The 72,089-nt window shown below is 39.6% G+C and overlaps 1 protein-coding gene and 1 pseudogene across 2 annotated transcripts; both read right to left on the reverse strand.

Annotated features, from left to right (window-relative positions):
* Nucleotides 1–10,341: 10,341 nt before the first annotated feature.
* Nucleotides 10,342–19,953, reverse strand: LOC148108455 (serpin B7-like; annotated as a pseudogene).
* A 7,223-nt stretch (nucleotides 19,954–27,176) lies between these two features.
* SERPINB7 (serpin family B member 7) lies at nucleotides 27,177–54,898 on the reverse strand. Of its 2 annotated transcripts, XM_045790368.2 has the most exons (8): nucleotides 54,839–54,898; nucleotides 49,603–49,788; nucleotides 43,372–43,422; nucleotides 42,694–42,810; nucleotides 35,766–35,883; nucleotides 32,006–32,148; nucleotides 30,273–30,419; nucleotides 27,177–28,129 (listed from the first exon to the last, which is right to left on the reverse strand). In XM_045790368.2, the coding sequence occupies exons 1-8, from the start codon at nucleotides 54,896–54,898 to the stop codon at nucleotides 27,731–27,733; spliced, it is 1,221 nt and encodes a 406-aa protein (XP_045646324.2). In that variant the 3' UTR covers nucleotides 27,177–27,730. The 2 variants fall into 2 exon arrangements, with proteins under 2 accessions (XP_045646324.2, XP_045646325.1); XM_045790369.2 differs by lacking the exons at nucleotides 43,372–43,422; nucleotides 54,839–54,898 and having other exon boundaries at nucleotides 49,603–49,770.
* Nucleotides 54,899–72,089: the final 17,191 nt, after the last annotated feature.

Below are 72,089 nucleotides of genomic sequence, written 5' to 3' on the forward strand. Positions count from 1 at the left end.
AGGTATAGTTCATTAACATAAGCAATTTCAGGCCATGGCTGATGTTTCGGCATATCCCACTAAAGGGCAAACAAGGTCACTGGATATGTTATTGAATGACTTTATCAAAGGCAGCGATGACAAGTTGTTTGAATTTGTAGATGATAAGAATCTAAGAGGAAAAGTTTGGAAAATACATTCAATATATATAAAATCCACAAATATAAAATTTAATAGGCATAGCTTTTTTAAAACCTTGCAGAGATTTGCAAGAGTAATATAGAGGGAGGATGTAAGCATTTGAAAATGGGGCAAAATTTTTGAGGGTATGGGTCCATGATTCCCACATCCTATAGGAGATTGATGGCCCAGACTAGAAAGGGAGTTACTCATGACTCCCAATCTGGCTATTTGAAAGCATCAGGAAAAGGGATAATTCAAAGCAAAAATTCTCTGATTCCCATCCTATAGAGATTAGAACACCCAGGACAGGTGAGGGAATTTGGAACCAACTGAGACCCTAATCAACCAGTTGAGATCCATATCAACACAGAGGGTCTGTCTATCAAGAATGACATCCCAGGGCTTCAGACGGTTAAAGCGCCCAACTTTTGGTTTTCGGTTCAGGTCTGATCTCAGAGTCGTAAGATCAAGTCCTGCATCGGGTTCTGCTCTCAGCACAGGGTCTGCTTAAGTTTCTCTTTCCCTCCCCCCACTCCCCCCCCACTTGATCTCTTTCTTTCAAATAAATAAATCTTTAAAAAAAGAAGAAAGAAAGAAAGAAAGAAAGAAAGAAAGAAAGAAAGAAAGAAAGAAAGAAAAAAGAAAAGAGGAAAGCAGAACATCCCAGGACCTTGGAATGCTCATTTCTTAGCTCTTCATGGAGCCAAGATGATGCTAAATTGCTAGTTCATTTCAGAAATCTGCTAGGCCACAGGAATGTGAAAATGACACATGTATTCCATATAGCTTAGGATCATAATGCTGAGGGAATCTGGTCATATTGTCTAATTCTTCCCAGGTCAATCTGCAGGTGTATGTTCTAGTCAAGAAGGGCCCCTTCTTGGGTCAGCCAAGCTTCTAAAACCCCGATTCCTGAGTTGAGGGCTTTGCCATGAATGATCTTAATCTCTTTATTCCTTTAAAAAAAATCCTCAAATTTGGCAGTACTTCCATTCCTTCTCTGAGGCAAAGATGGTATTGTGGTTCACTAGAAATTTAGGAACAGTAGGGAGTGTTAGCAATGTCTGGAGACATTTGTGACATAAGTGACTGTCACAACTTGGGAGGAAGTGGTGCTGTTACTATCGAATTGTTAGAGACAATGGATGGTACTAAATCTATATATCTCTCAATGTGCAGGACAATCGACCACAGAAATCTGGCAGAAAATGCCATTAACATTGAGGGTGAGAAAACCTGAGGCAGAGCAGGTGACCCCCTCCATGGAGAACCATTTGAAAAACTACAGAAGCAGCAGAGAAAACACTAGGGGTCAGTAAGAACTCATGAAATGTCACTTCCTAGGTAAGCTTCGCCCTGTTAAAAAGAGTTCCAAATTGTTTCTGAAACAATTTTTGCATGTATTATAGGAAGTAAATATATTGATGTTTCTGAGAAGCAGGACTTTCACTGTGGGAGAATGATTCACAAATAGGAAATGGAGTAAGGTGAAGAGAAATCCTGCAGGGCTGGATTTGACGCATGGCTACCAGCATAAACACATGAACATATATTATATTATATTATATTATATTATATTATATTATATTATATTATATCATATATTATAGCATATATCTTGGCATATCATATATCATGTTAATTTTCTATCTCTGCCTACTGAAATGGCTTAGAAATGGAGCTACCCATAAAGCAAGGAGTACCCCAGCACCCAAATCTAGTTTTCTAAATGCCATTCTTTGCTAAAAGGAATTACAGCTTCTCAAAGAGCTGGCTGATTTCAGGAATGGGACAGGGAAAATACAGGATAATCCTGGGATATCTTGTTGGACCGAACAGTAAGAAGTGCTCAAAGCAGGATGAGGACATGTCAAAATAACCTGGTGTCTGCCTTGAGGGGGCTTCCAAAGGCCAGATTTACGGCAATTTGTGCACGATAAACAACAAGCTAATGGATATAATATCTTAAGCTAATTTAAACAACGTACAAATTAATGAGAGAGACGATATTATTTATGGAAGTAAGCTAGCTAAATTCCAGTGAGAATCATAAAGGTACATTGAAACCATGAGATGTCATGAAACATTGTGGATAAGAGATATTCACTATCTCAAAGATCACAGGATAACCCCATACACATATGTAATTTTTTCTAGATTGTATGGTGGATTAAAAACAGGTGATGTTTCACAAAGATGATCATAATGTTCAGTTGCCTTGCCACCTGGATGGGTTCAAGAAGCACTGATACAAAGATAGAGCTACGTACACCAGCACTTCCTAGCCTGGGATCCATGCACAACTTAAAGAGGTCTGGGAAATTGTGTGAAGTGTCTTCTGTGAATGTGCCCATGTCATTTTATGAGGAAAGATCAATAGCTTTTATCAAATTCTAAAAGGAGTCCGTGACTTTATTTTTTTTTTAAGATTTTATTTATTTATTTGACAGAGAGAAACAGCCAGAGAGAGAGGGAACACAAGCAGGGGGAGTGGGAGAGGAAGAAGCAGACAGCCAGACAGAGAGGGAACACAAGCAGGGGGAGTGGGAGAGGAAGAAGCAGACAGCCAGAGAGAGAGGGAACACAAGCAGGGGGAGTGGGAGAGGAAGAAGCAGGCTCCCAGCAGAGGAGCCTGATGTGGGACTCGATCCCAGAACGCTGGGATCACGCCCTGAGCCGAAGACAGACGCTTAACGACTGCACCACCCAGACACCCCAGGAGTCCGTGACTTTAAAAAGTCCAGTAAAACAGAGGGCATCCCACTCAGGTAGAGCTACATGTATTTATCACGTTTCTATGCTATGTGTGTGTTTGCCAGTTAAAGCACTTTGCTTCCTGAATGCGTGGCATGCAATATTTAAGTCATGGAAACTCGTAAAAGAAAACATCTTGCTTTCCATTAAAATTAAATCATTGTGTCTGTTGCCACCACTAGAAAAGAAAAATTTTGAATTTTATTCTGTATTCATATTTCCATCCATCACCTTACAGATGGGAGTTTTCTAATGATTTGGTCATTTTGAAGACTCCTCAGGTTAAAGTTCACTGAAGACTTCCCTCAGGGGGCAGTTTTGGAGTTCAAGAGCTCTGCCAGGTAATTCTTAGAGCCTAAGACCATCAAAAACAACAACGATAACAACTACATGTCTCAATCTAGACTTTTCCAGCTATGAAACGGAAAACTCAAAGTTTTTATTCAACAGAATTACTGTGATAAACAGAAGGAAAGTAATTCTACAGTATGAAAAAATTTTTTTGTTTCTACACATGAAAGTATGTGTACGTTCTGATTTAAATCAACAAGATTCTTTTCTCTACCCTTTCCTTCCTGCATGAGGGGGTGGGGGCAACAGTGGGAGGAGGCGAGTAGGTTCCTGACAAGATACTTTACACAGAAGCAGTTTTCTCTTATATTTACCTGGAGGTTACGATGATACGTGGGTAAAGTGAAAGCCAGTCTTTATTCAGTGTTCTCATTTTTCCTAATCCTCCCAAATCTTGTCTGATTCCAGATTGTGCTGATGGATGGCTGTACCGACTTCATACTACTGGATGATAGATATTTGATTATTACGTGATAGACATGATTAAAACAGGACATTTAGGGTCTGAATAAATTATATATGTGAAAATTCTTTTTTTTTAATTTAAATTCTCTTTCTCATACCAAGCCCCGTATTTTCTAAAAATAGCATATAATTGTAATGGAAATGAATTTTTAACCTGCAAAAGAACATGGCCTCAGCTCAAGTGAAAGGTGCTCATCAGTATTGCAAGGATATAAACAGCCTTACTATAGTCTGGATAAAAAATGCTTTGAGAAAAACATTTTTTACTGAGTTTCCCCCACTGCTTCTTCTTGTTTATACACCTAAGGAGTCCCACCCAATTCCCTAACTAGCTTGGCAAAATAGTTGACAATAAAAACATAATGTAATACACATATGTGTTAAATAAGTTTGTAATATATTATAACAATATATAATAATATAACAAGACTAAGTATATGGATACTTATCTACAGATTCTACTAGAGTCTCTTGCAAAAAAGAGCTATACACAAAATGAATTCTGAGTTATCTTTAAAATCTGTGTGCTAAGGAAGGTATTACTACACAGTAGTTTCAAACATCTTTCCTCACTTTATTAACTCCACTTTATTAAATTCAAGGCATTTGTCTCATGTCAACCTTATTTTTTGTCTTCTTTGTGTCTTCATAGGTCAAAAGCCCCACCCAAGTTTAGAAATACTACTGCCAGCCTCGGACCTAAGCAAATCATAACCCAGATAGAATTATTAATTAAAACTGGAAGCAAATAAATGTTTCTCTTCTCATTTTTGTTTAAATCATCTTCATCATCATCACCATCATTATTACTTACTCTTACAGTTTTGTTGCTTATTCTAAAATTGCTTGGGGGGTGCCTTGGTGGCTCAGTGGGTTACGTGTCTGCCTTCGGCTCAGGTCATGATCCCAGGGTCCTCAGATCGAGCCCCGTATGGGGCTCCCTGCTCAGCCAGGAGAGTCTGCTTCTCCCTCTCCCTCTCCCTCTCTCCTTCCTCCCTGGTCATGCTCTCTCTCTCTCTGTCAAAATATTGATAAAAGTCTTTTTTAAAATTTTTAAAAAATAAAATTGCTCATCAGTATTACGGTAGAGTATGTGGCATAGGCTGTTAAAATTTTGTAGAATAGCCACAGGGGTAGAGGGAGGGCTCTTTTCTAGAAAATGATCTGTTTCAATAGGGAAAAATAGATATTGTATAAGTTATAGTCCATAGCTTTTATGGTTTTCTGGTTTAGAAACAATTCCTAAATAGAATACTTGCTTCCAAACAGCAATTTAGAAAAACATCTAAACTTTATTTGTCAAACAATATTATTCTCCATATGGAAATATACGGTTTTCTGTTCTGAAATTTTAATTACTCCCATAAAATTATTTACCAGTGTTTATTCCTGATCCTTTGGCCTAGCTGTCTTGGTCTAAGATAGAGTCAGGTGAAGCTATTTTAAGTGTTCAACTTAATGATTTATTCATTATTTTGACAGATTTACTCCCTTCATTCCTTGTTCTCAATTTCTGAATGTCAAGATCAAAGAGATTAATTCATAAGATACTTCATTTCAAATTTTATCTTTAATCCTATGCCAAACTTTTTTTGAAACAGCAGCACATATCTGCTAGAACAGAGTTGCACAGAGAACAGCCCTCAGGCATTCCGCCCTGAAAGGACAGCTGTGCGAGGGAGCTGAGGTTTTTCTTGTGCGATGGAGTCTCCTTGTTGCTATGTTGAAGGAGGAGAGAGAAATCGTTGGGTGGCGCCGTGTTCTGCATGGATGTTCAAGCAATGGGTGGTGGCTGGCTTATTGACTAACTTCATTAATACTTTCAATTCATGTATACATCCAAGTATAGCTGTACATTGAGGGAGTAAGCTATATACAAGGTGAGGCATATAAAGATGTAAATTTCGATGAATAAAAATGAAATATTTGCATCAAGTATGAAGTAAGGAATTTCTTTGAACCTATGGTTTGTGCTATTATGCAACTCCATGGTCACTTTTGCCTGTGTATATTCCACACACATTCCAGACTCTTTTTTTTTTTTAAGATTTTATTTATTTATTTGACAGAGATAGAGACAGCCAGCGAGAGAGGGAACACAAGCAGGGGGAGTGGGAGAGGAAGAAGCAGGCTCATAGCGGAAGAGCCTGATGTGGGGCTCGATCCCAGAACACCGGGATCACGCCCTGAGCCGAAGGCAGACGCTTAACTGCTGTGCCACCCAGGCGCCCCCCAGACTCTTTTAAAACATATCTTCTTTATTTGAAGTAAAGGCATTTTTCTTTAATACATCTTATCTACTAGAAACCACTGTTAGCTTTTTTTAACATTTTATTTTCAAAAATAAATGTTAAGAGTAGTACTAAATAACAATTAGATTTCTAATTTTTTAAAAGACTTATTCATTTATCTTACAGAGAACACATGCGTGCATGTGTGCATGAGTGGGGGAAGGGGCTGAAGGAGAGGGAGAAAGATTCTCAAGCAGACTCCCTCCTGAGCATGGACCCTGATGCGGGGCTCGATCTCATAACCCTGAGATCATGACCTGAGCCGAAATCAAGAGTTGGATGCTTAACTGACTGAGCCACCCACGTGTCCCTTAGATTTCTAATTTTAAAAAAATTTTTAGTTATGAATTTTTGGATGTATTCTTTTTTATTTTACACAGGTATCTTCTTTCTCTCTCAATGGGTAGATATTTTTCTGTTTTATTTTGACTTGTCCTCATTAGGTAGGTGGAATTCACGTAATTCTATTTACAATTTCTGTCTTTGGATGTTAAGAAATTTAGTGTATTCATGGGTGGTAATTAATTTATGTGACTTTTGGTGTGTCTTGTATGCAACATGTTTATCTATCTATACCTGTTTTCAGGAAATAGAAATTGTGATGTAATTTTCATCGCATTGTGTTTCCTTCTACCAAATGGATTGTATGCTGTTTAAAACAAAATATATTAATCAAAGGTGTCAAACTACTTACATGTTCAGTAATGATTTTATGATTAATATTAAGCTCTCACACATTATAGTGAAAAGAAAAATGTCTTATTCTCGGGGTGCCTGGGTGGCACAGCGGTTGAGCGTCTGCCTTCGGCTCAGGGCGTGATCCCAGCGTTCTGGGATCGAGCCCCACATCAGGCTCCTCCGCTGTGGGCCTGCTTCTTCCTCTCCCACTCCCCCTGCTTGTGTTCCCTCTCTCGCTGGCTGTCTCTGTCTCTGTCGAATGAATAAATAAAATCTTAAAAAAAAAATAAAAATAAAAAGCTTAAAAAAAAAAAGAAAAATGTCTTATTCTCATGTCTTTGGCATCATTTCATATCATTTTGGGGAGGAAGTTAAGTCTATAAGGGAATTAGTAATATTCTAGTGGACCCAGCGAAATTTACATCCCCAAGGGAAAAGCAGAAAGAAACACGGCTAGCAGAATAAAAATGGAAGAGCACAAAATGGCAGAAGCTCTTGAGACAAAGAGTATAGAAATGTGTGTGTGAGAGGGGTGAAGTGATGCAGTTTGGAGGGAGAAGGCAGAGGATTTTGAGGAATAAAATAATGAATGGACAGTAATGACACAGCCACAGCCCCACACTATCCAACCAATACTGAAATCCAAGTCTAGGAAAAAAAGTCAAAATGGTTTGAATTTTTGAAGAAAAGAAAAACAAAACAAAACTAATGCAGCTGGGCACCTGCTCGAGGAAGTGATGATAGAAGCCAGTGTAGAACTCAGAAAGTACAATCGATGGAATAGTTGGTGGACAAATCCATGCATTTAACAAATTCATTTATGAAAAAAAATACTAAAATTATTTTAATATTTCTTCTTTTTACCAATAACACTTTTTTTTTTTTTTGGATGAGTGGAACCAAAGTCACCATATTAAAAAAAAAAAAAAAAGCATTCTTCTTGTTGGGAGAGCAAGGGTTGGCATTCCCATGACCAAAGGGCTCCCTTAGGCAGACCTGGCTGCCACACACCCTCCAGAAGCATGTCCCTGGCGAGAAAAGGCCATGGGGAGGGGACTTGTTTTGTTTACATTAGAGATGCAGTGGTTTAGTACTCAGCCATTATACATTCTGTTTGAACTAATGATTAGACTCTTGGGATGTCAACTGTTGTTTCTGTAGAAAATAGTTCACAAAACTGTGTGAGTCCCACTTTCCCCAACTACACCTTTTTTTTTTTCCTTTCCTTTCCTTTCCTTTTCTTTTTTTTTTTTCTTTTTTCTTGTTTTCCTGTATAACTGATTAGGGGCATAGACACACAACTTTAAGAAAGAAGAAAAATCCCCAGCATTACAATGAACCCCCATAGTTAAAATGTTTCTATATGTTACCGTATACTTTGTCCTTGTTCTCACCTTTAATTTTTTCCTTCCTTGATTTGTCCAGCATTAATTGTCTTCTCATACCTCTTTGGCTGCTTCTGACAGTACTTCATGTGGAAACTATGATGACTCAAACGTCAGCTTAGACAATGGAAGGTATTTACAATAAATTCTGGGAATGTGTAATTAGGGTGTACCAACCTACATAGGGTGTGCAAAGTGACTCGATGAAAAACACTCTAACCAACTAGTAAATTTTTAATAGTACAACATCACCAATATTTCCTCAGTGGTTATGCATTACAGAATTTTTATTCAGTCCCGTCAAAATATAATTGCCATATCCAACTTAAAGCAATTAAAATCTAAATTATGAGGTAGCAGAGATTGAGAAACAATCTCGTTACAATGCAACAACATCACTGGAATGACTCACCTGATACAAGTTACCAATCAAATGAGTTAAGGGAAGTCGTTAATATTAGATTTATTATATCAATAAATTTAAATTTAAATGGTAAAACTAAAAAGCAATGCTCTGACATGAGCGAAGGGATTGAACTAGTTATGAGTTAGAACACAACTCACTTAGAGATACAATTCAAATTCTACAAATCTGAGAAAAATGATCAAAACTTCATTTTTCTCCATCATTCCCACCAGATAAAACTAGAAATGCAGAATGACTGCAAAATAACAGCACCAGGGAAGTAAGGAATTGGCATTAGATAATCAAGCTTGTAGACATGAAGAAGGAGCAAAATTCTCCCATAAGAGGGAAAAGCAGAGAGGGAGAGACACATCAAAGGAAGGGATGGCTCAGAGTCCCTTGTGCAGAGCTCCAGACGGCAGTGCATTTTGGCAGCATGTAATTTTATTTTTTTTTTTAAGATTTATTTATTTATTTATTTATTTGAGAGAGAGAGAGAGAGCACGCGCGCACATGTGTAGGGAGGGGCAGAGAGAGAGAGAATCCTCAAGCAGATTCCTTGCTCAGCACAGAGCCCCAGGCAGGGCTCAATCCCAGGACCCTGAGATGATGATCTGAGCTGAAATCAAGAGTCAAACACTTAATCGGTTGAGCCACCCACGTGCTTCTGTAATTTTAAAGTTAACAACTTAGCAAGCCCTTCCTTGTGTATGAATTTTGAATCTGCCTGCAGCCTAGTGAAGGAGGCTGACTCAGAAAGTCCATCTGCACAGAAAGGAGACTGAGCTCTGACAGGGGGATGCCTCCCCAAGCCTGTCAGCTTCTCGGTGCCCAACTGAGATAGCCTGACACCAAATCCAGGGCTCTTTCCATTCCATTCTTAGGGTTCCCTGGAGAGGGACTTGAGACTGTGAGCATCTAAGGGCCAGAAGAACAAAGAGCGTGATGAGGAGGAAGTGGGAGCTAAGAAGTGGAGATAAACACAGAAAAGAGAATGAGCATGAAATCAAGTACACTTGCCTATGAAATGATTTCAAGGATGAAACTTCTTTGTCAACTTGAAAAATCTTCTATAAATTTTTATTCTAAACTGTGCCCATTCCCACATGAGAGAAAGGAGGGAAATGACTCCCTTCTGTTCCTGTCTGCTTCATTTTCTATCATCGAGGCCCTGGCTCTGAGTCTCACAACACAAACCAGTAAATAGGGCAGGGCCAATCATGGTCAAGGTCTGGGGTCTAGTATCAGACTTTCTGCATTTCAGAATCCAGTCTGTCACTTTTCATTTGTGTGTTGAATGACTAAGCCTAAGCCTCGGGTTCCCATCTTTAAAATGGAGGAAACTAATTCCTGCCACCGAGGGTTTTGCTGAGAATTACAGGAAGTCATGCATGTGAGTGCCAGGCACATGCCTCATGCCCAGCAAAGGTCAGCTCCTTTCACTGATACCATACGTCAGCTGCAGGTGAGGTAAACAAGTTTTGAAGAACTCACTTGGTGACCTAATCACACTAAATAACACTGTTTTTTTAGAAAAAGGCATTCTGAGTTTGAGCAACCAATGAATGAGGTTTCTGAGTAAGTTGAAGGCTACCAAAGAAAGAAGCAATATTGATCCTAATTTTTAATAAGTACAATTAATGGCACACTATAACTTCTTTAACCAATGTAAACCAACCCAAGGAAGAATGAATTGGATATTCTACGTGAGATAGTTGAAAGAAAAACATTGCTAGGAAGCATGGTTTATCTCTTTCATTTGCAACTCTATGGAAAGTTTTCTTCAAGCTCATAAAATACAGCTAAGTTGAAGAGTCAGCGTGGTTTGAGTATAAATTCATTCCCTTCCTTAAGGAGTGGAGATTCTGCCACAGAAGAGAACCGTCTTAGTTTCTTTGTGTAAGATAAAGAAGAGGAAAGGACCACCCACCTTGAAGATGTCAGGATTTTCCACTTTGCTCCTTTGGTTGGTTGTTAACTCTAAACCACCTTCAGAAACTTCTAGCTTGGCCTTACGGATTATCCTGGAGACCACAAAGCCTCCTCCTGCAGTTATGTAAGCCAGAAAACTTAGCCCTTGAGGGGTCAAAGACATCTGTCATTCCCAAAGCTGCCAGTCTGACAGTTACATCTTCATGACACCCGTCAAGTCGGAGCTGGGGCAGGTGCAGAGCCACAGCTGTGTCATTCGTGTCGGCCAAACCTATCCAGTTCTTCAGTTTCTCCTAAGTGATTTCCTTGCTAACCTATGGGAAAGAAAGCAGGAAGCAAAATGTGAAAATTTTTATTTAGAAAAAAATTATACGTAAGTGTGAAGCATTCTAAAGGCTAGATGTGAGGTTCTGAATAGGTCAGGCTACTTTCCCTTGTCACTTGGGAAAGCAGATTCTATAAGAATAAGTGGGGAAAAGGCAGTCATGTGCAGGAACTGCAACTGAAGTACGTGAGCCTTAGAATCCATGCCTTGATGCGCCATCCCAGAGTCACGTGGGAAAAAATAATCATCACCAGGAATTGCCACTTTCTTCCTTTTATGATCCTCTATAAGTAGCACAACACGTATTATAATTGCACACTTTACGTATATGCCTACACCTTTCTCTGGATCATTTAAAAGACACCTTTGAGGGACACCTGGGTGGCTCAGTCGGTTAAGCGTCTGCCTTCGGCTCAGGTCATGATCCCAGGATCCTGGGATCGAGCCCCACATTAGGCTCCCTGCTCAGCATGCCCCCCCCCCCCCGCTTGTGCTCTGTCTCTCTGTCACTCTCTCTCTCTCTGACAAATAAGTAAATGAAATCTTAAAAAAAAAAAAAAAAAGACACCTTGGGAAACTGAGATTCTGTGATTTTGATGACATAAATTATAATTCTAGACTGACCAATTTCTTTTTTTTAATAATAATTTTTTATTATATTATGTTAGTCACCATACAATACATCCCTAGTTTTTGATGTAAAGTTCCATGATTCATTACTCAACTCAAACCAACCTTCTCATTAGGCATCCGCAGAGACTGAATTTATATCAAAGCAATACTTGTAAATGATTAGAATGAAATAATCTTAAATTTGAAAGAGACCTTGAAGAAGCGTCTCTCACAGCATTGGCGCTACCAACCAGCACCCACCTGAGAAGCCCTTGTATCGATGGTTCAGCTCTTTATAAAAACAGGTGGGCTCCATAGTCAACAAGCTCAGCTTGCAAGAAAGGCCCTTCCCGTTTTGGCCATAAACCTCCTTCTCCATAATTCCCACCTATTAGTTTTCTCACTCAGGGAGCCACACATTACTCGTTCCTTCATCCCCAGGGCCACAAAATATTGTAAGACAACCAACATGCTCCCTAACACTGAGCCCCTTTCCTCATTCCCTCTTGGTAGCTCACCTTCTCTGGCTTCTCCTCATTTCGGCTGGCCTTCCTGGGAGGAGGTTTAAGTGTCCCATGGCTCATTTAGACTGCGTTGGGGATGGAACCTATCACGAGGTAGGCAGACCAGACACCAACCAATGCAATCTCAAGCAGAAAAAAAAATTTTGTTTGCGTGGAATTGACATCCGCCATATACTGCCTCTAACTCATACTCGTTTACGAAACCGGGGATGACTGTCCTCATGCACAGAGATGAATTAATGTGAGGTATCATAACAGGAGAAAACTGGTCGACTATAAAGACCTCCTAATTGCACCCCATTCCCTCTTTAAGATCATTTTATCCAACTGTGATTTACTTCAGAGTCTGCTTACTTCTCAGAGATCTTAACATTATTCTAAAAGGTTCCAATTTTATGACTCATGTGAAGGATATCAAAGTACACCACAAAGTACCGACAGTAATCATGTAGATTGTCTTAGATGGATGCCAACTCACTGAACTTCCATGAGATTATCAAATTTAAGAGCTAAAACGAACCATAGGAATCATTTACTGTAACATCTTCATGGTGTGAATAAAGTGAGGTCTGGAGAGATTGACTGTCCCACCGCCCTGTAGTGAGTTTGTGGCAAAAACCATGGTCGGATATCAATGTTGCCACCTACAAATTCAGCATTTAACCATGGGAAAGGAAGTCTATAATAATAATACTATCTAGCATTAACAATGTTTAATTTGTAATGACTCAAACCTCACTTATCAGAAAGGTTTTGCCTTGTCCAACGTAAAATAGATGCTCACCAACCCCGCCTTTTCCATGTCTGTCTTATTTTTCTTCACAGCCTATAGCAATCGTATTTCTATATTGGCTTATGTGGAAATATATTTACATATAAGAACCGAGATTTTGATTTTCAGCCATGTTCACAGCGCGTCTGAATAACTTAAACACTAAGCCAGAGCAGGCTGAGAAGCCAGGGCTCTCACAGCATCACAGACATGAGTGGCTATGAAAAACTGAGCAAATCATGGCTCGGTCCCCAGGTTTCCTCCCCCTGATGGGTTGCCAGTGCCTGCCTGGTCACTTCACAGGGCCAGTGAGGATCCTTACCGTCAGGGATGAAGAAAGGGTGAAGGGGAGGATGAGAAGTCTGCAGCCAGAGTGAAATAAGTGGGAGAGACATGAACTTGAGAGATGCTTAAAATTCAGAAGCGAAGGAGGAAAGAGAGGAATTTAAAGAAAGCTGCCGGGACTAGATCCTTTCGATGCTGGAAGCAAAACATCCACATGGGGTTCAGGGGAAATGTACCAGAGAAGGAAGCACGGGGAAAAGCCTGAGCATTGAGTTGGTGTGTTTGGACCTTGGGTGTTGGTGGAAATCAATTTAGTTGGTTGGCAGCAGGTCCTAAAAGAGATATCAATGTGTGATATATTTTTTTTAAATATACATGTAAACCAACAACCAGCTGTGAGGACCGAAGGAGGAAACGTGTGCGACTGCTTTGAAAGCCTAGAACTTACACAAGGAGAAGCAACACATCCTAGCGCGAGGGCATGTCCTCCATTTGGGGCTTCTGCTTACTTTTTCAGCGGACGTAGCACTGCATTAAGCAGTCGTGTCAGTGCTTATTCTACATCCCAAACCTTCCCCATGGAATCCTCAGACAGAGCCCTTTTTTGTGGCTCTGGCTGCAGTGGCCAGCGGTTTCCCTGTCCCAGGATGCCATCCCCGCCAGGCAGCAGGACGACCACGCTCAGTGGCCCTCAGCGGCGGGCACCTTGAGGCCCTGTGCCCGAGGCTCCCATATGGAGCCCTTGTGGCTGCCTTATCCGCTGGCCTTACTGTAAAAGTAAAGCCAGGGAAACAACAAAGCCAATTTCTTCTTATTGTTCCATTTACAGCATGGGAAATTCATGTTTATATTCATCCTCCAACATTGCCTACACTGAGTGACCAAAACGAAATCTATGCATCTTTCCACAGAAATACCTGACTGATGACTATCGTGATGATTTGAAAGGAGGAGTCATCTCAAGGAAGCAGCCACTGAAGTACAAAGCACTTGTCTCTCCATCTGTTCTTTTCACTCAACTGGGTGTGTCTGATGCCCGGAAGCGGTGAATTCACTCCGAAGAGCTGGGAAATACGCACCAAAAGATCTTATCAGGAAAACTTCTAAAAGTCAAATAGGTCCTTTCAGGAACATAATTTAGGAATCTTTCCAGATCAAGTAAAATGTGACTCATCTGGACTAATCTGCAGCATTGAGGTGCGTGGTACCAAGTAGTCACAAAATAGCTAAGAATGTAACAAAGTACTGAGTTCCACATAATGAGGCCACTTTAAGGAAATGTAGTTGTGACCCCAACCGTATTTTATGTTTTTCTGTATGACATGCTAGTTAAAATAACATAAAGATACCTGCATTGTGTATGTAAACGAAATGGACCAGAATTTACTGAGAAGTGAAAGATTCCAACTGATTAACTATTTCCTCTAGCAGATGTGCTCCTTTTTGGGTATGCTTACCCCTCAAGTATCTCTTTATGAATCCTGCTAAAATCACCACTGCATTTTCCTTATACTGGGGTTCCCCAACTGGGGATCCTCGGAAGGACCTACAGGGCTATTTAAAAATGCAAATACTCAAGCACTTCTTGTAAATCTTCAGGAAGGTGGCCCTGGAATCTGCATTTTAGAAAACATCAGCAATAAAAAAGAACATAATTTCACCAAATGTGTTATGACCCCAATATGTGATGGCAATATTCTTTAGAAAGAGAATACTGGATACTTCCAGATGTGACTAATGTGTTGGGCTGGTGCATTATTTTTTTCCTTAAAGTCATTCACTATTCCTTGTGCCTCAAAACGTTTTATTCAGAATTATAAACCCTCTTTATTTTTATAGTTAACTGTAACAAACTTTAAGTTGACCAACAATTCAAGCATTTGTTGCTAGTACATTTGAGAGAATAAACACATTTGATGGTTTACAGACTGAGTTATCAAATACAAATCCATTCTTTCTTATCAAATGACGTGTCTTATTTTGGTTACAGCCTGATATCTTGGACATGTTCGGAGCACTAAGAAAAGAAGACTGGAGTTAGGAGCAAAACAGCACGCCTGGAAACTTCTACTGTGATTTGACTCTTGTTCACCACTTTGGCTTTGCTTAAGATCACACCCATTTTACAAATGACCTGCCCATTAGTTCTCAAAGTGTTGATTCCTTGTTCTCCATCACCTGCCTCACTTCCAGTTTGCAGTTAGTGAATTCTTTAGTAATGATTTAAGCTTAGCCCAAAGCCCAAACCCACTTTAAACCCTTCCAAGGTCTATATTTTATACCACTTCTTCATTTTACAACTGGGATGCCAAAACTAGTGTCTCTCTTTTCAGAAAGGGTAAAAATACTATGGGGAATTTAGAAGAAAGGTTTAATAGCAAAACCAACATTTCGTAAATCCAACCCTGCACTTGGTTGAACACGCAGTTAGGACAGTCGCTTGGAAATGCATTACCCGCCTAAGGCCAGAAACGATGTAACATATTTTAGGGGCAAAATTGTTGAGGATTACCTTGAAGACAAAAAATAAATTAGGACACGAGACTACCTCATCCAACCTGAAAGCCACTGCTTCGGTGTGGTCTTTCTGAAAGGCACAGTGATGGTGTTAACCAGCACCCGATGATGGGGCCCCGTGAGGCTGTTGGGTGACAAGAGGGTCTGGATTTCACCTTTGGGAAGAGAAACACACCTGATCAGCCATGGGATAGGAATTATTCAAACTGGCATTAGATGAAACAGTTAGATGTCATAAATGCGCAAAACTCAGAGCAGTCTGTGATGTAGATGAAGTGTCATACGAGGATTCACCACCACCAATATTTAGCAGATAGGAAAGGGGGTTTTAAAAGTTAGGAATCCTGTTGAAGTTAAAAAACCGAATTAATGTACATGACAATTAAGTTACCCACTTAAGAGGCGGTTTAGAGATCCTAACACATTAACCATTCAGCTCTGGCTTTCCTGTGACATTTCTCCTCCTATCACCATGTGCAGAAAACATGAACGTGGGAGCAGGTGGTTTTGCAGACCACCACTGTCACCTGACAATGACCCTCAGCTCAAATCAAGCAAAAGAGATCACTGGGAAAATGGCAGAAGAAAGATTGTATGCTTTTTATGCCTCCTCGCTCCTCAGTAGTAAAATTGATAAGAAACTGTCATGGTTTTTCACTTTACGAAATGAAAATTGTCTTTAGATTGTCAATAAATGATTTTGAAACGACCAGTTATTTGCATGGAAAAAACAAAGAGCCTTTATCTTTATTTCACCTCCTATATAAAAGTCAATTTGAGGTGGATCATAAACCTGCATGTAAACACTAAAACAATAAATGGAAAAGAAAACAAAAGAGAATATCTTTGTGACCTTGGGATAAGTAAAACTTTCTTAGAGAGTATACAGAAAGCACAAACCATAAAAGAAAAATACTGATGAACTGGACTTCATTAAAATTAAAAACTTCTGCTCATCAAAAACATATTTTAGAAAATAAATACACAAGACACAGACTGGGAGAAAATATTAGCAATATATGCATCTGACAAAATTATTTGTCTCCAGAATATGTAAAGAGTTCCCACAACTCGACAATCAAAAGAAAACAGCCCAACTGAAAAATCTTTATAAAGAAAGACATATTAAGGGCCAAGAGACATATGAAAAATGAGTCAATGTCATTAATTATCAGAGAAATGTGAATTAAGGCCATAATGAGATACTCCTACAAACCTACTGAGATGGTGAAATGAAACATATTTACAACACTAAAAACTGGAGAGGATTTGGAGCAACTGGGACTTTCATACAGTGCTGGTGAGAATGTAAAATGGTCCAACCACTTTGGGAAACTATTTGCCAGTTGTTAAAAAGTTACACATGTCTCTAGACTAGGACCTAGCAATTCTACTACTAAGTACACAAGAGAAATTTAAAGATATGTACACAAAATGCCTTTTACAAAAACGTTCACAGCAACATTATCCATCATAAGCCCAAACTGAAAACAACTCAAACGTCTATCAACACGAGAATGGACAAACTGTGGTGTATTCATACATGCAATTCTACTCAGCAATAAAGAGGCATAAACCATATATACATCCAAAAACCTGAATGGATCTCAAAAATAATATGCTAAATGAAAAAAAAGCAGTACACAAAAAAGTGTATACTGTATTGCATTTATTTAGAAATTTAGAATAGACAAAACTAACCTCTGATGATAGAACCAAATCAGCGGTTGCATGAAGGAACTTTTCAGGATGATGGACATGTTCTGCGTCTTGATATGCATTGGCCAAAACTGTCCAAGTATACTTTTTAAAATCAGAGCATTTCACTGAAGGTAAATTATTCCTAAAAGAAGAAGAAGGAGAAGATTGAGGAAAAGAAGTCTTAGATCTCTTACCTTTTGTCTTATTTTCAATCCATGAGGTAATCTGCATCCTGGCTGCTTCTAAATTATTTTTGAAATCCAAATTTTCAGGTTTCAGTTTATATAATTTTTCAATACACTCTAAATATTCCTGTAAAGTGAGCATAGAAAAAGAAGAGATGTAGCAAATACATTACAATTTTCATACATTTAGGCCGTACATGGTAAAAATCATATGTAAATAAAGGCAGAAATAGGTAAAATACAAGTATGCAGGACCAGGCCCAGCTAGTAAAAATATATACATTTGTCGTGTTTGAGGCATATAGTGAAGTAAAATTACAAATTACTATAGGATGTTACTTCAATGACAAAGACATTTCTCTTTCCTCTCAGCCTCTGAGGGTGCACTGCATAATTAGGATAATCTGACAGGAGAATTAGTGTCCTCAGTAATTAGTGTCAGATAGCTTGAGTTCCAAGATATCAATTCTTTTTTTATTACTGAGATCAAAATTTTTTCAGTGTTGTTTTTAATCATAAACTATGTAAAGTGTATTCTGGACAACATGTCACAAATTAACATCAGAAAATTAGAATCCTAAACCCTTCTATATGAAATAAATGCATATATGAAATACATTATATGTTCTCTACATAGCAATATCTATCTCAATATGTATTATGTCTTTTTTATTTCCCTACAGTTCTGAAAACACAAACAGTGCTAGAATAAATTAAATAAAGGAAGGAAGGAAAGGCTTCTACCTTACTTATAGAAACAATGTTTTACTTCAACTCCCCAGGAAGAACTTCTGCAAACATCCCACTTGCCATGTGGACTTGACTGGACACAGTGATTTCTGAGAGAATTGCTTGAATGTGTGAATGGACCCCTGTTTCTTGTTCACACTAGGATGAAGTTAGAAAATACTTGAAAACAGGGACCTTGGTATCACCCACTGAAGTATAGCTGAGTTTAGACAAGAGCATCTTATGTTTGCCTTAGGACATGAGATTTCAGAAAAAAATGGAATCAAAGACCACTTGTTTCACCATTTGGACATATTGAAATTTTTGCCTCTCACTGACTGTTGTTGTCTGACAATGAGATCACGCTCGGAGAGCAGGCACCACAACATGTCACAATCACCTCATGGGTGTGAGGGACAAAGGCACAGTCCATGCCCTGGGCAGAGCTTGTCCTGTCTCCTCCACAAGACGGTCCAGGGCACGCATTCATACAGACATATTAATTTTAGTATAGTTGGCATCAGGGAAAAATGTGTTTGCTACATTTTGTAATAAATAAGAATTCTGGGCAATTAAGTTTGGTCTTAGTAGCCCACCATAGATAACAGTGGGAAAGTCACATCTAAAAAGGTATAGACCTCCTTAGATAAATGAAGGAATACATTACGTTGTTTCTTTAGAAATTACTAATACGGAAAAGCATTTAACCATAAGGCTTATAGGGGCACCTGGATGGCTCAGTTGCCTTCAGCTCAGGTCACGATCTCAGGGTCCTGGGATTGAGCCCCAGGCTGGGCTCCTTGCTCAGCAGGGATCTTGTGTTGTTGCTGAGTTTGAGTGAGAATACAAATAGAAAAGTCATCATTTTTTTCTGAAGTATTTAACTTATACAATGTCTTGCCAAAATCCAGAGGCCCAGAAGCAACTTTCCCAGCCCAGGGGTGTGGTTCCAATAAAACAGCCTTAAGAGTTCCTACTCAGACAAGATCAAGTTTGAATAATGTGGCTGGTTAGAGAGCGGACACTTCATAGGGACTGGAAATGTTACCACTCGCTTAAAAGCTACCGCTCTCTTCCCATCAACATGGAAGTAAAATCCTCCAAGCCACCAGTATATTCCCGTATATTCTGGAAATGGGGTGGGGGAAGGGAGAAAAATGAGAGTCAGATGGGGTTCAAGTTCACAAGAAAATAGCAATAGATGCACAAACTGAGATACCAAGATCTGTTCCCCAGAGTTTGTGAGACGCTGACCTGTTGTTTTTTTGTTTGTTTGTTTGTTTTTTCCCCCTCACTCAACTGTTTGGGGAGTCTACTTCCTGGTGACCCACACAGCCACCCTACAATCAAAAAGCATCCTCTGGCTGTATCAGTTAATTCTAACTGGATTCAAAAAATCTGAAAAATAGGATTATTCTGTTGAAGGGACAATTAGTTGAAATGGCCAAGCATGGGTCTTGGTAACAGAGAGCCTTTAAATCGGACCCGTTTGAGTTCTAACATGAACTTTGCTTTCTGCTACACATGTGAGTAACTTACTTGACTTCCCCGAACCCATCTAAAAAATAAATCTCCTATTATAAGATAGGAGTCACCTGACAAGGTCGTTGTGAATGTGAAATGTGATAATACATATAAAGCCTCTAAATAGGAACATTATTCAATACTAGTATCTTCCTTCCCCCTTCTAGGGATTATGGATTGAACTCAAAGAAGAGTCATAGATTGGAGGAGGAAAGTATCAGGTCCCAAAATTAATTCTACAAATGTGCAAACTGAAGTGAGCCTAGTAAGGGTTACATGACCTACTCAAGTCTGCACAGCTAGAAAACATCCAATTCACAATGAACACCTGGTTTTCCTGACTCACGGTCGGCATCTCTCCCTCTAATTTACCAGATAGAGACACAATCTAGAAAAAGAGAATCTAAATTTGGTACCACGTAGCACAGTTTCCTCTTCAGTGTTGTAGCCATTTACTAGCAACTTTCTCACCTAGCCTCAGTTCAGGCATCATGAAAGTCCTCACCTTGACCTGGGAATAAAGATTGATGGCAGGAATGGCTCTTGTCAGTACCGGAAACCATGACATCAAAAAGCTCCCTCAGTGCGTGTGAATAGGGGAGAAGAGAACCACACTGCCTGGTTTTATATTCGTGCCTCCCTACCACCGTCTCCCATACCACGGCGCTTCTCCCCTCCCTTTTCCTTTAACTACAATGAAATATTTTTCTCCTATACTTTCCGAGACAAGTCATCACCAGTTACAAAAATCATGTCAAAGAAGGTACGATGATTTAGAGTTTGCATTTTTACCTTGTCTTCAGGGTGGCTGAAATTCCACTCTGGGAGCCACAGCTGCGCCTGCAACACACAGACACACAGAGTACTCAGCACTCAGAGTTTGCTCCTCTTGTCTTCTCAGAATTTGGTTGCACAGGTCATTTTTCCTTGCACTGTAAAGTGATTTAAAGTATTTATACCAAGGGTAGAGAGTGAGACCCGATACATGCAAGGTAAAATACACTGCTTCCTTGGTCAACGTAGTGACCCAAGAGATGTGGAAAAACGTAATGAACATTTAATGCTGTGGATTTTAAACAATAAATTGAATGCTACTTCATAATTACAGAATATATTAGATGTTGGAAAATCAATTTGCATGTATATATTACACAAACAACATATTATCGATGTTTAAAAGGCAGAGAGGAGGCTTTTTGTCTTGGGAACTGGAAACAGATTTCTTTCCTTGACTCCTAAGATGATGAAATGTTGTTCTGTCTGGAATAGAGGCACCCAGGGATGGAGTAACCCTTGTTGAGTGCGGATCTCAGGGCAAAGGCCAGCAGGATTCCCACAGGAAGCAAGTTACAGATCAGCTGTAGCTCTAACTCAGACAGAGACTGATGTGGTGTACTGGAGTGTGCAAGATGGAGACAATGTAGACAGCATCTCTTCAGAGACAGTTAACCCCAACAAAGAAGTACTTTTTACACTGTGAGCCAGACCACGTATTCAAAATGGAAACAAGAGTTTCGCAAAGAATACTTCCCCTTAGGGTTAATGACGCATTCTGATATTTCCTTTCCTATTTTCTCCTTTTTCATGTTTTAAACACTGACAGCATTCACTAAATTGTTTTACAACCCACTAATTGGTCCCACCCCGCAGCTGGAAAATGCTGATTTAGCCTACGGTCTCATCTTGCAAAAGAGGAATCTAAGCCCTAATATAACTACGTATTCATTTAACACGGTGCACGCTAGAATGGATTAGTGTTTTCAAATTGTTTCGTACAGAGAAGTAACATATAAAAGATAATTCTGGGTGTTTCTGTTCAACCGTAGATTTCATCTATGTATTTATAATAGGCCTTTTGGTTGAGTTCATGCATTTCATCTGAATTCCGTAAACACTTTTGGCTTTCATTTTACCCCTACAGATTAAAATTACTACGCTACAAAAGTATTTTTTGCTAAAATAAAAGCACATATTTTTGCCTTTTTCATAAAGAATCCCCCAATAAATGATTATCTAGCGTTACTTGGGTTCAATTAAAGTCAGATCCAGTCATTTATACTAACTCTTTTTATCAAATTACACACACATATACACACATAGAAAAGCTTCTACTTTTTAGGAATGATATCCAAACTACAAACATGTCCAGAGGAAGAAGAGGCTAATTAATGGAAGAAAAAGATTCAAGGCAATGAAAGGAAAAAAAAAAAGGCAGGATTTAGGTCCTTTGTATTGCCATTAAATGACCCCTGATTTGTGTAGGTAACACAAAAACAGACACCAAATATAGTTACCATACGACACAAATCCAATGGTTCCCTTTATAAAACTTTATAGTGAATTTGTAGCGAATTTTATAAAATTATTGCACACAGGAATAAACACTTGGATTGGGGTCTAAACAAAACAGAATTGTCAAATGCCCACCGTATCAGACCATTAGGCAGTGTTTGGCTTCACCCTACTGAGTGCGAAAAGGCAGTGGCACACAAGAAATGTCCCTTTGTTCCACTGGGTTCTTGGATTCTGAGAGGGTAAAGGGAAGAAATGAAACAACTTAAGTACTTATAACATAAGCAAGTGGCATCCTGGATGCTTGGACTATATTCTCAAGAGTCCACTCACCTCCAGCTTGCAGTCCTCCCTCTGGGTGAAGAGCCATCCGAAAGGGATGCAGGAGACACGGTGTTACCGTTGAGGAGCGGAAGGCCTGTGTAGGGACTCTGGAGCCAGGAAAAGGGTCAGTGTTCTTCACGCTCCTGGAGAGAAATGAACTTCTAAATGACTTTTCAAATCTCTAGGCTTTCAAAGAAATATACCTTGAATCATTTTGCCCACCAATATAGAGAACTTCACTTCTCTCATAGACAGTCCTCAGGAGAATTTGGATTCAAGGAAAAGAAGGGGTTCACAATGAAAAAAGAATTCTACCAACCTCACAGGACTTTGATTCATCTATAGATGTTGTTCCCCAGGAGACCCAAGGAACAGATAGTTTTTTTAAAAAAAGTTAATAATTCACTGGTTGTCTATAGACAGAACCAGGGGGTCATTTGCAAAGAGATGGCTGGGCGGATTCAATGACTTCTGTGCTATTATTACCTAGAAATGCTATTAACAAAAGAACATTTACTGGCTTCTCTTGCACATAAAGCCTCTTCTCTATAAAGACTCTGATTCACAGACATGAGTGAGGGTGTGTGTTCCTGCCTATTGTCCCAGATGTTTAAATGGACAGATCACTGTCCATGGTCACCCCTGGAGCCCTCATTCCACAGAAATTGTACCCATCTAGGGGACCGTGGTTCTTGTAGTTTTCTTAGTGTTACAGCAGATGGCTTCCAGCCCGAGTGCACTAACTTAGGTACATATAACAATGACTTTTAATCTAGCAGATCTGTGGATGAGATTCAAGAGGTCTTTGAACCTAAACTTGCACACATCAATTCTTATATATGTGCATGTTTCGATACTTTCTCAAAGGGAGCATTTACTTCAAAAAGTGAAGGATCGCGACCACCAAAGCTCCCAATGGCCTCACACAGCGCCCCTGCACTTCACATTTCTCTTTCTCTGATGTCCACCCTCTCTGTTCCACCTGTTGGATGTCACCATCATTTAAAGACTACCAGACTGAATCTTGAGAAGTCCTTATCTTTTGCTCTCGAATTCATTGTCACAAAGTTCTGACCCCACATTCATTCAATCAAAGGCTATCTCCTAAATCTGTCAGGTTCATTCCCTTCTGTCTACCCTATGACCTGCATTGTGATGCAGACCATCGTCACTTCTCAGATGGACCACTGCCCAGTTCTGCCCATTAACAGTCTTATAGCACTCCAGCTCAGCATCCACACACCAAACACAATCCTTCAAAAGGCAAACTTGAAAGTGTCACTCCCCTCCTTGAAGCCCTTCCTGCCCTTGCACCAAACTTAGAACAAAGGCGAACTCCACATAGTAGTGCCCAGGGCCAGCACCTGCTCCCCGCTCCTCCCAGCCCACCTTTCACGGCCCTCTGCCCTCTGCATCCCGTGGTCACCCTTGTAGATCATTCATTAGAAGTTCGTTTCTCTCCAGGAGCTCATGGTCTTTTGCCTGTGGGCCCTGGAACATGCTGGTGCCTCTACTGAGCCCCTCTTCCTCTCTCCTCCCAGTCCCTTTATCTCTTCATTCCTTCTGGTTTGAGATATAGCAGTCCTTCCTCCAGGAAGCCTTCCTATCCTTCTAGGACTGGTTTAAAAGCCCCTATTTCACCCTTCCACAGTATCTCTGCCCTCATCCATAGAGCTTATCACCCTGCTACAACTTGAAAAACTTGTGATAGTTCCATCCAGCCTAAGATTCAAACTCTTAGCAGCATTGACAAGTCCTGTCTGAAGAGATGCACTTGGAGAGAAATTTTACATTTAAGAATGGACTGTTTTTTAAAATATCTAGAAAGTATTCCTGTCTGTCTTCTCTTGCCTCCATACGCTTTCCATTCTTTTCCCTTTTCTCTGCCTCCCAACACACTGAGTATATCAAGGTATATTATTTTGCTTTGTTCAAATTACAAGCCAGTAATAAAACTCAATATTTACAAAAGGTTAGTCATCTTTGGTTTCACTAAAGAACTTTCATGTTTCAAGTTCAATGGTATTCTTGTTTTGGTTCACAATGCCATGGGCAAGAAACAAGGGGAAGAAAAGGAATGTTTCATGACACAATTAAGTTCTGATAGCCAACCCTTTACCACTTTTAGGTAAGCTCACTGTGGCCTTCTCTTCTTCAAGGCGCTGCTGGCATCTAAAGTGAAGAATAAGCTTATGAATGCTGTTCCTAGTCCCGGGTTTTTACAAATTCTACCATGTCTGTAGGGACAGAAATGAAATATTAGTGTCAAAAGATAACCAGATGATTACAGACACATATGCTGCCTTTCTCTGTTGAGGAGTAGAACCTGTCTGTCAGTGAAGGGGTATAGAATGTGCTGGAGAGAAATTACAAAGTGAGCAGAAGATAACTGTCTCTTGTTTCAGAGAGTTTACGCTTAGGAGAGTTTATGATTAGAAGAGTTTGTACTATCATTATCATTCCTATATAAGCTCTCAAAAAATTTATTATTAGGATAAATAATATGTAGTCAAATCACCCAAATCATAAAAGCATAAATGACCCAAATATAAGAACACAGAGTCATGTAATTATGGATTTGCCCAAATTTATAAGAGGTGTGGTGTTTCAGGAAAGCTTGAGCTCATCAGAGACATGTGGTGTCAGCCAGCAGGCATGCCAAAGAAGGAGTGAGCCATGTGAGGCATTGGAGCATGAGATGAGAGGACTCTGAGTAGACCCAAGGCACAAGTGAGATTCACGATGTCCAAGACAGCAGGTTACAATGGAAAGAGCACACGTGATCTCAGGCAATTGCCCAACTTCTCTGACCCTAATTTTCCTTATGAAATGAAAATAACATTAATAATCATAATAGTTTCCACCTTACAGGACAGTAATGAGAATTGAGATGAAATCTGTGAAAACTTTTTGTAAATGATAAAGCAGCGATGACAGTGAAGATGACAATAATGTTCTTCTGCTTCGTTGAAAAATGGGTGGAAAAAAGCTTCTTCCTGCTCCTGCAAAGACAGAAGATCCAACAATACTCTTTTGCCTGCCTTGGAGACCTTGCCCTTATGTGGGCTGTGGCATGTGACTGGCAGAAAACAGCATGCTTTCAAGGAGGCACTGATGGAGATGGGACCAAGTGTTAGCAAGGGCCCATGTTATCTGATAAGAGTCTCCATCTGCACTACACTCTCGGGTTGATTTCTGTCCTTTCTTGGGACCTTAAGGGAATCTACTCATTCAAAATGAAGAAGGGACACCCACTGTATGCCATACCCTGCCCTTAGAGAGTTTATACTCTAGCAAGCCACACGCACACCCACATGCATGTGTGCACACATACACGCAGACAGAACGTAGCAGGAAATTTGATCATAGCTCTCACAAAAGGAGGCACAGTATGCTTTTTGAGTCCATGTGAATGGAGCTCTCACCAGAGAACATGAATGTGGTCAGCTGTTTGAACAATTCAGTGGGTATTAAGCAAGGATGGAGAGAGTATGCTGCTCAGAGAGGACAGGTTGAACAACACAAAATACTAGATTGGGTTTTCAGTTAGTCCAAGGTATGTTGAGCTCGGTGTCTTTGGCAGGGAGTGGCAAAACCAGGTGGAGAGGAGGATAAGGAAAATTGTGGAAGGCCTGGAAGGTCATGCTGGAGTTTAGACTCTGTCTTTAGGTGGTAAAGGGCCATTGGTGCTTTATTAGAGAGTGACTTGTTCTGATCTATGTTTCAGGAAGGTAACTGGCATCTACGGATGAAAACATAGAAATCTTCATGACTTTGGGCTTAAGAGTGAGAGGGAAGTGCAAGTCACGTGAGGCAGAGAGAACAGATAAGAAACAAACTACAGATGTGAACAGTCTAAACTTGAGCAGTGCTGATGGGAAGAAAGGAGATAAATTCAAGAGAAGTTTTAGTGGTAACACCAATGAACAGTCCCTGTGTACAAAGATAATCTTGATGGCATGAGCTCAGAGTTTTAGACAATACAGTGTCCTCCTGTACCCCCTTCTTATATCTTTACCACCTAAGGACAGAGTTGAGAAGTATGTCATTTTTGAATGACAATAGGTGGGAATAGGGTTAATCAGAAAAATCAGTTCCTCAAAAAAAAAAAACACACACACACACACACACCACTGCATACTGGTTAATTTCACTCCCCCCGCCCCCCCACAAAGGTTTCTGAAAGACTTAATAGTTATTTCAGGTGTGGCAGATTAGCAATTAAATTATTTTGGTCGGGAGCTTTTCTACATCTCTCAAATCATGTCACATTAACTCATTCATGCCAAAGTCATGGATTCCACATTTGTTGAGAATCAAATATCTGCCAGATCTAGTATCATGCACCAGAGTGCCATGCTAGAGACTACTCCAGATTTATGTAGTTCTTATTTGGCGAAAGTCTTTTGTGGTAAAAGCACAACTCAATAGACTGTTACTGTTTATAAAATGCTAAGCTTGGTCTATTGATTCTCAATTTATTTTTGATCTGTTTTGTAAAGTTACTTGTATCTTATTATAAATAATCATATATGCAAACCCTTTCCCTAATGAACTTAAATCTTAGTACTTAAAATTACCTTATCAGCCTATGTATCTCTAAAGGTAACTTTCACGTGTAATAAGCTAGCAACATTGAACCAAATCATATTTATATTTAAACAGCATTCTTTCTTTTCATTGCTAATTTGCTTGGCCTAGCAAATAAAGTGCTGGTAGTCTCACAGTTGGTCAGAGGAGAAAATTCACACTGTACAGCCATGTTGTATTTATTTATTCTGATGGAGAATAAACTACACAGCATGTGAAATATATTCTGTAAACAACAAACAGCAATAGTTCAAAGATACATAATATTTGAAAAACCATGTACTTGTTAAGTCTCTATCAAGGAAAAAAAGTATCAAGGAAAGCCCGAAAGATATGAACTTGAAATTATTAATGAAATATTTTAGTTGTCCTCTAATCCCAAATCTATATTTTTTTGGCATTTAAATTCGACACTGATTTCAAATCAGATGTGTGAAAGGAAACCCTATAGTGTCTCCTTAGGTCAGCAGGGAAAGGTTATCCTTCACACCTACATTCAGTAGCTGGGCTTCCTTCCACGCTCATTTACAATGAAACTGGAATAACTGGGCTAACTATAGAGTTTCAGACAAATCCCTAGGGCTGCTTCTACACTGTCATTACCAGCAGTTCCCAGATGTGACGCCCAGTTCCGGGTGCAAGGGGCTCTGGGGACGTGCGGCAGGGGGATGGTGTAAATGAGTTGGGGCAGAAAGGGAATGAACTTAGAAATAAGTGAGGAACACGGTGGTAGAAAGGCTAAACCCAGGTCAGGACAATCAACCAGGTGTCTGCGAAGGGTCAAGTCTCCAAAATCTCTGCGGACCAATATTAGAAGGGAATAAACACAAAGGAAACCCCAACTGCTTCGATTACACTCATATCTATTCTCTTGTGGTGGTTCCTTGATGTGGCAGGGACTGCTATAATAGAAAGCAATTGCATTTTCAAGGGCAAGAGACTTTGCCACTAAACAAGATGATGTCATCCTTCCTGATGACGAAGAGGAAGGGGCGATCAGCTCTGAACACCCTGGACTCAGGGAGCTGCTTTTCTACGATGTTGGTTCCTGTGGCAGCAGTGGCCTCTGTGCCCTCCTCGGTGACCTCTATGTAGGACTTGTGCATCATTTTGGACACATACAGACGGCCTCCTGAAGCTATACCAGAGAGATCAGCTCTGGATTCATCAAAGATATCTTTCAGCCCTAGGGCTCTTAAGTGGTGTTTGATTTCATAATTCTTCTCTATCTTGAACTGAGGAAGAAACACCTCGACATACTGAGAGCTCATTTTTCTTGGATTGGTCCACTCCATTAGATTCTGAAAGGTCAGTCTGTTTTCAATCTGTAGGAATATTGAAAAGGCAATTCAATATTCTTAAGAGATAGATGAAACACCAACTACAAAGATAGATGGTTTTCCATAATTATCCTCTCCTGGATATTTGAGTGTAAGTATGTCAATGGGTCCAGGGGAGTCTGAAAATGGGAAATTATTAACACAAATAGTTGAAGCACTTTTTTTAAAAAAAGACTTTATTTATTTATTTGAGAGAGAGAGAGAGAGAGACAGAGAGAGAGAGAGACAGACATGGTGACAGAGAGTACAAGGAGGGAGGAGAGGGAGAAGCAGGCTCCCTACTGAGCAGGGAGCCCAATGTGGGACTCGATCCCAGGATCCTGGGATCATGACCTGAGCCGAAGACAGACGTTTCACCGACTGAGCCACCCAGGCGCCCCAAGCACCCTTTAACAAATCATGTTTAATTTGCTCTGCTATGACGAGGTATGACTTACTTGCATTTCAAGGCATTTCTGTTCTCTGAGCACATATGAACAAATACAGCCAAAGTGAAACAATAGGCAGGTGAAGGAATTAGGTTAGCAGAGATCATCAGAGGGAGAAAGGAGCTCAGTGGTCACTTAAGTCAGCATTTCTTGACCATTTCCCATCAGGAAAGACACAGAAGATGGCAATGTTTGCATAGCTTGCAGGAATAACCAATGGAACCACAGGTGGCCCAGGGCAAGGAACCCAGAGCTCTAACCTCCAGGGTTTAGGTGATCAGCACCTTTCAGCACAGTCACCTACACCATCTGGGGGGCTTGGATCCAAATACTCCTTCCTACTCAACACATGCGACAATGAAGCTCAAGACATTGTAGAAATGTGCCAAATTACATAGCTGGGCACCTCGGCTACATAGCTAGGAGCTCACGGCTCTCTCTCCAGCACCACTGCTGCCCCCAATGATTCACGAATGGAACTCACCAACTCCTGAATACTGAGAATTGATCAGAGACTAGTCTAGACTTATACAGGGGAGATTTTTCATGCACATTATTTACAAATCTTATATGTAGATATTTGTTCTCAAATTGAGTCTCATTGGAATTCTAAAGAGCTTTTCACAGCTACCATAATCAAAGACCTAAATTTATATAAACAAATTTTGTCTAATTTAAATTTTATGTGTGTAAATTATCCAGTTTATGGTTAATATACAATAACTTCTCATTTCTGAATTAGAATTTTTTCCTCATTTAGCTCACTGTAAAGCCAACTTCCCCATTATTTAGTTACATAGGATTATGTAGGTCTGTAGGATAATGTAGGAATATAGATTTATACTCATCTGATCCAAACATTATTAGGAAGATCTAATACAGAAAAGAAAAACTTAGACAATAAGTACAAGAACAAATCTATCTTTTGAGTTATCTGCTGTTTTGTTTTATATGGGCTACTTCTTCTGTTATCACAGATTATTTGAAGCTAAAATAACTGATGTATGCTAAAATCTAATTGCAATAAAGGTTATCAAGTGAATTACTGGTTTAAAATGAGTACCAATATTTTATAATGTCACTTAAGGTTTAACAATAGCAACTTCATGACATTCCTCTTGCTAGTCATGTCAAAAAAGGTAATTAAAATGAAACTAAATGAAAATTTATAATGATTCAGTGGTTTTGTCCATTTAGAAATTATATTTCCAAAGTTCTAAAATCGTGTTTCTAAATCAGGAAAAGGATGGATCAGTCACAGGGCAGTCTCTAACCTCTGTTTTTTCCAGACACAGCAGCTCAGAGTGAGACCATACATTTCAGTGCTCAAAGCCCCAGGACCCTGGACCCCACTGTATCATTCCTGCCTGAAAGTGCTTAGTCTGTCAAAATTCCATAAATACATAAAAGACTATTTTCATGGCCAAGTGCAAAAACCTAAACTCATGCAGTTTTCCTTTCAAGGCTGAGGTTTGAGAGGGTTCCAACTTCATAGCTATTCAACTAAAATTACGTTAAACTGAAGTTAATCTCAGTAACTATAATGGTGTCTGGCACTACAGTAGGTACTCCTTAAATATTTGTCAAATAAATGAATAAGAGGGCAAATCTCTAATTCTTACAGCCTGAAATCATCAAGTTGAAGCATAAAAACACAATGAATAATATCCTCAACAGTCAAAGTGGCAGTAGCAACTTACTTGGGACAGGTCATTCTCAGGCAGCATAATGAACATGCTTATGCCACCATGATACTTGAGCTCAAGAATCTGCATGGGTGGGTCTCTAATGACAGAAAAATTGAACTTCCGTTCTTGATGCATCATGGCGACTGCTTTCCCAGGACACTGAAAGTCAAGTCACACACAAAACATTTTATTAGCCCACCTTATTTCACTTGTAAGAATAGTGCTTCGGTGTCTGTCTGGTTGATCCTACAGGTTTTTCCTGACTTGCTGCAGTAGGGGTTGCAGTGGCTCACAGCTTAGGGTACGGGCCCAGAGATTAACTGCCTGAGTTTAAAACTTCCAGTTGTGCAACTTTGGGCAGTTACTTCACCTCTCTGTGCCTCCATTTCTCCATCAATATAATGGATGTAAAACTAGTCTCTACTGGATAGGACTGTTGTAAAGACTGTGTGAGTTAATATACCTAACACTTGGCATATTGATTTGCACTTAGCGTCTTATCTAAAAATGTCTATATGATAAGTAATGAATAATTATCAAATAGCATTATAATTAAAAATAAATGCTATAGATTTTTTATTTTTATAAGACCTCATTCTTAAATTGTGTGATTTTGATAGTACTGGTCCGTATTTTACTTCTGATGAAAGAAAGAAATCCATAGTATTCATAACAAGATTTATCATTCATTCATTGATCTTTGATTTCTACCAGCTCTCAGCCCTCCTATGTCTAAAATTTTTGATGTGGAAAAATGCGGAAAAACATTTCAATAAATGAAACTAAGTTTAAAAGTTTAACCTGAGTTTCTCTGTCTAAACACAAAAGGCTGAGTGATTAAAAGAAACTTAAGAGGTCAATTAGTGGAATTACCTCATTTGTGAGGATAGGCCTACGGTGGTTAAGTTAATTTGCCTAAGACAATGTAGGTTTCGTGAAGCAAGGCAAGGACCCCAACATAGCACTTCTGACTCCAAAGCCTTTGATGTTTCTACTATTCTATAAGATTATTGTGTACAAATTGGTAAAATACACACACACACACACACACACACACACACACAAGAATATATGTTTTACAAAAGTTGGTTAAGACTGACACTTGGAAATGCATAACTTTACTAAACATAACTTTTTCCTTTGTAAAAGCAAACACATCCTTGCTTTGACTCAGGAAAAATCACTGATATTAAATAAATGGAACTATACACCCCATAGTTAGAATCACAAAAAATAAAAACCATACATTTGTCATATTTTCTTCATATAGGCATCCAACTAGAATATCTTAAAATAAATTCATACTTTATTACCTTTCTCAAATTTGAATATATTTTAAGAAATATCAATTTATGGGACATCTCCAGTTGTGTACCATAACCTGCATTATCAGGAAAATAGGTTGTTTTATAAGCAATTCACCATAGAGTGTTGGTAAGCAGTCGAAGAAATAAGTAAAAAAATGATGAATCCATCATTTGTCTATGTAAATACCATAATTTCTGCAAAGGAATACTATGGCAAAAAACCTTTCTTTTTCCTTAAAGATTTTATTTATTTATTTGAGGGAGAGAGAGCACAGAGGGAGAGTAAGTGGAAGAAGCAGACTCCCTGCTGAGCAAGGAGCCTGATGCGGGGCTCCATCCCAGGACTCCGAGATCATGACCTAAGCCAAAGGCAGATGCTTAACCAACTGAGCCACCCAGGCCCCGGCCAAAAAAATCTTCTTAAAAAGGTTTCCATACCTTGGGGGATTTGAAATGGCAATTTACTGTTTCATTCTTGGTGAAGGCCAACTCCCACTTGCCTTTGAAGTACACAGCACTCACCAGCACCATTACTGCAGAGGAGCTTATGCTACCTGCTTGTAAGACGTTCTTGATTTTGCCTTTTGAAAAACAAACGGAGAAAAATTGTTAAATTTTAATGTAATTTTTTATTGTTTATTTTTTTAGATTAATGTATTTATTTGAGAGAGAGAGGGAGAGAGCAGGGGGAGGGGCAGAGCGAGAGAGAATCTCAAGCAGACTCCCCACTGAGCACAGACCCCGTCTTGAGACTCAATCTCACCACCCTGAGATCACAATTAGAGCCAAAATCAAGAGGCGAACGCTTAACTGACTGAGCCACCCAGGTGCCCTGTTAATGTAATTTTTTAAAAAACACAAGGTGAACGTATTTTCCTTATGACATAATTATAATAACAATGATATTAGTAATAACCTATGAGCAATTGCTCTGTCCAGTAGTCTTTGAACACTTCATGTGCAATATTTGGTTTATTCCTCACAAAATCTCTGTGAGGCAGGCACTTTCCTGTTGAGGAAGCTAGAACACAGAGAGATGAAGTAATCTGTACAACATCACACACAAGAAAGTTAAGGCACCAGGATGCCGACCAAGACAGACAATTCCCAAAGCTCCTCCTTGCTGGTAAGCACCAAACTGCCTTTCCTGCCTTGACAAGGCCACAGGAATCCAAATATAATTTAACCCCATTCTGTTGGGCTAATTCCTTCCTTCCTTCCACATTAACAAGATTTTTGCTGGATGTCAACCCTATTCTCAATACTTGAATCACAACCATGAAAGGCACAGTCCCTGTCATCATTGGGCTCATGGTCCAGCACTGGGGAGCAGCTGTACACACTGGTACCACAGCCATGGGCTGAGTGTGCTGGGGGAGCACAGATGAGGGGCACCCATCTCTGATCTGGCCCTCTGCTTGAGCTGACAGCAAGGTGGGAGGCAGAGAGAAGCTGCATAGAGCAGTGACTGTTTACCCAAACACATGGAAGCCTGGAAGAGCATAGTGTATTTGGGGAAACACTAACTCGTTTCAATGCATAGGAAAAGTAGGGTTGGAAAGGTTAGAGGCAGGGGCCAATAATGAAGAGCCTTGAACGTCTGGTAATAATTTTGGGTTATCCTGAAGGCAATGGAAAATGATTGTTCAGGATTCCTTGGAAGATGAAAAAGGACATGGTTATGATGGGGCAGATTTACCTTTCAAAAGGACTGCTCTGGTAGTTTGTGGAAGTTGGGGAAAGGATGATAAGACCTGGGTGGGTTTGTTGGAATATTTACAGTATTTTGAAGTGTTCCCCCCCTAAATGAGTATTGAGAACAAATGCTTGTCAAAATAAGAATAATTTTAAGATATATTTTCATGAAAAAAGAAGGAAAAGAAATAATTGGTCCAGATGGAAAAAGGTATCAGCAATTTGATGCCCTTAAGAATTACACACTACATAGAATTCCATTCAGCTATTAGGAAAAGCAATTGCATAGTTCATCTTGGTTTGTGAAGAGTGTGTTTGAAACATGTGGTGGCCAATGGTAAAAGTAAGCCTCTACTGTGGTAATGATGAATGAACAAACAAAAGAAAACTGAGACACTGTATTCTTGCTCCCAGAACTAACTGTAGTATGTTGAATGTCAGCAAGTCACATGTTTCATATTTTTGAGACAGAACCAGACTCAGCAAATACATGTATATTGTTCCGAGTATAAATCCAGGTCAAGCCTTAAGTAAAGAAATAACTAGGTTTGGAATCAATTGATTAACAAAATAGCAATGAATACATTTCATTATTTGTTTTGAATTCAACCAGAACATCAGCTGGAATTCAATTTTTAGCTGTGTGAAAGACACTTACCAATAAGGCAATGTACTTCTTCTGGAAGGTACTACCTTTGCCACATAGATTATTTTGATAAATGAAGAGGATTTTAAAATGAAAGATAAATTATGCATATTTTAGAAGAAGCAATGATATAAAAATGTATTTCACACACAGTAGGATGTCATAAGTTTAATAAGCTTCTTCAAGAAAAAACAGTAAGATACTGGATTGAGCATTAGAATGAAATATTATGTTGTGGTCATTTAAAATAATGTCCTATAAACCGCTTCCAGTCTTTGTTCACTAACCAGATATAAGATATTGAGGATAACTGAGTAAATTAGTTCAGCTTGTCACTAATTTATGAAATGATCATAATGAAATCAATACTTGTTTCATAGGATTGTTTCCCAATCCAATGAGATAATGTAATAGGTAAAATTTCTGAAAAGTATAAAGCATTCAAATTATTAAGATTACTCAGAACCACAATGACAAATACTAAAGCAATTTTCTTTCTTTTTTTATTTAATAATATATTTGATTTAACCAATATATCCCAAATATTATCATTCCACCATATAATAAATATAAAAAACTATTAAGGATATGCTTACATTCTTTATTTCATACTTGGTCTATGCAATTAAATGGTCATGAAAATTGCAAAGTAGTATGTAAAAAGTGGGAGATAGAATGTGAAGAAAAAAAATCTAGACACAGATGTGAATGTAGGCTCCGAAGATAACTAGGTCAACTTATTCTTTGTGTATAAGGCCGAAGACTAGAATAGAAAATGGGAAAAGGAAGCGGTGATCTGTTGAGGTGCTATGATTGTGAGGAATTTTTGCTCGCCATTTTTAAATGTGATTAAAAAACATATAACATCAAATTTACCATCTTAACAGATCAGTTGTATTTATTATATACACCTTATTGTGTATCACATCTTCAGAACTTATTTTGTTTTGCAAAACTGAAACTCTAAATGCATCGAACAACTCCCCTTCGCACACCAACCCTGAGCCCCTCGTAACTGCCATTCTGTTTTTTTAAAACTGAAGTATATAAATAAATAAATAAATAAACTGAAGTATAATTAACATACAGTTAGATTAGTGTCAGATGTACAATATAGTAGTCCAACAATTCTATACATTACTCAGTGCTCATCAAGGTTAAGTGTACTCTTAATCCCCTTCACCTATTTCACCCATCCCCCCACTTACCTCCCCTCTGGTAACCACCTGTTTATCTCTGTATTTAAAAATTGGGTTTTTGTTTGCTTCTTTTTTTCTTTGTTTATTTTGTTTCTTAAATTCCACATATGAATGAAATAGTATTTGTCTTTCCCTGTCTGATTTATTTCACTTGGCATTATACCCTCTAGGTCCATCCACATTGTTGCAAATGGTAAAATCTCATCCTTTTTACTGCTGAGTAATATTCCTATCTATCTATCTAAGTATAGAGATACATATCACATCTTCTTTACCCATTAATCTATTGATGGGCATGTGGGTTGCTTCCACATCTTGGCTACTGTAAATAATGGTGCAATACCCACAGGCATGCATATATCTTTTCAAATTAGTGTTTCCATTTCCTTTGGATAAAGACCCGGTAGTGGAATTACTGGATCATATTGATAATTCTAGTTTTAATTTTTGAAGAACCTCCATTCTCTTTTCCACAGAGGCTGCACCAGTTTGCCTTACCACCAACAGTGCATGAGAAATAATGAGCAGCACTCATTACTTTGGATTAGGAGGAACTATTCCTTGCATACCTTACAAAAGACGTCCAGCTTTAAAGTTGACCATTCTCAATATTCAGATATCACTGACAAATCTTGTAGAAAAATAGGGTTGCACTCACCATGTGTCTCATTTTCAATCCATTTATTAATTTTATATCTGGTATCTTCTACGTCATTTGTAAAGTCAACTCGTTCCACTTTGGCATTGTATAATTTTTCAGCACACTCAATATAGTTCTATAAATATAAATAATTACAGTTCTATAAGTAATACACAATTCTTATAGTCACAAGTCACCATCAACTAAGCATATAACAAATCTGTTTTTGAACTTGTCTCATTTCCACCATCTTACTCAAGGACTCATTCCTCACTCAAAGATGAGGAAATATGGCTAGAAGTGGGAAAATATGGCTAGAAGGGTTGCTGGAGAACCTGAAACTGAATTCGCACAGCAAACACGTTATTTGAATTTAAGTTTATCTGAAGTGGATGGGGGGGACTAATAGGGATTACTACTAAAGCCCACTCCCTTGGCTCTACCACTGCTTTCTCACCATAAATACTTCAACAGCATCCTCGCTCATCTCCCTTGCTTGTGTCACCCTTCCTACTGAAAGCATTAAGAAGGTTTCCAGGCTACTTCCTGTACTTTAGATAAAGTTCAAGCCCCTGGACCTGGCCAGCATTTGAAAGAAAGAAAGAAAAGTCAAGTTGAAGAGGACAAGCAGAAAAGGCGAGCGCTCCAAGCAGTAGTACCCCCAGTGGAGTAAGAGGATCTTTGCACACTCCAGAGACCAGCAGAAATTTGCGATGACTGAAGCATGTAGTGAAAGGGGGAAATGGAGGACATAAGCCAGGACAGAGGAAGAGCATGAGTGTCTTATTTGCCTTGACAAGGTGATTTCTTTTTATTTTAGGGAGAGTTCTTTAAACGATTTAAGCAGGAGAGTAATACAATTAAATGTGTATTTCATAAAGGGGACTCTGAAATCAACATTGAAAAAAAAACTGATTGGAAATAGGGGAACGTCCTTATAGTTTTTCCTGAGGGATATATAGAGGTCCTGAACGGAGGTGCTGGCAGTTTCCAGGGCCATGGGGAGGACAAAACAAATTTTAGAGCTACACTAAGAAGGTAGCTCCTTCTTATCCCCTACCCTTCCATTTCCTTCTTGAACACTTCAGACTCAAAGCCATTAGAAGAGGCAAATCTAGGTAGGGATACATCTCAGAGTGGGGAAGACCAGTATGGCAGAGCTGGAGGGCAGAGCCCTATACAGTGAGGAGCAACTCAACACAAAGTATTAGGGGCCAAAGGAAACGAAGAACACATTGCCTTGTCAGGGAAGCCGAGCTCTGGAATGCAAGCTCAGGTAGGTCCAGAGGCATCCCTGAGGAGGGATGGCCTCATGTAGGTGTTAGATCTTAAAACAGTGTGAGGTGGGCATCCCTGTGGGGTGTCAAAGCCCAAAAAAGTGAGAGGGACAATGCTGTGGTGGGCAGACCACTATGGGGTGTGGGGGACTAAGTGGAGGGAAGAGGTATACTCATGGAAAGGCAGCTAGCATGGAGGGGCAGATCTCTCATGGGATGAAGAAGGTGTTTTCACATTGGAAGGGGCAACAGCATCAGTGATAGGAGATGGGTTACATAGAGGGAGATTGATCAAACAAGTAAATATGTAAGAATAATGGCAGCCAGATTTCTCACTCTTAGAGAAGGGAGTTAAACAAAAACAGAAAGAGAGAAAACAAAAAATGAACCCCGTTGGTGTTTGATGAAAATTGGAGATATCAGTAGGAACCTGTGGGTTTCACTAGATTTAGGTAAAAAGATGAACATCAATTTAATATGTGCATGTATTTTCCTAAAAAGGAACTAGGGCTCCTGGAGAAATGGCTGATTCTAGGGCTGAGGCAGGAAAAGAAGATGAGATTGGAACATCTCATGGTGCCAGAAAGAAAGTCCTCAAATGAGGGGGGCAAGTCAAAGAAACACAGGCACCGATAGAAGGGACCATTTGAGCTAACCCTTTGGCTAAAACACGACACCATGGGTCCATACTGTTATAAATAAACAAATAAATATGTTTTACCAAGAATGTGATATTTACACAGCCTGAAAGCAGTTCCCCACAAAGTATTTAACAACAAAGGGAAAAAGAGTAACTTCAAAGCAGAGAAACCCAGCAGACATCCCTGTAATCATGTGACCAAGGATGGCAGGATGAGCAACGGGATAAATCAGAATCCTGCTAGTGTGCCACAGGGATAACACAACGACGACAGAACACCTGGATGTTTCCATAAAATCTGGTGCAAGTGTTAGCTAGTGCTATGGTGATAATCCTTGCATAATACGTAAGTATATCAAATCAATATGTTGTACAACTTGTACTATATTACATATCAATGATATTTCAGTAAAGCTGGAAGAAAACAGGAGTCTAATCATTAAGACACATCAAACAAACCCACACTGAAGGGCGTTCTAAAATACAACTGGCCTAAAACTGGACACTGTGAATCATCATAAAAAGTGTCAAGATCATGAAAGTCAAGACAGGCTATGAAATGTTCCAAATTGAAGGAGACTAAAAGTGAGTCAACAACAGAATATAATGCATGAGTCTGAACTAAATCCCTTGCTATGAGGGATGATGTTGGGCTGGTTAGTGAAACTCAAAAGGAGCTGAAGATGAGCGGACAGTAATGTACACTGTTAACTTCCTGATCTTGATGGCTCTATCGTGACTATGCAGAAGAATGCCACTGTTTGTAGGAATTACATGAAAGTATTCAAATACGATAAAGCATCTCAAATGGTTCAGGGGGAAGTGTTCTTTCTACAATACTTGGAACTTCTATGTGAGTTTGAAATTACTTCAAATGACTTTTCTTTGAAAATAGAAGGAAAACCTATAACAGCTTCTTCACTGATGGACTGTGAAGCTCTGGGAAAGGGAGAAGTCAAAGTTGATCAAAATACCTGGTAGGTCCTTCACTGAAAGAGAACCCAGGGGAAAGAGAATGTGTGGGGACAGGAGAGATGGTGTGTTGGAGAACCTGTAGATGCCCACCTGAGGACTTGCAGTAGGCAGGCAGAGAGATGAGCATGACACTGAGGGTGAGGAATGACTCATCACACAACCACGGAGAGCTGCGGAGGAATGGAGGACAGCGTCGAGGAACTAGAAACTTTCCAAGTAGACCATCTCTCCCTGGTGAGACAGCAGACTCAAAGTAGAAGAGGCCTGACGGCGGAACCCTAAACAACACCAGTATTTCAGAGATGAGTAGAGGAATGAAGATAAACAAAGGAAACTGAAATGAAGGAGAAGGTAGAAAACCAGGAGAAATCAATGCCATGGAAACAATGAGAGGGGAAAGTTTCAGGAAGCTCCAATAGTGCTGAATACTAAAGAGGTGGGTAAGACCAAAACTGCAAAGTGCCTATAGCGTGGTGTGCACTGGAAGCCATTAGTCACCTTGGCAAGAGCGGCTTCAGGAGAACAAGGAAGGCAGAAGCTGTTTGCAATATATAGAGCAGTGAGAGAGGGTGAAAAAACGGATTCTGCCTATACATATCACTCTTCAAAGAAGCTTGATTTGTCAAGTTTAGACTGTCAGAGTGAGAAACACAGAAATGGGAAGAGAATCATGGGATAACTTTCAAAAAAAAAGTAGTGAAAAGTTTAGAGATAGGTATCTGGAGCACATTTACATGCGATGAGGAAGAAGACAGTAGAGTGACAGAAATTCAGGAAAAATACTGACGGAAACATCACCAAGAAATTGGGGGCGGGGAAGGGGGTGAGGTGGCAAGAAGAAATGGAGGAATTATCCATTAAACAAAGTTTTCCCTCTGAAATTGAAGGGAAAAGGGAAAGGGAGCAGGGTAAAAGTCGGGATATGGATCCGCCCTGATGGTCTCTATTTTCTTTGTCAAGTACAAGACAAGTGGAGGTGGGAATTTATTGCTTAAATAAGAAAATGCATTATTCTGAGGCAGATGTGCTTCTACCTATAGAAGAGAAGGTGGAATATAAGACAACTCAAGTCCAGTTTCTCTAGATACAATTTGTTCCATGAACTTATATAATGTATTCATCCTTAAGAAAGAGACACTGCTTCCCCTCTCCCTCAGCTTCTCCCCCTGCTTGTGCTCTCTCTCTCTCACTAATGAATAAATAAAAATCTTTTTTAAAAAATTAAAATAAGTAACATTTTAAAAAAGAGACAAACTGTTGCTTTGTCTCTTGAAAATTCTTTCATTAATTTTAAGAAGATCAAACGGCTTATCCAGAACTAAAATATTCATCCTATGTATACTACAACATGTATTTCCATTTCAGTATTAAAGTAAGTTCCTATTTAAAAAAAAGAAGAAGAAGAAGAAAAAGTAGTTTGAAAGTTGAAAGTGCTTGTGCCAAGTATGGAAACTCTATTTTTGAGGTGAACATGACAAATGGTTGTAAAATTTAGGACTAAGTCCCAGTGTTTGGTCTTGGCCAGGCGGAGAGCAATAGGTGTGCAGCCAGTCCCTTCCCCTGGCCAGTCACCCAGGAGACCCGAGCAGCAATTCTGAGGAGCACAGGGGTATCAACCTGAGGTTTCAGGCTATCCTGGATGACCCAGACATCTGCCCACCCCCCGCACCCGGAGGCAGTTGTTGACACCCTGTTACTGTCATGATTCTGATGACCAGAGGAAGCAGGATGTGCACTGAAGAAAACCCAGGGATATTTCCACTAAACCCCATGGCTTCCCGTCCTCACCTTGGCTCCCAAGGCACTGGGCCCTTCTCCAGCTCCAGGACCAACTAGATAACTCTAAGGCAGCAGAAACCTAGAGCTCCTGGCACAGACCTAGTTGAAACTGATGGTGGCAATAAAGGGTTGCTGGGAAATTGAGAGAAGCAGAAGAGCTTTCAGCAACTGGTGTGAGGAATGAGAGAAAGAAATTACTGTGAGCGCCAACTGCTAGACAGCACAGAGAACATCTAGCAGGTCTGGGAGCCTGTGGTATCGTGGTGGTGACCATAAACGCCAAGGCTTGGCACAAGTGTGGCTCAGTGGCCGAGGCACAGCTGCCGAGGCAAGTCATGGGGCTTTGTCAGGGGAAAGAGACAGCTGATAAGTTGAGAGGCGATGGAGAGATGGAAAAATTGCATAACTTGATGCAGTTGAAGAACAGGTAGAGTGGGGCTGAAATAACGAAAGAACAAGAAGCATGGAATTATGTGGCCACTGATGGGGCAACTCCAGTCGTAGATTTCAGGAGTGGAACAGTTCTGGGTGTTGATGAGTTTCAGGGTGTGGCTTGGGCATTTGTTACTGTAATGGTATAGGGAGAGAAGGTCAGGAGACTTTAAGGAGGGAAGCTGAGGCTCACAGCTGGGTGTCACAGGGACACTGAAGTCACCCCAAATGGTCACAGAGCTCGGGGCAATTTGGAATGACATTCACAGAGGTCTGACCAAGACAGGTTGAGCACAGATTTGGGGAGGACGACGGAGAAGGTATCAGAGATGGTGGCTGGATCTTCTACATACTTTTTGTAAAGACAATTTATACATTATTATTATCCTCATAAATTCAATTAGACTCACCCATATTCAAATATGAATAAAAAGCTGCTACACAACAAAATGTAGAAAATGTGGAGATGATCTATCTTTGTACTGATCTGACAACTGAAAGTTGACAACAGTTATGCTTTTAATCAAAAGTAGTTTTTAGAATAACTAACTGTGTTTGTAAATATTTGGGAGGAAAAAAATGGCAGCGTCTATTTTCCTTGTTGGTGATCAGATCTGACCTTTCCTGTGCTGGGTGCATATGCTGAGTGCCAGATAAAGGAACATGGAAATGTGCTATAAATAGTAACATGAGAGACACATCAACTTCCAGGTTAAAAGAGTGAGCAGTCCCTCAGGGACTCTGCAGTATGTGTGGGAAAAGAGACACAAAATGTGGAGTTGAACATACAAGGTGGCCCCTAGAAAGCTTGCGCAGGATTCTTTTGGAAAGATTCAAAAACAAAGTGGCCTAAAGCTTCTTACTTGCCAGGCTGCCAAAGGGCTTGGGCGCGGTGTAGGAAGGGGCAAAGAATCTGTGTGGGTGACAGACAGAGGAGAAAATAATGGTTGGGTGGAGCGCAGACAGCTGGCAAAGACACAAATGGAGATTAGCCCAGAAATGTCACGGAAACAAAGCTTTATGGTTGTCTGACAAGTGGAGAATTATAAGGGAGAACAAACGTGCCCAGAAAATCATGGCCACTGCACCTGCTTGAACAGTACTAACCAGCTTCCGGTTGTCACAGAAACAGTGGCTCTAAAGCATGGGCTGAGCCCAGTAGCATATAGGGAGCAGTCTGGGTCTCACTGGTCTTTGGGTGAGCAGAAAGCCATGGTGAATGAACTGATAACACAGACAGTGCACAGGAACATGAAAACTTCACCTGCTGACCTCAAGTGAACCAATCCCTTGCCTACTGTCCAGCCTGAGCAGCTCCTCTGCCAGTGGCTGGCCGGATCTGCCTATGTCCCCTACAAAGGGCTCTTCCGTAAGTGATCTCACTGCAAAGTTACTGTTGGCAGGAGAGATGAAAGGGCGTGGCTGAGAACAGAGGAGGTGAACTCAGCCCTGGGGATCCACAACGATCCCAGGAGACACAAAGTTCAGAGGAAAAGCAGGTAGACTTTTTCCTCAGCTGCCCACCGACAACCCTAAATAGGCCACCGGCTGCTCCCACCCCATTACAGCCCCGCATCACTGCCAGAGGACATGGTCTCCTCTGTTTTGGAGCCCCTCAGTCTGGGCACCCTGAATATGGGGATCACTCAGCTCAAGTACAGCTATACTCTAGAAACAGGGAGATGAAATTTCGAAGACATCTGGGAACATAATTAGCACCTATACGAAAAAAGAATCACCATTGTATCGCTCTGTAGAAAGACAAGCCTTTTTGCAGATGATGAGTTGAACAAGACTAGGGTCCAGAGTGGAAATGACCTGTGATAGGGGAGGCCACACTTACCTTATGAAAGTCAAACACTTTTTCTGCAAAAAGACCGTTGGCAATGTGGAGTTTGTAATCCTGATGGGATGTGTTTATATCAGAGAGAACTCTTTTCAGTTGAGACTGAAGGCCTGGCTATTATTAAAAAAATTTATAAAAATGTATTACAGGACTGCAGATATATCTGCACTCTTATTTACACATGAAATAAAACGTGTATATTATACCATGAAAGAACTGAAAATGATGCTTGTAAAAGCAGCAATGCCACCTCTATTTACAATTTCTCACCTTTCTTATAATAGTATCAGTGATCAAAGCTGATTACAAATTTTACTAAAATAATTAACCTTAGAATAAAATTATTAACAGCAGATAATGAGTTTGCCTCACATGTATACTAAATAATTCATTTTACCAACATAAGTTGGCTGTGAATATCAAAGGATAAAAGCAAAACATTTAGTTCCACACTATCTTGCCAAATTCTGGCCAACGCAGAAATATTGGTAAATTAATAATTAACAAGTAAATTATCAAAAATTGTCTTTGAGATGCCACAAGGTGGAAATCTGAGTGAGACATATTCCTTTGCTTTGAAAGGATGGTAAGCATAATTACGTACATTGGCACGATAGTAACTTCTCTAAATTTAGTCTTGCACTCTCTTTCCCTGAAAGAACGTGTTGTCTTTACCTGAGCGTGAGAAGAGCCTCCCCATCCCGAGGCTGTGCTGAAGTGAAGCATCTGCAAACAGGGAACAAGAAAGCAGTTAGCAGGTCCTGCTCGACAGGAAGGGACCCCACGAAATAAAGGAAGGAAGAGACTTCACTGTTAGTGGTTGTGTTTGTGTGTGTGTTTGGTAGCACACAGGGCAGGCGTGACAGGTGCAGCCATCCTCTTGACTTGGTTAAAATACAGATTATTCATTGGGGAAAGCGCCACAGGCTGGCAGCGTGAATAAATCGGTGGCTACAAAATGAATTGTGTCTACTAATTATTTTGGTTCGCTCATTCTCGTGGAGCAATTTAACAATTACTCACTGATTAAACCTCGACAGGGATCAAAAAAATGATCATGGGATCATGAAAAATTTTATTTACCCACACGGCAGGCAAGATTAAGGCTAATTATGTAGGCACCAAGACATAAAAGAGAGACGTAGTTACTTAATATTCAGAAAATCCTAAGTGTGAAGTAAAATTGGGACTTGAGAGATGTGATTTAAGATCCTGCGATTATTTGAAACAAACAAAAAAAGATCCTGCAATTATTTAAAATTAAGTCGTTTCAGGCTTTTCCTTTTCCAGTGCGGCTCTCATAATCCCATTATTCTAATAATTGCTATTCTGCCCAGGCTTTAATTTTCTATTGCACTTCATCTGAATTTCCCCAGGCCCTTATGTCCATGGGATCTGAAATGCAAAATGGCTTCTCTACTAGGAAGTGATAAAAGGTACTATGCACATGATCATTTATGCAGCGGTCTGGAGCAAAATGAATGTGCACTGTCTCCCAGGCATGGATAGATGATACACAGAGACAGGCAAGATTTTCTGTAGAAAGATGTAGGTTTTCTTTAAGGGGTCATATGTGGGAGCACTTGGGTGGCGCAGATGGTTAAGCATCTGCGTTTGGCTCCAGTTACGATCTCAGGGTCCTGGAATCGAGCCCCTTGTTCGGCTCCCTGCTCAGCATGGAGTCTGCTTCTCCCTCTCCCTCTGCCTCTCCCCCTGCTTGTGCTCTTTCTCTCTCTCAAATGAAAAAATAAAATCTTTTTAAAAGGGGGGGTCAAATGTGCTATATTTGAACCATATCCCTGGTGGGAGGTAGAAGTAGGGAGAAGGGGTGAGGGAACACTCTGACGCTAGGTAAAGAAATTATGGATGGGAATCTAATTAAGTCAATGTTGCTATCAGGGCCTCTGTGAGGGCTTTCAACTTTCAAGACTTTGGACCCCTAATTAATAGCACCATCTTATTGGCTCAGAGGAAATGGAATAACTCAGTAAGATATATGAAAACATATGAAGGCTATGAGTGTCACTATTAGTCTTAATAGGTCACAGAGAACTGGAACCTACCTCAATTCTTACACTCTCTAAATCTGAAATAATAACTAATACAAGATGGATTAGGAGATAAGACAAAGGCAACAAGGCAAACTTGATAGACAAATTAGTAGTCAACTTAAAATTCACCAGTGGGGGTCTTTGCAGGCATTGAGGCGCCATGCTTGGCACCCCAGATGTCACCCCCCACCCCCAAGTTCGATGCCACTGTGAAGCATGGAAAATATCAGGCTCCTTTCTCATTTTGCCTTGGCATTGGATATAGTGGTATTCGGGAGTATATGGATGTACCAGAAACATAAAATATCATGGTACAGTGTCAGGACTCAAAAATGCAAATGTATTTTCTGAATTAACTCTTGTGGAACCGAGGCAACATTATAAAAAGTATATGAATCCCCAGAAGTCATTCTTGTTAACTTTTTGAAAAAAACTTTAACAACTATAAACATTTATATCATTCTTTGATCATGTCTATCTTACTCTGTTCTGATATTATCAAAATATTACTCTGTTTTGATATTATCTGGTTGTCTCTTCTGACATTCCTAATTGGCTTTTAGTAAACTGGACTGGTACAATATTGAGGTGACACACATATATTTTTATATTTTCAAAAATTCTAAGATATTACACATTCAACAATAAAACTACCATGACTAAAGATGAATAGTGATACCAGTAAATATTCAAATGTAATAGGTATTAAATAAACTATCAAAGGGCATATTTATCACAATTCAAAATGCCAGCAGTCCTGTGCCCTCATATCCCCTGACTGACCCTATGTAGGAAAATCAGAATTTCTTTTTCTTGTTCATAACTGGTAACATATTCAGATAATGGTAAGCAAGGAAAATCATGGGTCAACACAATGTAAGAAATTTTAGGATCTTTGGAATGAGGTAAAAAAAAAACAACTATGAATCATTGCATCCCAATGGCCTTCTCCCTATGTATTCATACCAAATTATAAAACTATTACGTTTTTGAGAACACAAAAGTGGTAGAATAAGTAACATAGTACAATGATTATTTTTTGAAATGTTTTTGGTAAAACCCAATTGTTTTAGAAAATTCAAATTTATATAACTTTTAAATAACACTGTAATGTAAAGATATGATTTAAGATAAAAATTTATGACATAGTTTATTTCAATGAAATGCTATGGGAGAGAAAAGAAAAATACATTATAAAAAGTATGGTATTAGTGTAAGCAGAGGTGTTTCTGTCTCTTGCCAAACTCCTGTTTACCAGAAGGATCACCAAATCATTTTCCATACACTGTAAAACAAAATCCACGAGGTCACGTTAGAAGGGAAAAAAAGTTTTCTGGGTCTTTGTTTTGCTTGGTTTTGTTTTATATACAAGGGCATGAAGTTCGTTTTTAAGATGTGGAGCTGGGAGAGGTGGTTTGGATAAGAACTTTGAACACTTCCTTGTGGATATCTGTTTCTGGCCAGCGAGATGTGGATATGCACTTCCTGAATTACACATTACATCTTTCAACTAGGAGACCCTGCAAAAATGTGAGAGGTGGTGCTGCATGGCTATAGGAAGCAGCCCTTCTCTCTCACTGGCTGCCTGAATGAGCCCTGAGGCTCTCAGCAGCAGAGCCACAGCACAATCTTGCGGTGACACCCTCCCTTGAAGGGAAAGGGGGCTTTAACGGCACTGTCTACCGGAACCGGGAATGAAGATTGAAGGACGAATTGCTGTCTTCTGAATTAAGAGAGTTATTAAGTCCTGGATTTGGAAGAAATCTGTTCTTACAGAGCAGGGTGGAATGAAAGCCTAAACTCAGTATTGCTTATTGAGCCCCCTGAAATAACACAGCCCGACTGAGACGATCCCTGGGCAATAGGAAGGTCAAAGGAGAAAAAGTAAGCAACTCAGGGCTGAGCTACGATTCCTTTAAAATAGAAGAGCAACCACCCCACCCCCACCCCCACCCCGACCAAATATCACTCTTTTTGGGGGGGGGGACTTTGCAGCAAGCAGTGTTCCTGCCCCAGCTCCAGCACCTGATCGTTTTGATAAAGACCTTTTTCTCTTTTTACCGACTTATTACTTGAAATGATAACATAACCTATGTTTGGTGTTTCAAGGCTCTGACATATCTTCCAAGTGTTTCAGTCTTAAAAAATAAATAAGGTTTAGCTTTTCCTCCAAAAATAAAAATATTAAAATACAAACCATTGTATTAAAATAAGAAGGTACAGTAATATTGTAACTAAATGAAAAAATATGAACCTGAACACAGAACTTTATAAATAAACATACTTTTCTGCTCTTTCACTCAAATGGCAAGCAGCTGATGTGTCACTTTAACTCCACTGAACCTCATGCCTGCCGACTCTGGATTTCAATGCTATTATCCAGTAAAGGAACCAGGGTTTTGCTGAGAGTGGGTGACCTGAACTGTCTTAAGCCAAGAAAATTCGGGACAGGCCCAGAACATCATGTTGTCAGTTAGCAAAGATACAGAGTCATCTGAAGGATTATTGAAAACGACAACTTTAAAGAGATTTCTACTGGCCCAACTGTGACCATCTCAGGATTGAAAACAAGAATGACCACTAGTCCATGGCAATGCTTAAGAGAGACGGATAGATGGATGCCATAAATTACAACTAAACTGATTGAGGCTTGATTTCTCTAAAATATACATATGTGACCCACAGTGTCAAATGTTGGGTATTACAAGCAGAAACTAACTGGGAGAGAATTTGGGGACTAGAGGAGGAAGCTAACAATTAATTTCCAACAAGGTATCCTACAGATGACTAAATATTTGTACAAATGAATTATATGAATGTTTCTGTGTCTACAGTTGCATTTTTTTCCTCTTAGATGTTTCTTATAGGAGGTTATAATAGCCAAGAGGTATAAAAAGTAACTCAGGAAAGTCACTGATTCCAGCAGTGACAGTAAAAGAGCAGACCCCAGTAAGATAGGCTCTTTGAATTCACTATGACCCATCTCCCATGAGCTGTTGACCCTGTCCACCAGGCAGCTGGGGGGCAAGGAGACCTCAGGAAATGAACCAGGCAATAGCCTGAGAATGTTCCTAACCTGAAATCATATAATAATGAATAACTCTGTCTTCTGTTGTATTAAAGGCTTGGGGTTTTTCATAGGTATGGAGCCTACACATCTTTGTCTAACATATGGAACAGGAACAACTTTTAAGCTATTTGTTAAGTGGATACCATGAAATCAACCTCCATAGTTTACAGGTGAGGATACTGAGGCCCACATGGATGAACTAATTTTCCCAAATCAGAATTTGGATCTGATTTTCTAACTCCCAGAGCAGTGTTCTGTTTCCATGATACCACATTGCTTTACTTGGTTCTAAAACATTATGTACTTATACTAGCGAATGAATACACTTTTATTAGTTGCTAAGTTTTTTTCCCCAAAGGCTTTATATTTGTTTACCAAAATACTAACTTTAAAATAAATGAGGCTTTGCAATAATATACCTCGGGCTGCATTTCTGTTTGGTGGCTTTAAGGCAAACAGTTCTCTACTGTGGGTTATTTCTGCTTCCTGAGGGATATCTAGAAATAAGTGGAGACATTTTTGATTGTCATGACTGGACAGAGGTAATGGTATCTAGTGGGGAAAGGCCAGGGACGCTGCTAACCCTTCTACAATGCACAGAAAAGCCCCCTCACAACAAAGAATTATCGGGCTCAAAATGTCAGTGGGACCGAGATTTAGAAACCCTGATTTAGAAGATCACCCTGAGTTTGAATCGTAGTGCTGCCACTCCCTAGCTAAGATGGCATGGATAACAGTGCCTACTCGTTGCTATTGTGAGCCGCCAATAAGATACCCGTAGAGCTTCTCCCAGAACAGGACACCGATGAAGTTCTCAGCAGTTAGTCGTTGCCATCTCATTAAAGGTGTTCAACGTACTGTGGCTGTGAATCACTCCAGCTCTTGGGAAAATGGCATTCTGGGACTCGGTGGTTACTCTCTAGCAACAAATATTCACCAAGCTATCTGGAGTGAGAAACGAATTGTCCTAGCTTAGATTATCTGCACAATCTTCAAAAGTGATTAGCTGTGAAAAGTTACAACATGGACAATCTTCCTCTAGCTCTCGTTTATGAACTAAAATAAAGGGGGGAGCCAGGGGGCAGAAAGGGATGCCAAAGACCTCCACAGGCAGCCTGGACCTGGGATCTCACCTGCTACTGAGCCACTACAGTTCCGTGACTGTGTCCCTTCCCTGCACAGCCTGGTTCAGGGTAGTGTACAAGGGTGAGTTAAAAAGCACTTTCTACATGTGCTGGCGACAACATGATAACCATTCAGGTAGGCTGCTATTATCTGGAATGTACTATTATGTCACTGGTGCCCACGTCACTCATGTTGAAAGTGGGACTTCACTGGTACCTTCTTGCTGCTCTTCTTCCTCATCTACGTCTACTCGTGCAGTGGTTCCCAAGCTTTCGTACGCACCTGGAGCATTTATTAAACCACAGATTGCTGGGCTCCAGCCCCATGGTTTCTGATTCAGTGGGTCTCAGGTGGGGCCCAAGACTTTGCATCTCTAACAAGTTCTCTAGGTGATGCTGAAGCTGCTGGTCTAGGAAACGCATTTTGAGAACCACTGTACTAAGGAAAGAGTCAAAGCGGCAGTTCTGAGAATATTCCTGTTGTCTCCCACCTCAAAAACAAGTGCTACAAGCAGTGTGTCTTCTTCACACCCAGAGAGGGACTCACTGAGATGTCTTCATTTACATGGGACCATTGCAGTAGAATACGGTCTTGTAGGAAACAATTTGCCCTAACTGATTAATCGTAGAAACCATGGGCGGTGGCACAACCAAGACTGACCTTATCAATCTGGGAGGCACAGTCACCTCGTGCGCCCAAACGGACCAGGGCCAGGGCCGTGAAGATGCTCAGAGAAGAAAAGAACACATTTTCACCTCCTTGACTGTTATCCATCTCTCTGAACAGATTGAAGCAAAACTCTGCATTTGCGGCAGCAAGGGAGGCCATTGTGGAATGGAGCGCCGCCTAGAGGACAAAGAGAAATGGAATGAGTTCCAAGCATGTTTTCGGTGCTTATGATGGTTTTTATATTCATTTATTTTTGTATTTGAAGCTTCATTTCTTCAGCCTTGGATGTAACCATCAAGTAACTTAGAACAAAAAGAAAAACTTCCTTTGGTCCTTATGACCAACACTCTAAAACTCTCTCCTGCCAACAACATCATGATACCCTCACTTTGTTTTACACTGGTGATCTTTAGTGCAATGTTTCTGTGTTTCTGCCTATGCTCTCACACTCATACTCCCACTTCTTCTTGATGTCGCATTTCTATCATCAGTGGCCCCTGAGAGTTCTGTTTTCAACTCCTAAGCAGACACACATTCTTGGGGTCTACCATTCATCAAATCACCCCAGCTTTCTAAGCTGTAATAGAGCAAAAGTGCTCTTTGCAGTAAAACAAATATTACAACATTAGATGGTCTGTTAAAGGGGCTATAGTCCTTGCTCTCAATCTGTAATTTTAAAAAAGTTAACATTTGGAGATTTAACACAATTTCCTCACTCCTTCTCTCTAGAATAGCTGCCATACGTGTGCTTAGAGTAATCATACACGCTAACTCTTTTCAGGACTGTCCTAATTTCAAATATTATGCATCCTTGATTCTGTATTGTTTTCACACCACTTTCTAATTTTTTTGGAATGGAAAGTGTGATTAACCACATTATGTATCACAAACATGCACATAATTTTCCAACACAGAGGTCTACCTCTTACTGGAGAACCTGAGGTATAATAGCAAATCTAGAATCCAGAATGAAGATGAGATTGTCTTCAAATTCTTGAGAATGTTGTTTCTGAAATATAGAGGGCTGCCACCAGCATGGAATTCTTTAGGAATCTGCTTTGGTATTTCTTTGCAGAATTTTTCCACGATACTAAACTGATCCCAATACCACGGTTGGGGTTGTCATAGACTAAATGAATTTACACAGATCCTCCAAATTATTCTCCTTGAATATTCTGTGACATTATGCCTAATGTGTGGTAGGACCCTTAAGGGGCTCTTAACCCCAACCTTGTTGCTAAAAGTTGTGTGATCTGGGTCAAGTCTTTAACTTCTCTAAGCTTCTAAATTGCATCTTATTCAGGGAGATGATCAATTTACAGTACAGAAAACTGTATGTCCTTCCACCCTTACAGCTGTAAAAGGACCGCATAATATCAAAGCATTTGGGGAGGGGAATGGGGGCATGGTATGGAAAAGGAAGAAGGTCAAGAGGAGGGAGATATGTGTGGTTTGAAAAAATAATATTCTAAAATTGCCACTGTGTTGATTTTGTTGAAGTCACAAAAAAGGAATGTCTTTCAAAGTTACAAATGACATTAAAATAAGTTTTCAATTTTTATTTTATCAAATGGAAGCTTGAGTTTAAAAAAAAAAAAGAGAAACAATCTACTATAGTGCCTGACTCATTGTAAACAGTCAATCAATTGAAGCTGCCCTATATTCATTATTCTTTATTAAATGGTAATAAATTTGCTCTTCCTAAAAGACCACAAATTGGACATTTCCAGAGTATTTCTGAGGAAACTGTATTCTGCACTTTGGAATTCCAACCCCTGAGAACATCACTGAGGTACAAGGCCATAAATGATGCTGTTTTGCAAGGTCAAATTCAGCTACTTTCAATTCATTGCAGGTCCCACTCCTCAGTTATGCCCCCAGAAATACAGGGTGAAAACATCATTCACACTCCAAACGCTTTTCACTCCAAGAAAGAACATCTATGTTTTTTTAATGGTTATCCAGAAAATTTAATGATTTCCTATCAAATCCATGTAAACTAAGGGGATGCACAGTGGCCACTGTGATTGGAAGGAGAAACCCCTCCAAGTAAAGGTGAGGAGGAACCAGAAGAAGGAGAGGACACAGGATGAGAGATGCAGGGCAGCTTTATCCAGTGAGTGATACTGGCAGGAACTAAGGCCTCCAAATTTTCCAGGGCTCAAAATCACATTCTACATTGGAAAATAAGTATTGCTTCTAAAAAAAAAGAAAAGAAAAGAAAAAAATGACAAAATTGGAATTAGTGAATATATAAGTAAATATATCTGAAATTGAAACATATACTTAAATTGAAACATATTGATTTTTATATTAAATCTTGTACTCATAAGGAGTTCCTTTAGAGAGAAATTGTGTGCTAGATTCTGTCTCTTCAGTTTGCAAGACTTCATATTGATTGCTGAAAAGCCTAGTGACTGAAATCAATCACTCTTAGGAAAGTAACTTTAAAAGCAAAATTATTGTAATCATTTCCAAATACTTACAGTGAAAATTATACTTAATAGAGGATTGTGGATTTACTTTAATACAGTCTATATAATTATTTGATATACTTGATATGATATATTCAATATAACTTGAATCTGTAAGACCCACAGGATTTAAAAATAACCCTGTTTGGGGACCTGCCTGTGCGGGCCAGTGGAGTCTGGAAGCTACTTGGTTAGTATTCATATCCCAAAGTACAAAATTTCAATGCACTTTTCTTTGGTCAAGCCCAATTCTTCCTGATGCTTTACAAAAGTATGTCTTACTGGGGCACCTGGGTGGCACAGTGGGTTAAATGTTCTACTCTTGGTTTTGGCTCTGGTAGTGATCTCAGGGTCCTGGGATGGAGCTCTGCAACAGGCTCTATGCTCAGCATGGAGTCTGCTTGGGACTGTCTCTCCCTCTCCCTCGGCCCCTCCCATCCCACACGCTCTCTCTCTGTCTCAAATAAATAAATCTTAATTTTTTTTATTTTTAAAGATTTTATTTATTTGAGAGAAAGAGAGAGAGAGAGCACAGGCAGGGGGAGAGGCAAAGGGAGAAGTGGCTCCCCACTGAGCAGAGAGCCTGATGCAGGGCTTGATTCCAGGACCCTGTGATCATGACCTGAGCCAAAAGCAGATGCTTAATCGACTGAGACTCCCAGGTGCCCCAATCTTTAAAAAATTTTTAAAAATAAAAAAGTATATCTTACTATTTTACCCCCTGGGCAAGGGGGGCAGATCTTTCATGTTTTTAAAAACTTCCTTAAATCATTTTCTAAGCAATAATTACAAATGTTCATTTTCTAATTTTTTAATCATCCTGGTGACTTCATAAAACTTATCGTTGTATTGGAGAGAGGAGCAGCTACACAGGAATCTGTTTACTGAGGCAACGGAGCACACATTTTTATGAGTTAGATCAATTTTATGGCAGAGACACCATACTAGATAAACATAAAAATAAAAATGAGCTGAGACTTTCCTAGACCAATATAAATTCTCAAGCAATGACTTTTAAAATGATAAATGGTACTAGATCATATATCTTTAAACATTCCTGTACAGACGTGTTTATGCACTTTGAAAATAAATACCAAATAGTATGTTCCACTTCACATAATTGTTTTTATCTTTCTCTCTGCAGGTGCGCTGCAAGATTCTTTCCTTCTCTTTTGATATAAAGTCTAAATCCCATTGGCGAATAGATAAACAGTATTTAAGGGTGAGTTACTTTTTTACGCTCCCAAGGTTCCATCAGGTGACAGATGAATAAATATTAGCATTAGTACCAAAACTGTGATTTTTCCTTTCTCCTATAATTACTTTTTATCGCAACTTTAAAGAAAATAATAAACAAGCACCAAGAGAAATAAATTAAATTCAAACAAGCCATCCAAAAGTATCCAATGATTTGGGTCCCAGTTAAATAACTAAAGGAAATGAAAAAGGAAAATAAATTATGTTAAGCCACAGAAGGTATCAGTATGATACTACCCAGGACCCAGGAAGCCATTGTCCAGACACAGCAGCGAAGGAACACGATTTCCAAATCAGTTAAGAACTTGGCTCCAGATTAATTTTTCATCCCACTAAAAAATACTGTATTCTTACATTCTTTACACAAATATTGTAGTTTATTATACAGATATGTAATATATAATTTTCAAGTTAACACAAATTAACAAAGATTCCTGAAGGTTTTTAAATCCCAAGCATCTACCTTGAGAATCTAAAACCCCACGGGAACTCAGAGCTTATTTGTTTACTTGTGGTATATTTTAATCCAAGATTTTTTACCCCTTCCTTCCTATAGTCAACATTTTTCACGGCAAAACAAAAGAATACATATGTTCTCACTAAAGCTTTTTTAAAAGTCTAATAAAAGGCAAGAAAAATAATTTTTAAATAAAGCATAGGAAAAACTAGGGACAAACACAATAAAAAAAGTCCATGAAATTATAATGATATTTTATGGATCTAAACGTCCTATACTTGATTGATAAATTATGTGCCCTTAGTGTTTGATCAAAATATTACCTAATCTCAGGATAATTTTGTCCATACAAGGAAAAGTAATCCTATTTCATGGTACATTATTGAAGGAAAAAAACACACCAAAAACTCCTGTATTTACTGAATTAAATACACATATTGGGGGAAAAGTGAGTAACTACTATCGAGCATGCTTAATTTTCATTTTTATCATATAAGTCAAATGTAATGCTATCAATATCTACTTCTCTGCAGAAGTATTTTCAAATCTTTCCATTTCTCTTAAAATCTGGTTTCAAATTTAGATAAATCCCTAAGCAGACAAACACCATGCTATGTGATTTTTAAAGTTCAATTCTAATCTCAAAACTTAGCTTTTCCTATGCTGTATTTAAAAATTCTAACCTATAATGCCTAAAATAAGAACACTGGAAATACAGAATCTAGATCTGTACATAATTCCCCAAGTGCTATTTATCTATTCCAGAATGGAATATGAGGTGTTCAGCTGTCTCTGATCCCCTGCACGGTGCTGCCTGCCCTTCTCCCGGTGACACCACACAAAGTCAGCCGTGGACAAGCCCTAAGACAGAGAAAGCTGAGGGCAGGACTAGGCAATGATTCTGATATTGTTTGCTGAGTTCAGACCCTCAGGTACAAATAGCCATTGTTCTCTCTCTCTCTGTCTCTCTTGCCCTCTTTGTCTCTCTCATTCAAAGTGTCTGGCCAGACTTTAAGTTACGGGCTTCAGAAATATTTACCTTTCTCTCTTCATAGAGGAAGTTAGCAGCTGGTTGGGTGAGTCTGAGAGTTCCTTGCATTACTCTGAAATATAAAGCCTCTGACGCAGACACTCCCTATTTCCTTTTGTGATGACCATGGAAGTTTTAAATAATGGCATTAAAATGTAATTATGTTAAGGTCCTTTATAAAGCAAATTAAGAGAAATGTGTAGCCTATGTGCTACAGATCCAAGTCAAAGTAGTCAAAGTAGATGTTTTAGTAAGTATAATTTAGCATGCAATTTTATTTAATTTGATATTAACATCAGTATTTTTATGTAGTACATGTAAATACTCACATGTGCTACACCTGGTATTTTTCTATAGAGAAAGGCATGCTTTTCAGATTCAACCACTGATTTTGTTATTGCTGTTTGTTGGATTCCACCTCCTCCTCGGATTTTGGTATCTAACAAGAAATACTGCAGAGACTCACCTAGAAGGGCCTCAGTAGCCCCCTAGAGAAGGGGACAGGCAAAGAGCTGGGGGACAGAGTGGCAGCAGCAAGCACTGCTCTGGCTCAGAGACATGATTCCTGTACTTGAGGGCAGCAGGTGAGCTCACTCTTTCACAACCCCCCAGGTTTTACTTTACGTAGTGTTTCTGACTTTACCTTATACGTTATTCCTACAAGCGTTTGCCCGCCCTGCCTTCATTTTAATGGCATGTTTTAATGCTAGAAGGGAATACCCTGATCGTTTAAGGTTCTCTAAGGTGAATATCCTATTAGAGGGATAGATGTGTTTGAACATATTGAACACATGGGGAGAGACCTACCTCCACCAGAAGACGAATAAGCTAGTGATAGAAACACTGAAAACTAAACAAACAAAAAAATTAGGAAAAAAATACAATTACTAACTTAAGGGAAAACAAAGATTACACAGTGAAATGTGTAGCCTACTACACTTTAAAGCTCAGCTGAGGGTAATATTCTCTTAGTTGTAATGATTTAAATATGAAGTATTGAGCTAAAGAAGACTCATGATATGTCTCTGTAAGGATACCTGGAGGAAACTGTGGGTAGGAGTCAGCTGGGGAATACAGGGTATCCAAGACGCACATCTTCCTTCCATGAAAGGAAGTCTATAGTGTTAGTCTTTAAAATAAAATGCAAAAAAGAGCAGCATTAGCATGGTATTTAGATGTCTGGAGGAAGATACAAACCAGCATTAAAAGCACTTGAGATTGGAGATAAGTATACACCTATGAGATCACCACCACAATCAATCATACTTCAATTAAGTGATTTTAAAAACAAAAGCATTGAGAGTTGTTTTTCCTGTTATGTGAGAAGCAGGGTGGGAGGGGAGGGAAGAGGGCACTGCTGGTCTACTTGATCAGCTCTGTGGTCTCATTTTGACTCCTCACTGCTTAGTCATATCTAAACTCCCAATAGATGAAGGATAAAATACTAGATCTAGGGTTAAGTTCCAGCTTGGCAACTCCACTAGCCATATGACCTTGAGCCAATAACTCAGTTTCTCTGAGCTCCCATTTTTCTATCCATAAAATCAGAATTCAGTTCGATTCTATCTTTATTTAAAGACATAGGAATGTATGCGTACATCTAGAGATACTGTATACTACACCATATATACTGTGTATCTATACCACCATAGCGTATGGTGTGGGAGAGGCCCTCAATAATTTTAATCCCCTCCACGCTCACTTTGTCCTGGCTCTATTATATTCTATGTGATTACATACAACATAAGAAGTTGGATCACCTCAACTGTTTGAATATAGCATTTTACCTTCTGGAATCTGGGGTTTCCCTGCTATTATCTCTCTAGTGTGATAGTTCTATCCCTCTGAAAATAATACAATGATAAATAATACATGGACAGTTTCATCATGGGAGGAATGGAGAGCGCTGTTAGGAATAATGGGCAGTTGGGAGTGCAAGCTCAGAGTTAAGAGGTGGGGAAGGGACCTCTGTTGGCATGGAGATTGAGGTGTGAATGAAGAACCAGGGTGCTCAATTGGTTCCAATTTGCCTGAGACTTTCTTGGTTTGAGCGCCAGAAGTCCCACATCCCAGGACCCCCTCAGTCCTAGTGGGACACCCACTGGGACACATTTCCTCCCTTCAGCCACAGTTCGCAGACCACTGCTTATCTAGCACACCTCAAAACTGTGCTCCACACCGGGTCATGGTCATTCAATTCAAACTATCTTGAGACACACAAAATGTATTGCTGACACCCAAAATACATCCTCATCTGCTCATGCCTGAAATCACCATGACAGGACACATGGGGTCCCAAGCCACAGTCCGAAGAGAAGCACAAAAGAATACACACATTACGATTCTCTTTATGAGATCAGGCCAGGCAAAATTGTATTTTTAAGGATGCTTACATAAGTGGGCAGACTATGTTAAGCGAATGATTGCCTTTACAAGCTCTACTTACCTCTTACGGGGAGGGAAGGTTTTTGGTAAAAGGATGAGGAGGGAAGCTTCAGAGATATTGGCAATGTTCTATTCATTAAATTGTATGCACATATTGAATGCACTTTTATGTATCCAAGTTATATTTCATAATTTTAAAAAGTCAATCAAAATATATAAGGAAATAAAATATCTCAGAAATAGGATCAAGTGCATTGCTTATAACTGATAACTGGTCTATTCCTGAGGGCAGATTTTGATGGAGGATGGGCAGGGGACCCTGCGCTGAAGATAAACACAGTGGCAGTGAGGTAAAGAATACGATGCGAAATAAGACTGGAGACAGACCAGACAGACATGGTGCATGATGGGAGACCAGGCGTCCCAGTGTTCCCTCCAGGAACCCCCCAAACCTAGCAATCCCTCCAGAGAAGTGACCTGGAGAGATTTCAGACCTCGGCATGTGATCATCGGCCATTTTTTACATGTTTCTTGAGATTCAGCAGTGAGCGTACCTCTCACCTACAGCGGCAGAAACAGAGGCAGCCTTTGAATATGCAAATCAATAATGCATTCACACCTGCCCCCTGGCACACGCGCACGCACACACACACACACACACACACACACACACACACACAGAGTGATGAAACTGATCTCCTTTCTCAAAGTGATGCATTCTCATTCACAAAGAAAGTGTTTCCACACCACTCTGGACCGGTCAGGCCTACATGTTTTTCAAGGCACTTAGGAAGGGGACAAAGAAGAGGGGTGCTGAAAGCCTGATTTACCACTGTCGAATAAAAAGAAACAAGCATTTCTAAGCTTAATATTTTCCTAGAAACCTTAGAATTAAGTTTTAAAGGCTGTCCATAGGTGCAGTCTACACCCTCCCTGCCCCAGCAACTGCTTATTGATATGTAGACTTAGCTTCTGGGATGGATTCCTGTGACTCAGAGTAAGCACGGTCCCTAAAGAAGCTATTAAGCATTAAGCCTTTGCACCAAGTTTCAAAATAGTATGTGACTAAGGCAATCTTTATGGGGTTCACTCAGTTTGTATGCAAATCAGATTTAAAGGGGGAATTGCTCATCTCTCTTCTTTACAATGCCAATGTTTTTAATGTAAGTATGCAAAAAAATTTCAGGATCTACAGTATTCATTAGCCTGTCTCAAAACATACCCTCTGTTTGTGAGAGGGATCCTCAGTAAACTAAAGCAAGATATCAGGGGCTTCTGTGAATTTTGTATGAAATTTTATTGCAACTTGTCATTGACCTCTTGTAGTCTAATTCCTTTCAACCTTATCCTATGTAGATGTGCTTAGCATAAGAACCTAAAATAGAATTTAATACAGTATCTTCATCATTCCTCAAACTCAGATGTTCATCTGGACCTCAAACTATATTAACTGGCTTCTTTTTGTACTGTCCTCCATCCTTCTCCTACTTCCTCTTCATCCCAGTTTTTTCTGGCCTGGAATTTTCCAGAAACGCATGTGTTGGGTTTGTAATCTCACTTGGCTTCTCTAGATGCTTACCTGAACTGAGCAGCTTCAGAGAGAAGCTGAAACTTGGGGTGTTAGTTCATTCTTGTCACCTGGCCAGACTCTTCTCCACCCTTCTGATCTGGCAATGAATGGAAAGCCACATCTGCAACATCTAGATCCTCCCCACTATAATACAGGCTACAGTTCATTGAAATGGGTTTGCCCCTTCATAAGTGGCCATGTGTAGGCAAAGGTAGGTTAGGGCCAATTGGTTGCTGACAACTTTGCCATTAGAACATACCACACAGGGCAACCCTCTCAGACCTCCTTCCCTCCTCCGGAGCTTTGTACTATCACTTTGCTCTGGCTCAATAAACTTTGCTTTGCTGCCCACCAAACACAACAACAACAACAACAACAACAACAAAAGAAACAAAACAAAACAAAAGCCAAACAAACATACCACCATCCCTTCCAGTCCCAGTACTAGCATCACATGGATGAGCTCTGTGCTACCTGCATCTGCTGTGCATGGAAGGAACCGCAAGCCTGGTTCTTTTGGCCGAACGTTTTCCAGCAGACAGCCAATGCTTACCCAAATGACTGGATCTTCTACTTTAAAAAGCTACTGGAAACCGAAGGTGCCACAATCTCACAGTGGCTTGTCAATGTTATCTAGTTTTGTTTCTTTCCAAGGAAGAAGAGCCAGCTAGCTTATCCAAAATTAAACAGTCATTGTTTACTTCCATGATGGTTTATGAGTGCCATAATAGTAGAGAAAAATAAAGTCACAAAAAAATCCCTGAAACTTATTTTGATTTAGTAGTTTCAATAAATTTTCTGGTGGAGAAGGGTGTTGTTAATACAGTAAACAGGATTACAAATGGATTTCCTATTCTCCGTGTTCTGATTGCATGGAGCTGAAATATAAGTTTAGCTCTATATTCTTTCTGTCATCTGCCTACTGTAGGCATAAAGTACTTTCAAGGGTAAAACAGCCAGGAGGTAAAAGGTAAGGGATCCAAGTGACACATAAACTGGATAATCCTCCCGGAATTACCAGGAGTCAACCATAACTAAAGTTCTTCTCACCAATGTTTTTTGCTCCACCTTAACTCAGACAACCCTCCTACTACTGTGTTTGCAATAGTCTATTTAGAACTAACCAATCCCAAAGTGACAGAAGTCTGAGAAGGAAGTTCGGCCATGGGAACTGGCATGTCACTTCAATTCTCCTCTCTTGCCATCCAATGATAACCCAAATTTCCATAGGCCTTACCAGTTCATGAGTACAGATGAGGTCACATGAATTTTAATAACCTAAATTTGACTGTCTCTTGTCCTCACTTATTTACCCAGGACTGAAGCCTGGTATGATGTTTGAGGGTTCCCAAGGAAAGAAGTTTGCTCACCAGCTAGAGCCACCATATAAGCCTTCCGTATTTCTCTTCTGTTCTGGTACCTTCATCAACATCCTCAGTCTCAAGGATCCTTGAGGATCCCTCACCTTTGTTACTGCTCAATGAAGGAGCACCGATGTCCCCACCAAGAATATTATTTCCTGGTGTCCTCACAATTGTCAAGGGGGGGGGTTCAACACCTTCATTTGGTCCCATGAAGAAATGGGAAGAAGGTCCCTTCATCACTCATACTATACCTTATTACCAGGCACCTGGCAGAGCTGCATCTCCCGGGATTTATCATCTCAATAGTTTCTTCGGCTGATGTTTATCCTTGGGACCAGGTGAATAACAGAGATTCTTCCATTTTGTTTTGTTCTTTTTCACTCACCCATGATGCCCATTGATACCCATGCATAAACATCCTTTTGATAGGCTTCTTGCCTCAATTAAATTAACAATTTTAAGTATGCACATAATATGACCCAAATATGTCTACATTGTCTTTACTACTATTACTGCACTTTCAATCTTTAACATTTTATATGAAGGTTTTATCTGAAGCTTATTCTCCTGTTACTATCCTCAAATAAACTGCTAGGCATATCTTCTCTTTAAAGGCATACACTAAAGTGAATAAAATGCCCACCTTTTCCAACAGAGGGCTGGGAAATAAAGTAATCTATCTTGACCGAAGTCATTCCTCTTTCTTCCCTCAAGTATATGACAGTGTCTGATATTATATTCAGCATTAATAAATGCTATTGAATTAATGAAATGACCTAGGGTAAAATAAGTGTTATGACAGAAAAGCAAACAAGCGGGAGCTCTGAGAGAGAAATAATTGATTGGAAGTGGGAGTCTTAAGTAGGCCTCACAAATGAGCAAGCAACTGATCTGAATCTTGAGAAATGAGAATGGGAAGTATTCCAGGGAGAGAGAACAGCCGAGTAAAGGCGCATGGGAACTAGTGGACATGATGTGTTCTGGGAATAACTGGCAAACACCTAGTGAGGAGGTGTGGAGGGGTGGAGGCATGGCAGGCTCTGCTGCCTGGATGGATGACAATGCCATCCACAGAGACAAAGAATCCAGCAGTAAGAGTACATGGGACAGAAGAAGACACAACAGGGTCTGCTTCTGATATACTGAATTTGAGATGCCCATAGGACACCCAGCTGGAAAAGTAGTTGGAAATTCAGGTCTGTATGTAAAAGAGGTGGTTGGTGAGACAGACACTAATTCAGAGTCTTTGACACCTAGATGGTAATTAAAACTATGAATGAGATCACCAGACAAAGGTAAGAAAAATAAAAGCTCATTGGTAAGGCCCCCTGAGAAATTTCTACATTTATGAGATAGGCAAAGCAAGGATCCAGACCCCTAAAGGGACTTAAAAAGGCCCCGCAATCAGCTGTGGCTAAAAATTAAATATTTGAAGAAGAATCAAGTAGTAGGGCTACATGACTTTTCTGCAGTAACAACAGGAAGCCCAAGAGCAGCACAGAGGAAAAAAAACAGAAAGGTTGGGTTTTGAATTATAAATGCAGGTTATGTTGAATTGAATTTAGTGTCAATGACAGTGCGGTTTAAATGGTGGACCTTGAAGCCCAGGTTCAAGAGAGCATAGTAAAGAGAGAGCATGACCTTCTTCCCAATTTCCCAGAGCAGAGATGGTTGCAGAACAATGGACATCAGCACATGAGGCTCCTGCCCCAAACTCCTGTACCTGCAGCGAGCACGGTGAGCCTTGGCAGGCTACCTGGAAGATGAACCATAAGACTATGCACATTATTATGCTGGAAGACAAAATGTTATTAAGCATGTTTAATGGGAATGTGGGCCACACAAAGGTAAGTGTGACTGGGGTAAAGAGCTCAAAACTCTAGAAGTGGATCCTCTCCAGCCGCTAACAAGGTCCACATGCGCTCAGAGGAGTGGCCTGTGGAGGAAGACAAGAGGCCAGGTATCAGATGGTATACCAACATGAATGTTCAAGCCAGGGACACCTGGAAAGAAAGATCACAAATAGTAACTAAGACCCAGATGCCCAAGTCCTCTAGAGTTCTCAGGACATAACTAAGAGCCTGACAGATGGGAAGTGGCCAGGCTGGGAGGGAAAGGGTGGATGTAGGTGTTTAGATTTTCAAAGGAGAAAGGGCAATAGAAGAAGATGAAAAATGCTCTGAAAATGTTGGTGGGGAGCCAGAGAAAAGCTCTTACCTTCTCCTCCTGCCCTCAGACAAGGAGATCATAGGAAATAGCTTCCACTTGAGAAGGGTTTGAGGCAAGTACTAGGAGTAAATGCAGGATTATATGAGGTATGGGTTGAGGAGGCTATAAACCCTGGTTAGAGCTCTGTAGTTGGGCTAAGAATACACAGTTTCTGCGGTGACAGAATACTAATACTAAAGGGTGTAGGAAAGGGTGTGGATCTAGAGTGGTGCTCTGAAAGGGGAATGGCCTCGAGATTAGTGAGGATTTTTCCAAAGAACAGAACAAAAACTCTTTATCATGTGCCCTCCGTTACTCAGATACTAAAGTAGGTACTATAAAAGCACATGAATAGAGAACGAAAAAAAAATCCCTGTCTTCATGGAATTTTCAGTATACTTAGGGTTAAAAGACATGAAAATACATTTAGAAAATGAGAACTAAAGAGCAGCATAACAAATTATACAGAGCCTAAGTGTGTAGAGTTTAAAGAGGCTGAGACCCTTGCAGGCTGAAGCACCGTGCTGGCAGCACGGATGATGCAGAAGAGCCGGGTTCTGGAGAACAGAGACGTTTAGAATGAAGAGAAGTGGGAAGGCTACTCCAGGAGAGGATGTTCACATCAGAAAGACCCGAAAGCATTAAAAGGGATACCTTGTTAAGGATTTGTTTCAAAATAATCCCATGTTGTGGCAGAATGAGAAAGGAGTAGAGATGAAACAAAGGATACAGATGAAACGAGACTCGCCACGCGTTGCTTAATGTGGAATCTGGCTGATGGATAGAGGGTTTGTTGTAGACTATGTTCTCTCTTTCTGCCTGTGCTTGAAAAATTCCATAAACAATAAAATAAAATTTAAAAATTTCAGTTGGAAGAGAGCAATAGCATACAATTAAATCAAGGTAAAAAAAAAAATAGTCCCTAAAAACAGAAATATACATTTCATATCCTGACTGCCTGAAGGGGAAAGAGACCAGTTTGGGTGCCTTACAGCATTTGCATGCAGGTCAAGTTCAATAGCTCAACAGGAGAGGCCTGCGGGAGGCCCCTGAGGACTGCGCTTTTGTATTTTGGACTGTTTCCTCTCCCCCACAACAAAAGTCATCATCTTCATCATCAGGTACTGCTCAGTGAGCTCCTGGAGCATGCAGGTAATAATCCGAGGTCTACAAATGGTCTCATCAAGACCTGCCTTTCATTTCACGTTTATATTCTGCAATCCAGGTGTTTGCTGAATTCTCACTAGTGGGTTGGCAAGGATTCAATTCTATTGAATAAGTAGGAAAGAACAGATTGGCGTGTGGAAAGGCAGAAGCAAGAGGTGAGAGAATAGGAGGAAAACTGGAAGGAAGACCTGCAGACCTCCAAAATGCTTGTTCTTCTCACTACACTCAATTGTCTCCTGTTTACTGACATACGATTGTTTTACCTTTTCTCCCTGAAGTTTCTCTTTATGCAAGTGAGATGGGGAAAATCCGGTGTTACAATAGAGTTATGGCTACTTCCTTTGAAAAGCAATGAATTCACTCTCCATCGCTTCTGTTTCTTACTCAGCAACGCTACTTTTGGAGGTTATTACTAACGACCATCAATAAGAATAGCAATAAAATATCACTTAAGGGAAATTTCCTACACATCCTAAAACAGATTAGAATATTCTCTGGAAGCTTAAGTCATTTGCTTTTCTTTTGGCTTGGTGTTTTTTCGTTCGTTCTGAATTGCAGACATGGATATTTTGTTACAGACTGTGTTTAACGAATCTAATCCTCTAATCTAAGTTATGTATTTGAATAAAACCTTGCAGCAGCAAGTTCCATGGCTTAATTTCATGTTGTGTCATGGTTAATTCATCCTAAATGCTTGAATATTAGGTCTATTTTTATTTTTTGATGTCTTCTTCGTTGTTGCAGGATGGGCAGGGCACAGAAGAATTCCATTAGTCTACATCTCCTATTTACATGTCAATATTTACCCTATCTTTCCTTCTGGCTCTACCTCCTCCACTTTCTTCTTCCCTCTTTTATTTTCGAAATGAATAATCTTAGCTCTCACCTGGCCATAAATACCGTGATGGAGTATTCTCCTCAGACATTTAAATGAATGCAGTCATTGGAACTTCCTACAATCTCTTCTCATCAGAATTTCAAATATTGGAGGCCTTATCGGTTTCCACTCATTTGCACCATGTCATTTTGTCACATCCTTATGGCCACAAACAACAGAATAATGAATGGTAAGTTCCCAAAGAACTGAGTCATCATCATGGCTTATTAATAACCTTTCCTATTTGAACTCTAAGTTCTCTGATACTTATGAACAGACTGAGACAGGGAGATTTCCCAAATAAAATCCAGTTCTAGTTTCTTTCTTTCTTTCTTTCTTTCTTTCTTTCTTTCTTTCTTTCTTTCTTTCTTTTTCTTTCTTTCTTTCTTTCTCTTTCTTTCTTTCTTTTTCTTTCTTTCTTTCTTTCTTTCTTTCTTTCTTTCTTTCTCTTTCTTTCTCTCTCCCTTTCTTTTCTTTCTTTTTTCCCTTTCTTTCTTTCTTTCTTTCTTTCTTTCTTTCTTTCTTTTTCTTTCTTTTCTTTTCTTTCTTTCTTCCTTTCTTTCTTTTTCTTCCTTTCCTTCTTTCTTTCTTTTTTTCATAGAGAGTGCACATGTGTGCACTAGAGGAGAGGGGCAGGAGGAGGGGCAGAGAGAGAGAGAATCTCAAGCAGGCTCCACATCCAGCACAGAGCCCAACTCAGGGCTTGATCCTGAGACCCTGAGATCAGGACCTGAGCGGAAATCAAGAGTCTGGCGCTTAACCGACTAAGCCACCCAGATGCCCCCAGTTCTAGTATCTTAAGAAGCATATGAGACTCCACTTTTCCATCTAAGAATGCCAACTTCCCAAATAAATGTAATAATTGGTCCCATTGGATTTCCTGAATTATTTTTTCACCCTAACTTGAATATCATCATCTTTCATGAAAAATATTTTTCATGAAATATAATCCCGGGCTCATTAAGCTTTGATCAATTTCAGTGGCAAAGTTGAATGTAAATGATGTATAGGCATCACCCACTTCTCAAAAGTTTGCATTAAGCCACTTGGCTTTATGAAAGACCTGCATTAGTAGCTGTTTTTGCTAACCAAAATAAATCCAAAGAGGATTTTCTTTTTTACGAAAAAAAGTAAAAAATGAAAACAGTGTTCAGTGTTTGTTTTCCAGGATCCACAGCCACTGTAGGGGCAGCACACCGCCGCTTCCTCCCTACCGGCATCCCCCCACCACCACCCTGAGCAGCAGGGAGAGGGGTACCACAGGGTCCTTCCCCGGGAACCACACTGGGCATCTCAGCAGCAGCCCCAGCACTGTGAACTGCATCTGTGAGCATCTGGGCTTTGTCTCCATTTATTTTGTACATCTGTGTCCTAAGGTATCAGGAATGCCTGAGAGAGGTTATTTTGGGATCAGGGAACACTCAGATATTTTTCCATATAAATTAATGTAATTGCTTTGCTTCAGGCCATCCCAGCTTACAAAAGGTTGGCAAGGGAAACCTGTATTTAGTTTTTCTATAACCTTTTATTTTCTCATCCATTAACATCATGGTTCTGGTTCTCACTAGGCTCATTAAAACTATATTCTAGCTACATTCCTCTACTTGCAGTGTAATTTTAAGATCTTCACTTTGATTTTAATTAAATTTGTGAATTCAGTGACCTGGGAGGTAAATATAAATCCAATTCTGCCTTTATTTAAGATAGATACATAATGAACTAAAGGAAATTTTAGAGATCACTTAAATCTAAATCTCCCATTTTATAGTATGAGAAAACTGGGACTCAGAAGTTTGTGCTTTTTTAAAATAAGAAACATTTGGGGGATGCCTAGGTGTCTCCATTGGTTAGGCATCAGAGTCTTGATTTCAGCTCAAGTCATGATCTCAGGGTTGTGAGACCCACCCCCGTGTTGGGCTCTGTTCTGGGCGTGGAACCTGCTTGGGATTCTTTCTCTCCCTCACCTTATCCCTCTGCCCCTAACCGCCCCCTCCCCCCAAAAAAGAAACATTTGGAACTATATCCCAGGATGCTTGGGATTTTTTTTCTTATTGAACCCTAATTTCTTCCTGGTACTTCTGGCTTTTCTGCAAGCATCCCCCATTGCTCCCTCTGAGACTTATTCTGAGTCAGTAGTCAGAAGTTAATATGGCTGCCATCTTGATTTATGCATGAATGTGCCCAACATAGATTTCTGCTTCATAGCTAGCAGCTCATCAGTTCTCATAAGGGTCTATGAGAAATAGAGAATCCCATATGATCTCATAGGAAACTAAAGTAAACCAATTCAACTCAGAGTTGTTTCCTCACCATTTTTGGAGTAATACTTTCCCAATCCACGTAAACCTTTAAAGAGGGGTGCGTTTTTGAGTGGAGGTGTCAAGCATGTAGAGATTCTGGTCTTTAAAGAAAAAAACTATGTGCAGGGTATATGAAACATAAAGAACATATTAAATGAGTATAAACGAAAGACAAGTCTACGAAGATAAAGGAAATAGTTTAAAATTTCTTTTGTTATGGTCATTTCATTTCAAATCATGTTAATTTAATTATGGATAAAATATAAACAAACTGAGAATAAAAACTGGGACCACTGGGATCCAATTTGTGCAAAAAGTCACATTCAAAGAAAACACACATCCCATTCCATGTATTTAGGCTTCCTTAAAGAGACCATTCTAAAGATTTCACAAAGCATGCCACATAAAAAGTCCCTCCTAGATCCTTTTTAGATATCTCTTCCCATCTCCAAACTTTCACTCAGAGCAGCAGCTAACCATCCTTCCCTCACGAATCCTCACCACAACTATGCCCCACTTTCCATTCACCCCTTCCTCTTTTGCATAAGTCCATACTCTCCCCATCCACGGAACACCATGTGACAGGAGACCCACCCACTCCTCCCCACCATGCAAAGTGCATGCACATCTTTTGGAAGTTCAGCTTTTCTCCCACTCTGATTACATTTCATGAGACTATCATCCCCTTTGTTCTGGTAACATTCTGTGGGGTGTGTGTACATGTGCGTGAGAGAGAGGAATGAAAAGAAAATAAGGCCAGATGCTAAAAGATTAAAACAACATAGTCATCAGAGTAAATCTTATGGATATCTATGAACTCTATACCCTGATACTGGAGAATACACTCATCTCAAATACCCATGGCTTATCCATAGAAATTGATCATATATGGCATCACAAAGAAAGCATCCATCAATAATTTCAATAAGGGAAAATACTTCAAACAACACCTTCTGATCACATTGCAACAAAACTAGAGTTTACTAACAAAAACAAAGCACAAAAGACTCTTCCACACGGATAGTTAAAATCCTTCCATTCACTCCTGGGTGAAAGGGAAAGTTGATACTGACATTATAAAAAAAAAAATTAATGACGATGGTTTCCAGTTCCAGTCAAAATAGGAAAAACATACCACACCCTATTTTTCCCTACAAATTACAACTAAAATCCCTGGACAAAGGCCATAAAGGAACTATGAGAAGACTCTGAAAGGAGAAAAAATGAATGAAGAATGCCTAGGACCTCAGGACTGGAGGGTCAACTTAGTGTTAAATTTCCTGGTTCTTTATCACCCTGTACATCCCAGCCTGAGGTCCAATACTCTGGGACTCCTAACAGGGACAGGAAAAAAATCTTCAAGGAAAGCCTTTTCTCTCTAGCCAGAGGTCTAGGAAGAGGGTAACCCTGCAGGACAGAGCCTTTTAGACTCTACCCATCCAATTATAGGCAGATGTCATGAGAGAATCAACACCCCTACCCCCACCCCCACTCCCACCCCCACCATTGGTCTAGTCGCTGCAGAGACAGTGGAGTGAAACCACGGTGAATATCCCCACCCTACACCAAGCAAGCAGTGCCACATGCCTGGCCACTGGTGGTAGCGGCAGACACAGATAATAGAACCCCACTCCTTCCCACTTGCACTGAGAACACAGTCTATGAGGTGGGATCTTGTCAACTATCACCACCCAAAAGGAAGTAAAATTAAGAATACAATAACCAGCAAACAAGTAGTCCCCCCTCCTCCTCCCAACTAGAGAGCTGGAGGCAGGAGATGGAAAAAAGGATCCTTTAAATCTGTGTGTGAAGTCCCAGGCACACCCCTGTTCCACCCATCTGTAAAACTGAACAGAATCAAGAAAGCAAATACTCTGAGAAGTGAATTCCAGTGCAGTTCCACTCAGGCCTCTGGATAATGCAAAAGTGGGGCAGACCAGAATAGCACTGCAAAGAGTTGGACAACTAAACTGTCATTAAAATCCAGCCCACCAAAGTGAGCCAGGATGTACTCTGTGATCATAAATATGTTAAAAACTACTAAAAGAGAAGATTTAAATGGCACCAGAGTCTCATTACATAATACTCAAAATGTTTAGGTCACAATACAAAATTGGTCACTGTACCAACACCAGGAAAATCTCAATTCACATGACAAAAGATGATCAACAGATTTCAATATCAAGATGATACAGGTGTAGGAATTATCTAACAAGGATTTTAAAGCAGCTATTAGAAAATGCTACAACTAGCAATTTCCAACACTTTTGTAAGAAATAGAAAATAAATAAATAGGTGGATATAGATACATTGGAAAATCAAGATGAACTGGACAATTTCCTAAAGAAATGCAGATTACTAAAACTAGATAAGAGCTGAGAAGCTTAAACAGACCAATTTCCATCGGAGAAATAGAGAGCATTATTGAGGAACTACTCTATAAGAAAGTATCAGGTATAGATGGTTTAACAGAATTCTACCAAACTTCCAAAGACCAGATAGTCCCAGTGCTTGTTATTCTAGAACATTGAAAAGAAAGGAAACTTCCCAATTCCTTCTATGAAGCAAGTGTAACACTGATACCTAAACCAGATGAAGACAGTAGGGCAGGGAGGGGACACATATCACTTATGAATACTGATGCAAAAATTCTAAGCAAAATATTAACAAATACAATCCAATACTACATTAAAAAAACAATACATCAATACCTTGTGGGATTTATTACAGAAAGGCAAGGTTAGTTCAATGTCAGGAACTTTATTACTACAATACACCATATTAATAAATCTAAGGAAAATATCATGATTATCTCAACACATGACGAAAAAGCCACTGACAACACTCAATACCTATTTGTGATAGAAAAAATTTTTTAATGCTCAAGAAAACTCTGCTACTACTCATCACTGCACTGAAGGTATTAGTAAATTCACTTAGACAAGAGAACTCAATCAGAAGAATAAGAGTAGATTGAAAAAATAAGTTAAATTACCTGTATTTTTAGATGTTGTAATAGTATACCTGGAAAGCCGCAGATAATCAGTGATAAAAGCAAATCAAACAATAAAAGAAATTCGATGAAGTAGCAGCATAGAAGAAACATACAAGAATCAATAGAAAGTCTACAGTTGCACCCAAATACCTATGGACAATTAGAATATGAGAAAGGTGGATATGGACTATCCATAGAATCCATAGACTATTCCATAGAATATGGAATAAAGATGGATATTTAAATAAACAACTCTGGGACAATGGGGTAGTCATTTAGGAAAAGATAAAATTAGATCCATATCTCACCCCATACATAAGAATAAACTCCAAACGGATTAGGGATCTAAATGTAAGAAACTGAATCATGGAAGTACTAGAAAAAAATATTGGTCAATTTCTCTCTAACTTCTGTGAAGAAAAAAAGCTTTCTAACGATGACTCAAAATCCAGAGACAATAAAAGAAAACATTAATATATTTGACTAAAAAATAAAAATAAAAACTAATGCATGTCAGAAAATACTGAAAACCAAGTCAAGCTGAAAAATTAACAACATATACCACAGACAAAAGGCCTACTTCTAATATGTGAAGGGCAAAGGACCAAAAACCTGATAGAAAAATGTAAACAAGACATGAACAGACAATTCACATATACAAAAAAAATTTTGTTTATTTTGTTTAACAGGCTTTACTTTTTAGAGCAATTTTAGGTTTACAACAAAACTGAGTGGAAGGTCAAGATTTCCCATATACACCCTACTCCCATTCATACCTAGCCTCCCACATAATCAACATCCCCCACCTGAGTGGTAAATTTGTTACAACTGATGAACCTACGATGACACATCATTATCACCCAATGTTTATAGTGTATATTAGAGTTCACTCTTGCTGGTTGTATATTCTATAGGCTTGGACAAATGTATAATGACATGTAGCCACCACTATATAGAATTATATAGAGTAGTTTCGCCACCCTAAAAATCCTCTCTGCTCTGCCTACTCATCCCTCCTCTCCTCCCACTCCTACTTTAAATTTTTATGCAATTAAAAATATGTGATTTGCTCTACTGCTCTTATGTTTAGAAACCCTTTGCTCTGAGATCCAATACCTAATTACACATGTTTTTTGCTAATTTGTTTTATTTTATTTTGTTCTATGATCCTTTGGTATAAAATGAAGAGCTACATATTTAATAATAATAATAACCAATTATCCTACTAGTATCTCTTTAAACTCTCTTGCCTCCAAATATGTGTGATTCCCATTCATCACAAGCTAAATTCCAACTATATAACAGTCTATTTCTGAGTTCCAGTCCATGCCATTCATTTGCCTTTTATTTTTTGTCAACTAAAACTGTTTAATAAAAGTATATTTCAGTATTTAAGGCAAGTCCTTCAAATTGCTCTTCACTTTCAAAACATTGTTGACTTTTTATTCATTTAAATTTTCTACAGAATTTTAGATTTATTTTTCAAGAAAAACATCCCACTACAAAGTATAGTGGAATTAATTTCTGTAATTTTAAAAAATATATTGAGTCATGCGTTCCTTAAGGAGAACAGCCTTGGTTCTTGGATATAGACACTCCCGGAAGACTAGTATGAGGGTTCCTCAGGACACTTCCATCAGCAGCTCAGGAGAAGCAGGAGAGAGCATACACAGAATGTAGAAAGAGATAGGGACAATCAGAATTCCAACAAGCAGAGACCTGACTTCCTTCAAAGGGCCAACTATTCAGTCACTCCATACTTATTTGAATATGAATCAGACAGAAAACAAATTTGGCTTTGTGAAACCTCCAAACACAGTGTCATTGGGGTAGGAGCTACAGAAGAATAGAGGTAGCATCTTCTCAGATTAGCTAACCGAATCCCATCTGCGTTCACGTTATTCTACTGCAGATATTGGGACCACGGCTGTAAGTGATTGAGAAAAATTTATCCAAATGTATCAGATCATCCATCACTCAACAGAGTCCAAGTCTTAGGAGAATTTTCTTTCACCCTGAAGGCTGGTTAAGTTTCACTCTTGGGCTTGCCTTCAATTCAGCTCATACCACATAAATGGCATGCAGTTTCTGTTTTCATAACTTGGGAAATACTACACAACTCTAATTGTATTGTAATGCAATTTATAGTGACCCATTTAGAAACACAGGTCAAACTTGTTCTTTTCTGGGTTCCTTGGCCTGGAATATGTTCCCAAGTCATGGAATTCTCAAAGCATGGCACGGTGAGATGACAGGATTTAAGTCACCAAAAATTAGTCCTTCATTTAGTAAAATAACTTAGTGCATGTTCAAAGGACATGATCTTTAACAAAGGAAAGCAGATAGTCTTCTTTGCCCAATGGCCACTAATTTCTGCCTCACTGAACCCAGATC

The sequence above is a fragment of the Ursus americanus genome, chromosome 19, assembly GCF_024610735.1.
Source record: "Ursus americanus isolate L20-20 chromosome 19, mUrsAme1.1.p, whole genome shotgun sequence".
Lineage (NCBI taxonomy): Eukaryota > Metazoa > Chordata > Mammalia > Carnivora > Ursidae > Ursus > Ursus americanus.

Bases quoted from the DNA above. Each gene is read 5' to 3' on its own strand.
- SERPINB7 (XM_045790368.2), bottom strand. From the start codon at position 54,898: ATGCAAGGAACTCTCAGACTCACCCAACCAGCTGCTAACTTCCTCTAT. The intron at 35,884-42,693 runs GTAAGTGTGGCC...TTATATTTATAG, and splicing joins AAGTGTTTGACTTTCATAAG to AACTATATTGAGTGTGCTGA. The intron at 28,130-30,272 runs GTAAGTTGCTAC...ATATTCCTACAG, and splicing joins CTGAGAATGACCTGTCCCAA to ATTGAAAACAGACTGACCTT.